Source organism: Micrasema longulum, unplaced genomic scaffold (genome assembly GCF_059751315.1).
Source record: "Micrasema longulum isolate JH-2025_06_02 unplaced genomic scaffold, ASM5975131v1 h1tg000911l, whole genome shotgun sequence".
Classification (NCBI taxonomy): domain Eukaryota; kingdom Metazoa; phylum Arthropoda; class Insecta; order Trichoptera; family Brachycentridae; genus Micrasema; species Micrasema longulum.
This window is the reverse complement of record NW_028278102.1, coordinates 5,966-78,054: the sequence shown is the minus strand read 5'-3', so window position 1 is coordinate 78,054 and position 72,089 is coordinate 5,966. Positions and strand designations below refer to the sequence as shown.

General features: G+C 32.8%; 2 protein-coding genes across 4 annotated transcripts; both read left to right on the top strand.

Annotated features, from left to right (window-relative positions):
* The first annotated feature begins 11,435 nt into the window (after window positions 1-11,435).
* LOC148278213 (FERRY endosomal RAB5 effector complex subunit 3) lies at window positions 11,436-25,145 on the top strand. Its single transcript, XM_088231751.1, has 9 exons — window positions 11,436-11,628; window positions 11,801-12,037; window positions 12,536-12,863; window positions 16,744-16,968; window positions 18,558-18,752; window positions 19,715-19,922; window positions 20,730-20,922; window positions 21,974-22,092; window positions 24,360-25,145. The coding sequence occupies exons 2-9, from the start codon at window positions 11,866-11,868 to the stop codon at window positions 24,582-24,584; spliced, it is 1,665 nt and encodes a 554-aa protein (XP_088087877.1). The 5' UTR covers window positions 11,436-11,628; window positions 11,801-11,865; the 3' UTR covers window positions 24,585-25,145.
* Window positions 25,146-51,166: 26,021 nt separating this feature from the next.
* Window positions 51,167-69,637, top strand: disp (RND transporter family member dispatched). 3 transcript variants are annotated; one of them, XM_088231753.1, is made up of 13 exons: window positions 51,167-51,271; window positions 55,026-55,236; window positions 55,318-55,801; window positions 56,469-56,701; window positions 59,005-59,184; window positions 60,399-60,537; window positions 61,921-62,154; window positions 63,476-63,701; window positions 64,585-64,684; window positions 64,799-64,922; window positions 67,171-67,325; window positions 67,647-67,903; window positions 68,043-69,637. In XM_088231753.1, exons 2-13 carry the CDS (start codon window positions 55,105-55,107, stop codon window positions 69,127-69,129), a joined length of 3,351 nt encoding a protein of 1,116 aa, XP_088087879.1. In that variant the 5' UTR covers window positions 51,167-51,271; window positions 55,026-55,104; the 3' UTR covers window positions 69,130-69,637. The 3 variants fall into 3 exon arrangements, with proteins under 3 accessions (XP_088087879.1, XP_088087880.1, XP_088087878.1); XM_088231754.1 differs by lacking the exon at window positions 51,167-51,271 and adding an exon at window positions 54,310-54,904 and having other exon boundaries at window positions 68,640-69,637; XM_088231752.1 differs by lacking the exon at window positions 51,167-51,271 and adding an exon at window positions 54,310-54,904.
* The last annotated feature ends 2,452 nt before the right edge of the window (window positions 69,638-72,089 follow it).

Here is a 72,089-nt window from a genome sequence, read left to right as displayed (position 1 = left end):
GTCTTTCACTCAGCTTTTTTAAATGCAATAGGTTCATTATCTTAAAATAAAATATATTTTATTACGTAAACCAACTCAAAATATGTGTCCTAAAAGGGGTTCATATGCCTACTTTCGTCGCGGTAACACGAAGTATTAATTTATATGTTTCGGATGAAACAAACAGCGATACAGCTGCGCTACATGCGCGGCGCGGCAATCCATACAAAATTTTGCAATAGTGCAGCGACGCTGTAATGCGGTTTGACCTTTAAGTGAAAGCGCTCAAAGTTAAATTGAGGTAAAGCAAGGAGTTGGACTGATACTTCAAATCAAAATATAAATACTCGGTTAGTAGTTTTTAAATAAATGATTCGTATTACCACGGTTTGACGGTAGGGTACAAAATATAAGCCTTTGAAAATGCACAAAGCTGGCAGTAATTCCGTCCGGATTCCTCTCTAGCCGAGGACCTGCATACAGCTGTGAGAGGAATTCCGCGCGTGTTTCGAGGATCATCGAACTCGAAGATTTACATTACCTGCCACCTAGCGCAGCCGGTGCCCGGTGCCCGGCGCCCACTTCACTGCACACAACACTCGACACACGAGCGCAATACTTAACCATTGCAATAATATGACAAAAATATTCATTATAAATAGCCATTATAGTTGTGGAACCACCTCCCATTCAATATGTAAGATGTCTCTACATTATCTTTATTTAAATCAGGTCTAAAGAAGTATCTGCGTTCACTTCCTAAATTTATCCTCCTTTTATTTCCTTTTCCCATTGAGTACTAGAATTGATTTAAGGTAAATGATATATATTTTTTTACAAGGTAATTTAAGAAATATACATATTAGAAAACATACAACTTGAAAGTTTTCGTCGATACAATTGCACATGCATATATAATATGCATGTGCAATAGGCGGCCTCCGTGGTGTAGTGGTCAAGACGCTTGACTCACACACGGAAGTTTCCAGGTTCGATTCCCGATGAGAACACAAAAAAATAAATGTGATTTTTCTCGAGCCTAGGGGGTGTTCTGTGATGTAATTCACCACTGTAATTGGGTTTCCTGGCCTGTTGTGGCGCAAAAAAAAATACTTGAATATCTTCAATTATATGTGTAATCACAAAATAGATTCCATTAGTTGTTTATTTTTGTTTTTTCTTATACAGAATACAATAAAATGAAAAATTAGTTGTACGTATGCACTTATTAACCTTAGATTTATTCCTAAGAGATTATTTGCAAAAGTTGGTCATAAAAATATTAATTTAGTTATTTCAGCAGTATATATTATATTCCTGAAACATGCGGGCCATAGGTTTGTGGTGTGTAGCATTACTTGAAAAGAAAGTCAGTTTAAATATATCCCGATGTCTGATAAATATTGTTATTTCTATTTTCGTATTTCTTAAGTTTTTTTTTTAAACTATGTTCTACTGGAAACGCCTTTAAACGATATAAATAACAATGTTTAAGTATGTCCAAATGCTTGCAGACTGGCTGGATTTCCTCCTTAGGGAGTATATCCATCTGTTGACTTTTGTGAGGTTTCAGCTCTTTTACTTCACAAAAGTCAACAGATGGAAGAGTTGAGGAAATGTGGATGTTCAAACATGGGCAGAATGGTGAATGTTACACATTTACAGGTCATAAGCCCTGTAAATGCCTAGACTTCCATATTCGCTTCTCAAAAATGTTTTCCATCTCTGTTGAAATAAATTTAGATATAAATAACACTTATTTTTTATTGGTTGGTTGGAAGATATTGCCATTTGGCAATAATTCCGCTAATTTACAATTAAAATTATGAACAAAGAGCTAAAAAGATAAGACCAATTTCAACCGTTTTTCAAATCCCATCTAAGACCAGTTTTTAAATCCATATTTTTTAGGGAATTGAAAAAATTCGAAATTAAAATATGGCTTTATTAGGACAATATTATAAATTAGAGCGAAGCAATTCTTAAAAATCAACATAAGAATCAACAATATTTTGAGTATATCCGAATGTTGTAGACACTGCTTATTAAGATTGAACATTATTGTAAACAGAAAGGGTAATCAATTTTGAGAAGAAAATATGGAAGTCTAGGCATTCAAAGGGCTAATGAACTGTCATTGGCTGGTTTAAGTGGCCACTTAACGCAATGTGTAACATCCCTAAGCAGTGTGTAAGAAAGCAAGAATCAATGAACCGAGTTAGTTCTAAGTAATTGCACTGATATGATAATGCCAGAAGTTCGAAGCATAGTATAGGGACTACAGTCCTACACTAACAGACCTTTGAAGTGATTACTCACGAAAACAGCGCTATAGAAATTGTCGAAATTTATTATTATTATTACAGTGGCCGAAGTACCGGTTTCAATTCCCGGTTTGGATAAAAATAAACATCGTTTTTAAAACACGATTTTTTCACATTATAATATTATTTCATAGTTTTCCTGAACGAAGCGTAAAGCGGTCAATTTTAACTAACGTAGTAAAATAAAAAGACGTACATTTGAGTCTCTCTAATATTCCATTTATTTTTCTTCATACTTTCAATGCGTCTTATAGTGCATAGGTCACTTTATCGATTACCAGTTGACCGGGCCAGTTGCATAAAAAATAGTTAATTCGTATTCGTCAAGATGGGCAAAAAGGGTTGCTTTAGATAACATTTGTCACGCAACCCCGTTTTGATGAAAACGTAACGTGTTGGAAAACTCTAGAACAGGGGTGCTCAAACTTGAACTGCTGGCGATCTACCTCAATATTTTTAGACTACTTACGATCGACTTGAGAGGCTGCAAGTATGTGTGATGCAGGGTTGTCGTACATACACGATACACCCTACCTACCTAGGTAGGGTGTACCGTAGCATATATAGATATTAGCTTTCCGCACGGTCGATCGCGATCGACTGGTCGATCGCGATCGACCGTTTGAGCACCCCTGCTCTAGAACTTGCGACCGTCGGAGGCGAAGGCTTTGACAATGTGAGCATTCGAGACGTCCACGACTAATTGATGAAATATAAAATTAGCGAAGCAGATTTGATCGAAAGGGCTTCAGGCGTTCAAATCGATTTTGAAGAAAAGTACACCGATCCACAGACGGAGAAATTACAAGAAGGCACTGAGTCTAGCAAAAAATCTAGAATCACAGAAGGAAGTCGAGAATTCAGGGGGTAGCTGCAAAATTGCCTGTTTCCGTACCAGAAAATGTACAATAACCTTTAAAGAAACAGCAAGCAAACCAAAACAACAGACGAATTGAAAAAGTTATATTTTAGTGCTTAACAAATAAATATGATATTTTTTTACTAATTTTTTTTAAAAAGAAAAATTTGTTTAAAATATTTTTGGAATCTAACCCTGAGACTCGTAACACATTTTCACATAACACGGCATTTTATAGGAACCTATCTACCTGTGGTCGTATAAATAACTCACATAATAATTCGTTGTACCTATTACAGTTTTAATGAGGGTAAATAGCGTATGTGAAAATTTTGTGGGAATTCGATCAAATATTATCTCTTGCGCGTCTTGATTAAAGAAATTGTGTCAGATGCATAAATTGGTCCACTTAAACCTAGCAAACTTATCAACACTATTGTTATAAAATTTCGCGAATATAAATAATAACGCATTATTTTTAATTGTTGTACCCCCGATATTTCAATGTACAGAAGATGCATATAAAAAACTATCTTAGTTCTTTTAAATTGTTTCAATAGATGAGATTACGAAAACTAATATATTGTTAATGGAATTAATGATTTTTACCAGAAAAAACTTTTTTAAAAAGTACTTTTAGTGGGTTTATTTTCATGCTGACTTTAAAACTAAACCTCGGAGGATTTAGAGGAGTTTATCCATTGATAAAGCTCGAAAAATGACATTTAACTATATTTTGAAGGTATTTTCTCAAACTTTGTCATTTAGAGGGTTTTCATCAGTATACCGACGATCTATCTAAAAAGTGTATATCAGGATACTGCAATGACAGTAATTATAATTATGAAAGAACTGCCCTTTCTTAAATAGGTACTCGTCTTTGCCGAATGAAGACATCTTTACTAATGCAGTGCCCTATGGAAAGAATAATAATTTACACTTCAACGACCATGCGCGCTTCGGTTATTTGTATTTGTTTCACTGGAGAAAAGTCCATCAAGCACTTAGCTACACTCGTGAAGTTTGGGAATAGTTGGAACACGGTCTGATGAGCACAGTTCCGAAACTGGGTCGATTGGAAGACATGTCGTGAACCATTTGTTTCCAAAACAAACATGGCGACTGATGACTGATGACCAGATATGATTTCAAGGTCGGCAAAAATGTCCAATAGCCTTGGCAACCTTTTGTTTTAGATACAAAAAGATTTTCGTAGTTAAGCTGATACAAAAAGGTTTTCGTAGTTAAGCTGATACAAAAAGGTTTTCGTAGTTAAGCTGATACAAAAACACGTAAAAATATTTTTTACCGCGATTTTTACTTTATGATGAAATTAATTCCTTCACGGATTGGCGGCGGACTTCTTTGAAGCTGGATTCCAAAAGTGGATTAGTCGTCAACAAAAATGCGTTGAAAAATATGGAGATTATGTTGAAAAATAGTTAAGAAATTAAGCTTTCCAATGATGTATTTTTCAGTTCAAATAAAAAATGCCTTAAACCTGAAAAAAATTGAGAACCTCATTTTTTACACAACCCTCGTAAAATTTTAGAGAAATTAACAAATTGTTTTTTTTTTAACCTAACATTTATGATTATATTTTTTCCCATCTGGCAACATTACGCGGCGACTTCGCGAATGCGCGCGGCGCAAGTGGGGCAAAGTGGGGGGATTTTTGGACACAGTTCGATGTATTCAAATATGATTATGACGCTCCTTCTGGACTATTCTTTAATCTATGTTTGAAACGTTATTTTGGTAATATAAATTAGTTTGAATTTGAATATGTGAAATATTTACGAGTACATATTATGTTTGTTGGTAGTCGCTATTATAGAGAACTCGAAATTTCTAGAATGTTAAGACTAAATTTTATGCAACTAATATTGAAATTTTTGGATAGAAAATTCCAGTTGCCTGTACCGACAATAATGTATTATAAGTATCTAAATCTCTTACCTTCCCCTTTAAATGATACTTTAAAAAAAAATATTTATAATTTTAAAAACTCGCTTGGGGTAGGCCTATGTATATAAACATATTAGGTGAAGTCATATGTCTCGTGTGGCTGCCCGAAGCTAAGAAAAGGAGGGAAGCTAAGAAGTGACGAAGAGGTAAGTATGAAGAGAGTTTGTCAATAAAAAGATCCCCTTTTCAAATAAAATATCCGTGAAAGCATAACAGTCTGCTACAACGAGGAGTTTGTGCCTTGAAATCAACGACAGGTGATAGACATGACGTCACAGTAAACAACTAAGTAGAAGAGCGAGGTCTGTATAAGACAAAGTGTTGCGTTCTACACTCTGCCTACTCTAGGGCGTCAAGGGAAAGGACGGGACGGTATTTGTTTGTTAAAATTAAACTTATTGAAAAAAAATCATCGTGAGTCCAGTCAACCGCGTAAAATTTAATCGACTCGTTAGTAGCGCACAGAAAATTGCATTTTAATTTATTTTATTTATTTATTCATACAAAGACGCATATTACAAAAAAAAATAACGTAGCCTTAACTCTATGAGACCAAGAGTCTTGCGTTGAGTTGAGATACAACAAATGAAACGTGGAAGGATGCATACTATTAAAGAATACCAAAAACAAAAATTATTACATAAACTTTAATAAACACCTGGACAACACGCTTAATAGTATATAAATCTATGCAATGCCTCGCAGCAGTCTCCTGCAATGGTCTCTTCCCTTAGACAAAATCCAAACTTGTACACTTCTCCTGAAAATGGCTTTCGTTTTGGAGAACTTAATATGTTCACCCAGGACATTGAACACTCTTGGGGCCACAAGACAAATTTCTCTGAACGAAAGTCGTGCGTGTTTTTAGTATTATATTCAAATTACAGGAAAACCTCGTACGAGCATTATGTTGGGATGTCCTCATGTAACCGCATGACCAGAAATGTGTCAATGACTCTTTTAAAAAATCGGCCAATGTCCAGTACCTTCATAAATTAAAACAATGACTCTGATGGGAAAGTCGAGGGACATCGAAGCACCACTCCAAGTATTAATTTTGGTACATTTATGAGGGGGTTCATGATAGACGCCATGCAACCTGCCCAGCCCGCTATAGGTACACAAAAAGCAAAATACACTGTTCTGAGAGTGCCAATGTTCCTAATTCGTGGGTAATTACCTTCCTTGCCTTTATTTTCTATCCGACTTTTGTCATAATCAGACGTGTGATCAGAACTATGATGTCGTATTTGATGAAAAAAATGCTTTACTTGCACTGCAAAAGACATATTGTTTTTTTGTAAATACGATCCAATTTATAAAATAATAAGATAATTAGTTACATTTTTAAAACATGTTTCGAAATTTTGACAGATGCCAGCTATTGCCTTATCTATTGTTACAAGTTACACATATATAAATATGGACTAAGAAAATACGTTCATCTCTTTCTTACGTGAATGATCGCAAACCGTCGTTGCACCCTGGAAACAATAAACATCGCAGACTTGAATATAAATGTCTGGAATATTCAACAATATTTGATTATGTCCAAATGCTTGCAGACTGGCTGGATTTCCTCCCTAGGGAGTTTTTCATATTTAAAATTATTTCAACAGAGAGGGAAAAATTTTTTGAGAAGGGAATATGGAAGTCTAGGCATTTACAGGGCTTATGACCTGTCATTGGCTGGTTTGAGTGGCCACTTTACACACTGTGTAACATTTACCATTCTGCCCATGTTTGAACATCCACATTTCTTCAACTCTTCCATCTGTTGACTTTTGTGAAGTAAAAGAGCTGAACCTTTATCACGTAGGTGAGATTCATCCGGCTGAACCAAATCACCTACTAGGCAACGCCTGAAAACAATTTTCCAATTTTTATACTTCTTATACCAGGTAGTAATTCAACAATGTTTTATTATGTCCAAATGCTTGCAGACGGGCTGGATTTCCTCCCTAGGGAGTTGTTCATATTTAAATTTATTTCAACAGAGAGAAAAAACATTTTTGAGAAGGGAATATGGAAGTCTAGGCACAGGTCATAAGCCATGTAAATGCCTAGACTTCCATTTTCCCTTCTCAAAAATGTTTTCCCTCTCTGTTGAAATAAATTTAAAGTCTGGAATATTGTTCATTTTGTGAATAGTTAAATTGTAGCATGGTTATGAACATTTATACGTTATCAGTTTATTTGTGGTGAAAATGATTTTTTCGACTTTTTTTGGCGTAAAAAACGTATTTAGTCAAATGAATGCACGTAACCTGTTTCCAAGGCGCAACGACGATGTGTATCACGATTTGCTATCTCTTTATTTCATGCTATTTTTTAGGGCAAGGCAATATTTGCTATATCTTAGATGTAGCTAGTATAGGAGTAACGTGTCAATTATCTTATACGTCATTGGAGTCAGTCGTCGGAGTACCTACCCCTTCTCCCCGCGTCAGCGTCACGGTGAGCGATTGCGTATGCAACGGCAATAAAATATTCCCAATGGGTTGCTTTTGGTGGTTCGTCGTACGGTCTACGATTCATGAAATTCTAATTCATTTCCTTCAAACCGAATCAATGTGCAGTTACAAGTATAATTGAGAAGACAATTTCTAAAATCCATCACGTCCAGTTTTTACCAAAAATGAACTGAGTGAGCCATTTACTGAATTATAAAAGAAGAAACATAAATCTTTAACAAAATCCAAAACTAGTATTTTACTGTCAGTATAATGGCTAGTCCAATTCCAAAACGCACCTTTTCCGTGTGGTCCCCATTTCCAAGCACAGGCGGCCCTCGACTTTCGCACATTCTCCTTTTGCACATTCAACTTTCGCACAATTCGCTCATTTATAAAAATTATAATTTTTACAGCTTTTTATCGACATTGCGAAAATTGTTCGCTTTCATGCAGTCGCTACCGCGGTCAACTAGTGATGCTACATTTAAACGATATTATATGAGGAAAGTAATGAATCAGGCAATCAAGGAAACTGACAGGGAAGGTCTGCAACATTTTAAAATTATTATAATATATGGAACGCAATAAGCAATATCGGAGACTCGTGGGCTGAATTAAAAGAGTCAACAATGAAAGGTAGGAAACAATTATGCCAACAAATAATAGATTATATATATAGAATAAACTCTGGAAACTATCGCAGACGAAATAGTTATCCTAATGAATGAACTAAACTTGGACGTCAACAACGAAGATTCTAATGAGTTAATTGAATCTCACCCAGTACCGCTGTCAAATAAATACTTAATTGAGCGATAACTGGTAAATTAAACATACAATGCAAGTGAGGAAGAAGAAGCTGATAAAATCGTCAAGACTTTGAGAATTAAAAATGTGAATGAAGCCTTCATCCACCTTGATAAATTTTTGACTGTCATGGAAGAATGTGATCCCAATGGAGAATATATATCCCGAGTATGTAGGGCGATTGAGACAGCATGTTATGGAATTCTTAAAGAAAAAAAAACGGTAGTTTTCAACTAACTCTTGACAAATTTATAAAGAAACCACCTGAAAGCACTTAAACACGTCTCAATAACTTAATTATGTATATTGATAAATAAATATTTAAAAACACCTTTTTTTTTTAATGTCCTTCGACTTTCGAACATTCAACATTCGCACACATTTTCAAGAACCAATTACGTGCAAAAGTCGAGGGCCTTCTTTAATATCAGCATGTCCAATTAAAAGTTACGTATTTTGTTTACTTTTGTACTTATTCACCGTTATAATAAATAATATATTCTTCCCATAAAACTACTTTCTAAAATATTACCATAAATCATATTTCCCCTTTAAAGCATTTCCAAAATGCCACAGAACAGTTACAAACGTCATAAAAAATATATAGCTCACATTTTAAAAATGTAGAGTTTTTGTTTACATATTTCGTTCAATTTAATTAGAGACTTTTACAAAACCAAAACAGAGGTCTACGTATTTTTTTTGAGAACATCTCAAAACAAAGCAAGATGAACTTTGGAAATGGGCGACTCAATTGAATTCATACAAATCTACCATTTTCACCGGTCTGGTCTGTTATAATTTATAAGTAAGCGAAATAAAGATTATGTATCATACTTCAAGAGGAATGTACAGAGTACATAGTACATAGGGTATTGTGCGTACATAAACATGATCAAGTAATATAAGTAAAGGCATGTGCCGACCTAATAATTTATATCGATTTAAAATTAATATCGATCAATCAACTATATACTGCACGTTTTGCAGGTTCTAAATTTTGAAGTTTCGCCTTACAATCTCTTGTATATTTCAATGATTTTATAAGCAATATTTACGTATATACTAATAAATAAAAAAAATATATAATAAATGACAGGCCGCTTTAATCCATTTTTTTATGGACATTGGTCTGATTCTTGTTCTATTAAACTAAGCCGGGTTATTTGATCGTTAGTTAAAAATCGAAAGTCAAAGCAACAGTTTTTAAAATCGGATGTTTTTCAAAAAAGGAATACTTTCTCAAAACTGTTTATTACTTTTAATTTTAACTATTACTAATGATCAAACAACCCGGTCTTAGCGATTTAAAGTGGCAACCTGACATTTATTTTATTTATCACAATATTTCACATTAGGAAAGCATTAAAAAATAATGTTCCTTTAATCAATAATCAAACAACCTTTTTATATAGCCCGTTATACGATGTTCCATTGTAATGGTCACCCTAAACCTATTAAACTTAAGCTCCTCCTTCCACCCCCTCTCCTTTTTTCAACTATTTCTCAAACAACATAAAATATTTTCATAATCTAATCAGTGCATGTTTGTCCTAATCAGTGCATGTGCTTATTACAATGCATGTCGTGTTGGTTTTATATTTTTGTGCAACAACTATGGTGAAGGTGTATAGTGGGTTTTGCATGTTGGTTTAATTGTTGTCCCGACGAAGAGACGGGTACGTTTCGAAACCGGTAGACGGTTATATACAAATATTTAATAACATTTAGTAAACAATATGTTGTTATTGTTTAATTTATATTGTTAATTGATACATTTTTATGATGAAATTTGCTCTACGCAATTTGGTCATTGTTACTGGAATAAAATATTATATTATTAGGGTTAAAATATTATATTGTGTGAATGTTTTCGTTTACACCACTGTTATATATATATATGTATATATGTATTTGTAAATTTGTCTTATTTTAATTAGTAAAAAAAGGTATGAAGATAAGTTTTTATTTATTTATCTAAAACCGATTAAAAAACGCGTTCTATAAATAACATAATAATAATAAGTAGGTACCTATTAAATGTTATCAAAAGTGCCGATACAATTGATATAGGAACGGTTGACACTTAACTCTTTTTGGGGACTGTCAAAATATTCAAGTTATTTGATTGATTATCAAAATATGGTCAAGTTCACTATAAAATTACATACGAAACATTTAGGCCGTTGTAGACATTAAATTTCAGTGAGTCGATGACTTTATTTCTTGTTAGAAATTATCACCTATCGAGAAATCAGTTACGGAGAAACGCCTGAAATGGAAGAATTCTCTGCTAGAAAAAAACAACCGTCTTCTCAAAGCATAAACGGTTATTATATTATAGGCTAGGTATGCGAAATATTTTGCGAATAATTTAAAAATATAGCCGATCAGCTGACGTAGTACGAAAAACTCACAATGTTGAACACAATACGTACAATAAATGAGGTTACCTTTCAAATACATTGACGTAACTGCAGACAATTTCAGATTGCGGCTAAATGTGCATGGAAGGTAAATATGTTTGATATTCGCGACATATGTCAGTTGATTAGTACTCGTTAAAAAACTGATCATAACGCAAAAACGACCGCCCATCCCATGAGCAAGGCCAATCACCGACCCCAGACTTGAGGTTTAAGGATCCAAAAGTAAATAAATTAGGATAATCATTTTACCAGCCGGTTCGCGGAACATCCACGTCATAGTAAGGAAATACTTGACAAAGTCTCTTGGGCGATTCGATCTTCGGATAATAATAAAGCCAATAAAATGATCGTCCGATGACTATTGCTGTGAGCACGATGGTTCAGAATTGACACATGGGATATGAGTGCAACTTCAAACATTTAAATGTACATTGAACTAGCGGAAAATAAATTGCTGATATACAAATAAACATATGTATTGAAATGTTAAAGACTTGCCTTTATTTTCAGCGGAATCACTAATGCCACCGTCGTTGTCAGCCATCTTGCTCACTCAGACATTTGTACTGAACTGCAAACCATGCTAGACAACTTTGACGGTCGAATTTTGATAATGGTGCACACTGTTTTATCAACTTTACTGTTGACATTTCTAAATTCTCGGAGCCAGCGAGTTCCATTATTTAGTGAAATACGACCAAAAGTCAAAACAATTATTATCAAAACAGTATTGAGCGTTACTTATATAGACAATTAAACCTAGGCGAACTAAGCGTTATCTCAAATAGCTATCTATTGTAAGCAATGTAAGTAAATCTTTCGGTTGTATGCTGCATGTAGTTGGCTTTACTCGATTTCTTCTGTATTTTTAATAGCTGCTGTATTTATTGCATGTAAATGTTTGTGTTGAATTACCTCGACTTGATTCATACATATCTTAAATTTGCTCTGTTCTCATGAAATAATTTAATACTTTAGATTGATGTGGGCTTCCTGATGCCGCCCACACTTTCATTGTGGAATAGGTGACAGCATCTGTCAACATGACAGCCCTGCCGATCGAAAAGGTGTTTTTATTTTCATTTCCCACCTGTACAGTGAAAGAAGTGAAATTTGAACTAGAAATCCCTATAACAATACCATTTACTGGTTGTACAAGAGAATTATCTCAAAGAATACTTTCAACTTTTCACATTCCTGTTTTTATTGAGGAAGGCAAGTAAATGTTTATTTATTATCATCGTTTATACCAAGTATAATATATGGAATTTGTGGCCCTGTATAGTACTTAAATAATTTATGAACCTCGATAAATTAAATTTAAATCAACTTTCATTGGCCACACTAAGTATTACATCGGTAGTGTAATGGCAAAGGGGTGTATCTGTATTTTTTTTCCAAAAAAGACGTTTTGAAATAAAGCATGCTAAAATCTGATGCTCTTTAATATGATAAAAGGAAATATCTCTCTTCAGTTTCTTTCAAAATGTCCTTATTAAAATATGGCATTCATCAGTTCTTACAAGTTTTTTAAAATCATTATTGTTAATCTTATTTTGTTTGTCCTGTACAGCTTAGAAATTGACAGATATACCCTTTTGTCATCCTACTACTAACGTATAATAATTGACATTAACTTTCAAATGCATTATTTATCATCGCCAGCTTTAAAAGCACTAATATAATCTATATTGTTTTTTGGTATTCTCTCAGACTTGGAAAAAGCATTGGAAGAATTTGTAAAAAAAGAAACCCGACAGTTTTACAATACTCATGATGAAAATTTAATAAGATTCGCCAAGGGAGGTGACATTAGTGTCGAGAATATAATTAAAAATTTGGAGAAATCTTACAAGGAACAAACTGTGGAGTATGCTGACCAGAAGGGAGCATCAGATGAGGAAGTGTTTTCTGCAGCCTATCACAAATTGGTTCATTCTCCGGCTTTGGAGGCCATCTTGCAAGTGGAAAGTTCTTACGCCTACTATGTGCAAAATATCATCAGACAGAGGGATAGTGATGTTAGGAAAATGACAGCGAGGTATTTAAAGTGTGATTTTTAAACACAATGTCTTATAATTATATGGACACGTAACAAACCGGTAGTCGATGGCATTTGAATTGGTGGGTCATTGCTTTCCTTGCTTTCAATATCTAACAAATTTAGGTTGTAACCAGACATGACGCTCACTAAAAAATGCCAGTGAGTGTTATGAGAAAATGCTTGCAACCGAGAGAACTGAACATGTTTCTGTGGCTTAGATGTATAAGGGCCAATGTTGTAAATCGTATTATTACGGGAGAGTAACTATTTAGCTATTTTCTGGCGTTGTAATTAAAATGTTTGACTTTTTTGATACCGTGGCTCAATTGGTTAAACGGCCAACTGTGAAACTAGCGCCGCGGGTTCGATTCCTGTCAGTTGCAAGAAAAAAAATCCAATAAAGATTTTTTCTCAATTGGTCTGGATATTGTGGTGTAAAGTTCATAAATTCCTTCCGTATTATTTCTTTCCTACCTGCTGATAAGCCTCTAAAATAGTGGCTTAGCGAGTTATTCCTTTAAAAAAACAAATATTTATAAAGAACATTACAACACATGCATAAAATAGTTATATATACAAGTTTTTAATTGACATCGATCCTCTACAAAACAGTGGCAAGAAAAATATGAAATCTGACATTGGCCCCTTAGCCACAGATTTATTCTTTCATTTCAGTCAGTGGTCCTACACATCTATGGTATATCATTCAGGCTAGTTCAGTTTTCTGTACCGACAAAATGGGTTTTTATATTGGTTACAATAATTATGATCAACATATTTTTCTTTTATGTTTCGTTAGGTTTTGCAAATGCAGATCATATGCAGATCTCAAATATTAACCTATAGGCGTTCTTTAGCTACTTTACTTTTGAAAGAGAGTTGTAAATATAAAATAAATTTTAATGTCTCATTATTCGATATTCAGCAAAGCTATTTTTTTTTATGTAAGCCCTTAAGTGTGGGTCCAAAATATAGACAGTTTTCGTTCACATGCCGCCGTCAGTATGCATATCGACTATAGCCTTTTTCAATGTTAACTCGCTTACTCTTGCTTCATTAGAAAGGTAGAAATGTTAAGTATAAAATGTAAAAAAATTGTATACGAGGTGTGTTCAGAAAATAACGGGATTTTTTCATTTCGCGGGTTTGGAGAGTGCGATTGTCATTTTTTAAATTCTTATGTTGGTATACATGCCCCTGAAGTATGCTAAAACTTTCATCTGTATTCATTGTTTACTTTGTCTGTGACAGCCGCTAAGGTTTGACGTGTTTTTATGAGCTTGGCAATTTTCATTTGTTAAAAAAATGGATTAAAGAATCGGTATCAAATTTTGTGTAAAAAATGAAATAAAGTGTAACAAAGTGTGTGAAAGGTTTACAAAGGCCTATGGTGAGTCTGATATGAGCAAAACAAGAGTTAACGAAGCGTTTCCAAGATGGCTGTGAAGATGTTGAAGATGACGAACGGCCCGGACGCCCCAGCACATCAACAACTGATGAAAACGTGGAAAAAAGGAATGAAATGGTTATGAACGATCGCCGAATCACAATCAGAGAAGTCGCTGATGATGTTGTGATATCGATTGGCTCATGCCATAAATTTTTTTCATATATTTTGGGTATGAAACGCGTAGCTGCAAAATTTGTTACAAAATTTTTGAATTTAAACAAAAACAGCGGCGAATGGAAGTTGCTTAGGTGTCACTAAATGAAGTAAACGACGATGCCGAATTACTGAAACAGGGGACGAAACATAGGTTTACTGATATGGCATCGAAACTAAGGCTCAATCGTCCCAGTGGAGGTATTCTGGATCGCCAAGAAAAAAATCTCCGAGCATGCATAACACGTCAGGCGCGTTCCGTCCATAGATACTGTGGATGCGGCGCATCCCTTGAAAATTAAAAAAAAAACTGTATGCATTTTACAAATATAACATTATTAATACGAAATAACATCAACAAATACGTATTCCTAAAATTCTCACTGAGAACGTTCGGGTGCACGCGATTCAACGAATATTTTCAGTATACATACCTAGCTACTATTTAATAAGTATTTGTATTTCCTATATCAACGTATGTACTGAATATCTAGGTATATTGTCCTTGATAGTATTCGTTGTATGCGCGGGATGCAGCTTGCCGAGTTGCGTCCAGTCCCCATAGCAACCGTTTGAATTTTTGCGCACCCTCTTTAGGTTTATTACATTTTAGATTTCTCCTACGAGACTCAAGAGAGATAAGAGCATCCAATTTATATAATGCAAAGAAAAAACTACTCTAATAACGTTAAGCATAAAGTTTGAAGTAGCGTATTATTGACATTTGCCCCATATTTAAGAACGTCTGTCTCAGGTCGTGTTTTAGGTGTTTTAATGTTTATCTCCTTTTCACACTTACGGGCACCTTCCTGGAAGACCGTCGATGGTGATCTTTCAGCTTTATTCGGCGGAATTAAGAGATACGGAATTGACGTTTGAGGAAGCGAAGGTGCTGGCTAACGATACGGCCTCCTGAAGGCGTCTGGTGATGTTCACATGAAGAAGAAAATAAGAACACCTACAGCTCCACCTCTAGACGCGCCTGTCCTCCATCAATTTATTGATCGTTAACTGTTGTAATGAATAACTTATATAGCGTATTACATAATTCCTATAGCGCGCTTTACAAAAGTGATTAAATGCAATACTGAATTTAATTTGATTTAAAATTTAAGGAATAATTTTTTAAAAAACAAATTATTTTGTATTATGTATCTTTTTTGGGTGATACCGTGTATGTTGGATTTGATCCGACGTTTCGGCTACCATTGCAGGAGCCATCTTCAGGGAAAACTGTGTTTTCAAACACTTGGAGATGGCTCCTGCAATGGTAGCCGAAACGTCGGATCAAATCCAACATACACGGTATCACCCAAAAAAGATACATAATATTGATAACAGTGACCGTGAAAACCTTCGCACCTATTTAAATTATTTTGTCATCACACGCTGAGAATTTATTCAAATCAAAATTTTGTACAACCATAAATAAAAATATACAGCATAAATGATTGATGTGTAAAGTTTATGATATAAGTTTGTATGTATTTCTACGATCATACCTATAATAATAAGAACACGATTATTTTTTGTCAGCATCCCTACTGATAAAAGTCACCGCACGCGCCTGGAACACGTGTAACCTTAGCGGCTGCCACAGGCAAAGTAAACAATGAATACATCTGAAAATTTTAGCATACTTCAGGGGCATGTATGCATGTAAAAATTTGACAATCGGACTCTCCAAACCCGCGAAATTTAAAAATTCCTGTTGTTTTCTGAACACACCTCGTAAATGAAAAATATGTTGGGTGGGTGCTATAGTAATTGGACATGTTACAGTAATTGGACATTCTAAATCTTATGGCCAAAAATAAATAAATGTAATGTGTTTAATAAAAACACACAAAAAAGTACCTATTTTATGGTGGAGATAATTTCTTACGTTTACTTATTTTTGACCATTAGATATTTTCATTTTTTCATTAGATTTAGTATCCAATTACCATAGCATCTATCTGTGTAGTTGTAAAACTTTTTTATTTGAATGAATAAATTGAACATAAATATAAAAATATGTAAATATTGTTCATATTAAAAAAATAAAATTACAATTTACTAACAATATAGAAATAACTGACATTAAAAAAAGAAATAAATGTTCTTAAAAATAAATACTAAATTAATTAAGTCTGTGTGCTATAATAATAAGTCACTAGTAACAAACAATAATGTCCATACGGCGGTCTCAACAGCTGTATCCCACGTGTGAGCAGTCAATAGTTTGTCAAGTTAACCACCCATTTGATAAATTATTTTATTTTTCTATTCCAGTCAAACCGAAGAAATGGAAAGGAAAATGCGCCACCTTCACACTTTTATAACTGAAGAAGAAATCAACGAATTAGCCGGAAAGCATTTTGAAGACCAAAGTATGGTCGCTGGAAGGTGGGGATCTGAACTGGATGCCCTCAAACAAGCACAGAGGGCCGAATATAGGATGTGGCTTATGAAAACTCTAGAAGCCCAGCAAACAGATACAGCATTACAAACACCCAAGTATGATGAATTTTTTTGCATATTTAGAGCTAATGGACAGCTTTCTTCTTCTTTGAAATGGGGGCCAGTCTCAGAGTAATAACAGGCTGCCCGCTTATAGAGGTGCCATTTCTTGTTTTTCGACTAGCTGGTTTAATCAACAATATTTACAATATATCTAAATGTTTGTAGACAAAGAACGTTTTCCACCCACTATGGTCATAGATGTCATGATTTTAACATACATTCATTAGTCTGTGTTTTATATAGAATACATTATTAACTAATATTTTGTAAAATAATGTAGGAGAATACTTTATTGACTAATTTACTGTAAAAAAAATTGTGTCTCTACATTTGAAAAAAAAACAGACACAACTTATGTAAACACCTACAAATTAGTCAATAATGCATCCTTCGTTATTTTACAAAATGTTATTCAATAAAGCATTCTATATAACACACAGACTAATGAATAATTAGTAATTCATAGCATCTTCACTGTACACTGCTCAAATATTGTGAGCAGCTTTGGTAGTTTTATTCCCTCAATTGAACACGAACAGAAGGGTTGTTGATAATGCTCCCTTTCGTCTACTTGGCATTCCATTTTGAAGGCTTGTAATCAAATAAAATAATATATGTAACGTCTGCAGTAATCTTGTAGAGCAGAAGATTTTATTTCAACTGACATATAACCTTTATTATTTTGTTTTACTTTTGATGCTCATTTTTTAATTTGGCAAAAAACCGACACAACTTATGTTAACATCTAATATTTTAATTTTGATTAGGTAATGATAGTATTTTAATAATTGGCTAATGAGCTGTTTCACCCTCTAGCGGACTTCTTCAGACAATTGAATATTATAGTGTGAAAATGATTTATTTGTTTATTACAACATTACACACATACGAGGGATGTCTTTTAAGTTTTGCATGTAGAGCTGGAATAAAACAGATTAATACATTTTTGCATCGCTCGAACCAACTCTGGAAGCAGTTATTCCACTAATTTGTTGGTACAGTTGAAATTGCGTTTTTGAATGCATCCACTGCTTCTTCTAGGCTGGTATTCCAAACGCTCTCGTGGCCGTAGTAGCTTGTGTATTTACATACAAAATACATGAGAAAAACTGTTTTCTCTTGCCACGAGAGTGGTTCAGAATAGCACCCCTGGTGACTTGAAACTTTGACCACTCAAGTCAGTTCTTGTTTTTTGGAAAGGTAAAAAAAATGTTGGGGGATGGTCTAGCTATTCGACGTTTAGTTGTTCTAAAAATTAAGTTGTCTTGCAAGCTGTATGCGAACTTGTATTATCTTGATGGAGGATGATTCATTGTTTGTTAAGTAACTTTTTTTTTAATTGAGGAGATAATTTAAACAATGTACCTTATGATGACTGATTTTTTTATGTGTTTTTTTATTGATAACAAAAAAAATATATAAGATAAAATATTTTATATAAAACAAAATTGTGTAATCTTAATGAGAAATTCAAAATACCTTTAAAAAATAAAAATCTAAGATATTACTGGTGCAACGACAATATGTTGGTTGTGCAGAAGGATTTTTTTGTTCAGCAAAAATATTTGTAATTTTATTTGCAGTAACTCTCCCCTCAGCCATTATCCCGGGGTAGACGCCTCCGAAACCATGAAGAACTTCATAGCCTCGCACCACGAGCACTTGCTAGAAGAGAGCTTCACAATCCACCTTGGTTCTCAACTAAAGCAGATGCATAATATAAGGATTATGTCAGCGGATGTCATGCGATTCTGTAAAGTCAAACCAACAAAAGACAGGTGCATTTTTCTAAACTTACTTTTTTTTTTACAGTATTTTGAGTATGTCCAAATGTTTGTAGTCATGCTGGATTTCACTTCTTAGGGTGTTGCTATCATATAAATTTATTGCACTTCACAAAAGTCAACAGACGGAAGATTTTAGGAAATATAGATGTTTAAACATAGGCTAAAGGGTGAGCCATGAAATATTCTAGTGTAAAAACACCTTTATAAATAAATGTTTCATGTCAAACATGTCGGAAATCGAACCCGAGACCTCTTGCATCATAGACAAACACGCTGACCACTACACCATGAGGCTTAAAAATCATAAAAATACAAATGGAAATTTGCCCCTAACAACTTTTTAAGTATCAGTAAGCAAAATGAAAAACAATGTTTTCAAACTCTAGTCCATAAATGGATTACTAAAAGGACTAGACAGGAAGCTGAGGAATATGTTTCATATATCGGAATATCATTTTAATTTCTTGAAAGTCCTCATTTTATTCATGTAAGTATCTTTTTTTTAAATTTTTATTACAAATGGGGAATCGATAGTTTTTAAATTTTTTAATATTAAGAATTTACCGTGAACTTTTTTTAGTTTATGCTGATGATACTTATAAAATGGTGACTAAATTGCCGAATTATATTCTAGACTACTTCGAACTAATAAAACATAAATTAAGTGAATTGAAATCTTTTACTGTTCGTAATATACATAAAACCTAAATACATAGCTTTATTAATCATTTCATTAATATGAGGAATAAAAATAAGAGTTTCATCAAAGAGGATTCCTAGATCTTGCCAGATATAAACATATTGCCAGTTCTATTTTTGTTTTATCTATTTGATTTTATTATTTTTCTCGCATATGTTTTGTTTTAATGTACAAATATGTTTGCACAAAAAGTTGAATAAATAATTTTATCTAATATTTTCATTTACTTATAATATTTTTCACCTTATTTCAGCGCAATGGATGCACCCCGTAGGCTCCAAACAGCTCTAGGGCTATACTCCAATGACCTGTGTGGGTTGGTGGTGCTAGTAGATTCTCCCCCTCCTCACTACTCTGGGTTAGCCAAGAGGATCGGCCGAGCTTGTCAGCAGAGCACAGAGTTTCACTTCCCTCACATGGAACAGCAGTTGGAAAAGATTGTCGAAGATGTCAAAAATCCTGTAAGAATATTACCATACATATTTTTTTTAATTCTCAATTAGTTTAATCTAAACAATGCTACATTGAATGGGTTTTTAACTAATTATTTAAAAATCACTTTAATACCTCTCTGGGCCCCGATTACAATGAGAAGTTAACACTTATCTTCAATTTAATCTACAAAGTAAAATTAAGTTTTCTGTTTGAAAAGCAGGATATGGATACAATTTTTTCTTCTAAACATATTCGATTGTAGGTTATTGATGAAGGTACTTTAAATGTTCATGCAAATATACTCATTTTCATACACAAATATCGTTTTTTTTATAGACAGTCGAAGATAACTCTGTTAACTTCCCATTGTAATCGGGGCCCTAGAAACGGGATATTTTGAAATACAGGTATTAACAAAATATTTTAAATATTGAGATATCCTATTTCATAATCTGTTTTATTTTTTAAAATACATGGGAGATACATCAAGTCTTGTATTCTGTGTAGGCTTATGTGACCTCATAGCTCTATAAAAAATAATAATAACGTATTCCTAACTCTATGAGGCCAAGAGCCCTGTGTTGAGTTGGGATACAACTAATGGAAAGTGGAAGCAGAAGCATTGTAGTTAGATATTGCAATCAAAGAAAGTAATACATTTACTTCAACCTTGCTGCTTGGTCATAACTATGAAACTGGTTCTACAATAAATAAAGCACTTCGGTTTTAATAAAAATTTAAACTTTAACTGAAAAATCAGACCTTTTAGTCCTGTATTAATCGTTTTAGTGACAACCTATGTATGTATTTAAAATGTGTTTTCCATGTCGTAGGTATCAAAAAGAAATTCTCAACGCTGTAGAAACTTGACAGAGTACGGCCACCCTGATGGTTTGTCATATAGAAGAACTAAGGACATCAGTAAATATATTCAGACAGGGGATATTTATGTCACAAAACATTCCAATTTGGCTGAAGTTCATATATTATTCCACCTCATGGCAGATGAATCCTCGCTGCGATCAGGTTAGTTTTATTCGACCTTATAAAATTAACAATGATCAAACAAAAAAATTACTAGGTTTACTTCATACTTTCCAGTTTAATTTTTTGACAAAATGCTAAGTATTGTTTTATATTTTTGTAATGTTAGTTTAGTTTTATTTTTTGTATATTTAGTTGTGATTATTTTACAATTTATTGCATATTTCTTTTTGCATAAATACTAAAATAAAAATAAAATATTTTTAATAAATGTAACACAAATAAATTATTTTAAATAGTATTACCATTACAGAAAGCCGTAACAGATTCAGATGATTGAGCTTTCGGGATTAATTTTTTTCAAATCAGTGGAATTATTTTATTTATGTTTTATTTTTATATTTCTTTATTAACGATATAAATAATAGGAAAATTATATACATATTTTTAAAAATACTTTTCTAATATATATAGGGTACTTTACATTTTTTGCTAAAGGCGGCATTATTTTTAATTTATTTTACTATTTGTGGCAACATATTATAAATTTTGAAATCTTTATATAATACATAATTTTACGTACATACGGAATTTCAAACTGTAATACAAAAATGCCTTATGGCTTCTTAAATAACTCCACAACTTCTAGATATCATTTTTTAAAATTCTAATAAGCACCTAAAATAATATGTTTTTAACAGCCCAACCAGTATTAAGATGATTTTCATATTTTTCAGTTTTTTATGAAATAGTTCGGCAGACTACACATAATTCAGAGAAATCTGTAACCCAAAAATGCAGTAGATTATGGGAATTGTCATATAAATAAACCATTATTATAATATAATTTTTTTAAATAAGTTTTATATTTGAAGCACTAACTTTGTGAATAAAATAAATAAATAACTTTGTTTTTAACCACAGTTTTTTTTTCTACTGACCGGTTTCAAAGCAAATAAGATTCTTCTTCTCTAGTCACGTAAATCTTAATGACGAGCTTGTTTGCTTTGAAACCGGTTGGCGGAAAAAAAAAATTGTGGTTAAAAACAAAGTTCTTTTATTTATTTTAAGAAACCATTATTATTTGTTTCAGGAGATATAAACTCCAGACATCCAGCTATTCTTGGACTACGAAATATTCTCAAATCAGCCTGTTCCAATGATGTTACAACACTTACACTGCCAGTCCTTTTAAGACATGATATGTCAGAGGTATGTTTGTGTGTGTGGAGCAATTTTTGTACATAATAATAATAATATTTGTCTGATTTAAATAGCGCCGTGAAAAATAACCTCATGGGCGCTTTACAATTATGTACTTAAACTAACATTCCTACTCAGCTAACACTGCATACCATACTTTATGATTTTAAAATTCAGGGTATGATAAACAAGAGAAGTGATACATTTATTTACTTATTTATTCAGTCCATTTAACAGCAGAAATTACATCTCTTCTTTTTACAATATGTACAGGTACAATTGAAATAAAATACAACTAAAGAAAATTAAAGCTATTAAATTTAAATTAAAGAGACATGTTACATAATTACTTTTCTACGCTTAAAGTATATTGATACTCAATACAAGGTACATATCATGTGTGTGTGTGTGAAAGTGTTTCCAACCCTGTTCTAAGATAGAATTTTTTTTAAATATATTAATTTCATGAATGTATAGAGTAGAATTACCAGTCACAGAGAGCTTTATTTAGGAAAACCCCGATACATTTAAAGACACCACAAGAGTAAAGAGATGTCACAATTTGTGATTATTTCATTATGACTGTCGTCACCCTTTATTGTAATCAACTGAACTACAGTAAAACCTCGTTTTTACCTTCCTCAATTTTACGCTTTCTCGCTTTTTACTCTGAAATTTTTAGGTCCCATTTTTTTCCATACATTTTCATTCAAATATCCTCCCAATCAAACTTTTTTACGTTTTTCATAACCCCAGTTTTACATTGAAAATTTTACGAAACTCATTCATTGTCAAAAGACGCCGAGCCGCCCGCCGCCGCGTTTGCCCAAAATTGTGAATAAAATCAAGGTAAATAAAAAAATGTTTAAATTGTCATCTCAAACTAAATTCAAAGTAGGTTCAGGGTAATTGGCCATTTTGTTTATGTGTCTAATTTTGACATTACGGTTGACGCACGAAGAACGTCTTTATATCAATAAATTACTATGCAGAAAGTTAAAAAATTTGAAAAGAAGATCTTTTATACAGTTATCATAAAAGTGTGAAACAGTTTTGCCACAATGTAATTCTGTTGTGCCATACTAAAAAAAGTGATACCATGTAAATAAAATTTTCCAATATTTAGGGAAAAAATCATATAATGCAAATTCATTTTTTTTTTTTTAAGGTTAAGATCCTAAATACATTGTGGTATTGATTGAAAAAATACAAAATATTTTAAATTAAATCATAGATAAATATGAATAATCCCCAAAATTATTACAGTTTTTACAATTTTTCTGCAGTTTTTCATTTCCTCACTTAAGCATTTTCCTCAGTTTAACCCTTTTTTGGTTGCTCCCTTGAAAAATGTAAAACAGAAGTTTTTCTGCATATATTGCAAAAGTGTTATCTTGGCTGTCATTTGTGCACATAAGCGTTTCTAAGCTGTCAAAAATAAACTTTAAAATCGGTTTGCTTTTTTTTTAAATGAAGAAATCTACAGCTTTATAGTATGCATATTCAACTTCTTATATTTAAAATGGCCAATTACAGATTTTTCTTGTTTTTTTTATTTTGACAAAGATTATAATCATATATACATAATCTTTTAGTAAAACATCATTTTACAACATATTACTCAATACTGTATTCTCCTTATTTGTTTTTACCTTAAATTCCTTCGGTCGAACGGTACTGAAAGAGGTGTTGAAAATGCTCTCTTTCATTTGAACTTCATCATTGACATCCCATTTTGAAAGCTTCTAATCAAATAAAATAATATATGTATTGTAAAAGCCAACACAATATCCTCTGGAACCATAGGAGCTAAAGCGACTTTTTACATAAATTTAATTGGAGTATGTAGTCAGATGAAAAAAAATCTAAGTTTGACTACTCAAGCGCCAATATTAAAGCTGAAAACTGAAAAACTAAAAAATTCTTTATGTCTAAATAACATTAGATCTTCACAGGTTGCAGTGACGTCTGCAGCTTGCATAGCACTGACCCCCACCACTAAGAATGCCTAAATAAAAGTTTCCTAATAAAATATGCCATATGAACATAACTGCCAAATTTGTAAGAGCTGTCAGTTTACAAAATTTATTTCCTCTTTATTTAGTCATTTTTATATAAAAATCAAAAGTAAAAAATCTTTGGAAGCCATTTTACCGAGAACTAATTAAATGTCGCTTAAGTTCCTCTGCTCTTAGCGCCTTATTTCCAACTATTACAAATGAGTATTGAAACCGTGCAATATGGGAGAAGTAAATCAAAATGTTCTCTTTCCTCAGGAAATGACTGTGGCGTGGTGCGCAAAGCGCGCTGAGTTGGTGCTAAAGTGTGTCAAAGGATTTATGATTGAAATGGCATCCTGGGGAGGCTCCGAGCTGAAGAATATCCAATTCCTCGTTCCGGAAGGAATTTCTGAAGAAGTTTTCTCAACTCTTGCCGCAATGTTACCAAGTATCTTCAGAGTCTCTAATCCTCTTAAATTTAAAGCAGACTCGGAGAATTAATCCAGAGAAATTTGATCTGCTCCACAATTTTATAAAAATGTGATTTAAGAAGCAATTTTTCTAGCTGTTATTGGTTATTAGATAAGGTGCAGCATTTATCAAATACTTTAAACATGAATTAAGTACCTAATAAAATAAATATGTAAGTAAATTTGATGATGAAATTAAAATGCTAATGTATTCAATCATATTTCGAAAAGTTCATTGCTAAAATTTTTTTTTTCCTTTTAAATTTTTGTATGTTTTACCATAGTGTTTATTTGTTGCAATAACAACATGCACATAGTTTAGTATGTTGTTTTATATTTAGCATGTTTTTAATTTTATTTGAAATTTTTTTAAAAATCAAATGAAATTTAATGAATAATACACCGCTTATGATAATCTAATAAGAGATAAGAGTAGAACTTGAGTATATTAATAACACGACAATAAAATATATAGGTATTTCCATATTCACATTTGCAAAACGACGAATAAACAACAACCCGTATTATAAAAAATGCAATCCGAAAATGTTGCCATTGTGCTCACCAATCATATAATAAAAATGTTTGAAAAGAAGACGGGATATAATTTATCAACTCATTGACTAAACAAATCATCCTACGCACAAGCTCTTAAGTTTGTCATAAGACCTGTGCAAGAGTATGTGTGTACGTACGTAAATGTAACAACAGCTTATCTTACTTGTATAGGAATTTGGAGCATCTTGAAGCATTGACATAAAATATCCAGACAAAATAAGCGAGTAGAACTACCTTTCTCGCTTTTGAAGTGGAGCCGGCATAGTGGGCTTCCCCTCCCGCCAATCACCAGTCAAGCGTGCGGGTTGAACTATCTTTCCCGCATAACGTGTGTTAAGATGGTTAATTGCTTATTATTTTATCTTGTAATTTGCCTATTTGAAAATTGTATCATAAATTTAATTATGCCGCATGTTCAATATGATCAAATCATAAACATTTTATTTTTAAAGGGAATCACATGTTACTAATTATTCAATAGTAAATAAATTACTCACGCATGAGTTTAAGTATTTGATAAAGAAAAAAACCCAAATATAGAACGATCTGTACTCTTGCTTAATACAAACCAACCACCTTGTATTTTTTATTTGTATATATTATATTATTTTGTTTATAAAAAATAAATATTTGCATTTTTATGATTTACTCAGATTTTCATTTGGGGGACATTTTCAGCAAATTGTAAATAACTCACTACATTAGAAAATGAGAATTAAGTCGTGGTAGAGTGAGGTTCGAACCTTAGACCTCTGGTTCATGAGAGGGAAAATATTTTTGAATAGGGAATATGGAAGTCTAGGCATTTATACTTGTCATCGGCTGGTTTAAGTGATCAATTTAGACACTGTAACATTCACCATTGTGTCTATGTTTGAACATTCATATTTTCTCAACTGTTCCATCGGTTGACTTTTGCGAAGTAAAAGAGCTGAAACCTTTTTGATGCGGGTGAGATTACTCTGGCTGAATTATTACGCCTACCTATTAGGCAACGCCTGAAAATCGATGGCTGGATCCACCTTTGTCTACAAACATTCGGACACATTAAAAATATTGTTTATTAAACCCGCTCGCTACAATTGCTTCAGTACTATTTTCTTATCATTGTAATTATCAACGCACAGGATATGTTTGTCCATTATTGAATAATTGTCCTGAATTGAGATAAATTTACTTCTTGTTTTCACATCCGATTTATCACCATTCATCAGCAAATCATTTCCCTTTTATCACCTATTTTTTTAATTTTGTATCTTTATTCTGAGATCCGTACATTATGTAAAGCTGAGACAAGCATTATCGACAAAATCAGGAAAGTAGCTCTGTGCTGGTTTGGACATGTAGAACGAATGGACAGCAAAAGAACGGCTTAGAATATTTACAGTGCGAATGTTGATGGATTCAGAAATAGAGGAAGACCGAGAAAGACATGGCATGACGAAACCCAACAAATGCTTGAAGATGGACATGTCAAAAGTCAGAATAATAGGCGCGCGTGCATGAGAAGATGTATGAATGTAGAGGAAGCGAGATCTGTATGCAAAGATAGAGTGTTGTGGCGTTCTATCCTCTCTGCCTACCCTTACGGAGAAACGGAGTGATGGTTCGTTGTAAAAATATTATCAAGAGAAACTTTATTAAACAACGTAATTTTTTTAATGATATTACTTGTAAGTTTAAATGAAAACCAAAAGATCTGATATGTATAAGAATAATATGCTATCTGTATCTGCATATTACGCTTATTTAAATAATATTTTATAATTATCATTACTTGTTATTGTAGGTTGTTTTATAATAAATTGATATTGAGAAGAAAAAAATCGTTTTTTTTATTTATTTGTTTTTGGCTACCGTACTGTTTTACCTTTGCACTGTAATCTGACTCCCGTGGTGTAATAGCTAAGACCCTTGACTCGGAGGGTTTCGGGTTTGATTTCCAGTGAGATCACCTAAATTTTATGTGTTTTTGTCAAACCCGTGAGCTCTGTGCTGTAATTCACCGCTATAACCTTTTAAATTTATCTCCTGCTTAAATTTTGAATTTGAATTTTGACTTTTAATTTTGTCTTTCAATTTTTAATTTTAATTCTTAATTTTAACTTTTAATTTTAACTTTTAATTTAAACTCTTATTTTATACTTCATTCATATGTACATCTACCCTGCATCTAATTAATTATTGTTGGTTGTGATTTTTTACTAAGAAATATAAATGTTCATGGAAGCAGAGAGAGAGGGAGGAGAGTAGAGTTGGAGCTATTCAATGTCTTCTCCCTTTTATTTACTTTTTATTTAATATTTTTATTTTTACTTTTTTTAAATTTAATTATTTTTTCCCTCTCCTCCTGCATTCATAATAAATTAGTGTGAAATCTGTAATTGGTCTTACTTTTTTTAATTGTTCTTTTTGTACCTTGTATTTATATAAAGACTGTATGATTTCCTTAGTAAATAAATAAATAATGGGACGTCCTTGCCTGTTGTGGTGCAAAAAAATGAAAAGAGAAATCAATAATGGTTTCAGCTCTTTATCTTCACAAAAATCAACAGTTGGAAGAATAAAGAAATGTGGAGTTTCAAACATAGGCAGAATGGTGAATAACTTTACACCGCGTGTAAAGTTGCCACTTAACCCAGCCAATGGCAGGTCATTAGCCCTGAAAATGCCTAGACATCTATGTTCACTTCTCATAAATGTTCTCCATCTTTATTGTAATATGTTTAACTTAATAATTCCTTAGGTGGTTAAATCCAGTCCTTTTGTTTATCTAAATTTGGATAAACTAAAAATATTGTCAATCAAACCAACCGGTCCAAGAAGTGAATAAAAAATATTTTCAAGCATTGCCTAGTAAGTAGTCAACAGCTGGAAGAATGTAAGAAATATGGATGTTAAAATGAATGGTGAATGTTACATAGTGTATAAAGTCGCTACTTAGGCCAACCAATGACAGGTAATAAGCCCTGTTAATGCCTAAACATCCAAGTTCCCTTCTCTAAAATATTAATCATAGTTGTTATATGTTAAACTGGTATTATGAACTTCTGCAATGATAATCAGGGTACGTATTCTGATGGGAAGTTTCAAATTTATCATCAATTTTATCTCCAACGTAAAATTAAATTGTCTGTGTGAAAAAAAGAATATGATTACAATTTTTTTTCTGAATATGTTCAATTATCAGTTACCAACGAAGATACTTTGAATTTTCATACAAATATACACACTTTCATACATAAATATCGATGTTAGTTTATACCTTCTCGATATGTACAGATGAAGGTAGTGTTCATAATCGCGGCCCCGGGGTGGTATTTCGAATCTTCTCTACCCCCCCCCCACCTCCCCTAGAGATTTGTTTATATGGGAATTTAATTTTTTTTAATGAGACGACAGTTTACTTCTTAAAATGGCCACACTGATGATTGAACGTCAAATGATGTATAAAACTGTTTAAAAAAGGAAAAAAGACTCATTCGGTTTGGTCAATTCAACCTAATTAGGTGTTTTGGGTAATGTTTAAGGTCGCAATAATGGTCTAAATGAAAAATTTCAAATTTAGTATCACGTGTTTGTATTTGTTTGACGTTTAATCACCAGTGTAGCCTTAAATGAAGTAATGTTAAGGTGCATGCAGAAAACAAAATCCCCAAATTAACCACTCTCTAGGGGATAGAGAAGATTCAGAATACCACCACTGAACTTAAAAATAAGGCAATGATTGGTAAAGTGTTATGTGTGGTTGGTATTGTTATATGGCTGTGAGACTTGGACTCTGAAAGTGAACACTATGAACAGGCTGGAGGCTTTTGAGATGTGGTTGCTATGCAGAATAAGATATCTTGGACAGACCTGATAACGAACTCAGAAGTCTTAAGTTGAGCTAGAACTAACAGAGAACTCACCACCATAAAAGTTCGTATCTGGGGCATTTAATGCGTGGAGAAAAGTACCACTTGGTTCATTTAATTTTGAAGAGCAAGATCTCAATCACTGAGGGGCTGGAAGAAGACAGATGTCCTGGCTGCGTAATATGCGAGACTGGACTGGCTTTAGGACTGTGGAGCAGATTTTCCGGGTAGCACAGGACAGAGAGACGTTGACCATTGCCAATATTGCCGTTAGGGATACCTGACAGGGCACTAAAAGAAGAAGAAACTGGGATATAAAATTTTATAGTTAATTGCAGCTTCATTAGCCATTTTCATGAATTGAAACTTTTACACTCGGTTTTTGACTAAAATAAAAGTATTTTAAGCATTACAGGCTGTTTACACGTGGACAATACAAAATTGTTTTGTTCCCGGACCCGACCATCGTTCACGTGTAAACAGCAAATTGTAGGACGAAACATTGTTCCGAGACGTTGCAATTGAGATAGACGGACAGGCCTCCGCGGAACAATAATTACCCCTACTACCGAGCGTGACCGCATTGTCCGACAGGACCGTATGACAATAGCGATTTGCTCGACGCATGCGCATCACTCCCGCGTATGTTTTCTGTAAATAATCATTTTTATTATTTAGTTCGTTCTTTAACAATTCCAATTCATTTTGCTATAAAATTAATAGTCTTTTGCGTAAACTCGCTCGTAAAAAACGCCGTCGTGTATTCATTTTCACAGAGCTCACTAATTTTCGTATTGTCAAGGCTGTTGACGGAGCTGGGGCGAGACAATATCGTCATATCTGTTGTATAGTCCACATGTAAACGATACTTAAGCAAAACCAATAGAAAAACCCACAGCCTTTAAAATGATTGTCGGGTATTTGGAGGAAGTGCTTCCACTGGTATATATTAAGTTCTTGGACTGAAGCTTGATCATCTCGCTTGAAGATTGAGATTTTCTTTTTTTTTTTTTAGTAAGTAAAAATAACGATGCTAATGGTGTTTTTTTTTTAGTGTCAGTAAAGCGTTAGTGTCGGCCTCGTGGTGTAATGGTCAGCGCGTTTGTCTACCATGCAAGAGGTCTCGGGTTCGATTCCAGACATGGTCGATATGAAATATTTATTTACAAGGGTGTTTTCACACCGGAATATTTCATAGTTCCTGAACTGGTACCTGAAGCATAAGACTGATCATCTTACATTCAAGTAACAAAAATGATCAAGATACGCTACAATTTTTGTACCGATGCAGTGCCCTATGAACCATTGAGTGCGGAAAGGGAATGATGATGATTATGATGTATAAAAAGAACAAGATAAATGGTTGAAAACAAAGTTGTTTTATTATTATTATTACAAAAAGTTCTCCTTTTTGTTTTTTTTTCATTATAAAGATCTAGATATTTGGCAATCCGGATGACTGGAGTTTGGATAAACGAATTTATAATGAATGTATGTATGTAAGCGAAGTATGGAACAGGTAGAACAAGGATGAAATTAGGCTGAATGCTGTCGAAAAGCGATCTCTCGAGCGAATGTGTAGAAAAACTGTTTACGATAGGTGCACAAATGTCAAGATCCGTACCGGTTTGTAAGGCTGAGAAAGGCATTATCGACAAAATTAAGAAAGGAGTTCTGCGTTGGTTTACTCTTGTAGAGCGAATGGACGGCGAAATAACGGCTAAAAAGATTTACGATGCAAATGTTAAGAGGATACGCGGTCTGACTTTTCTTCATAGAAACGTATTCCCGTATTTTCTCCCAGAATTTTTGTCACAATTGTCTGGTGTTCTTAAGCAGTGTTTTTTGCGTATTATGGATATTTACAATCGACGTGTCTATCGATTTGCTTTTTTGATTTATTGTTTCTTATGGGAGCTAGAACCATCCAAAAACCCTTGAAAGCGCCTAGTTTTATCTGCCGTCTTCGAACGTACGGAAGATATACGATAAATAATTTTGGAAAACGGAAAAGGTCGACACAGAAAATTTCATTCTGATCGGTTCAGTTTTGGGTTGCGGAAAACGGGACAATGAAATCTCGATTTTGTCAATTTAGTCGGGCATAATCCGTACGACGTGCAGTTGTTTTTTTCGCACAATGTCGAGGAGATATCTGCGAGAGAGTGACAGCAAAATCTTGTTCAAATACATTCATCATATTTTTCTGCCACCGCATTTCCTCTTATTAAATGTAGAAAACGAGGAAGACATGGCATGACCAATTCCAACAAATACTTGAAGGTGGACATACGTGTCAAAACTCGAAATAATCGGCGCGTGTGCATGAAAAGATGAAGCGAGGTCTATAAGCTATAAGCAAAGACAAAGTGGTATACCGTTCTATCCTCGTTGCCTACCCCTACGGGAAAACGGCATGGTGGTTTGTTTGTTTGTATTACGTAAAAAAAATATTTTTAAAATAATTGATAATAAATTAATTAGGTCTCATTATTTTGTTAGTGTGAAATAAAGAAGTCATTGAAATATCGGTAATTTAGTAACTTTTTTTTAATCGGTAAAAAAACTAATCTTTTGAATAATTACGTTTGTTCGCGTCACATCCGTTTAATGCCACTGATTTATAATGTAGTCAAGATAAATGTCTTCCAAGAAATGTTTTACGTAGGATGATACGGGAACACGGGATAAGATTCTTAGAATAGGGGAAATTTTGGTAAGTACCTAATTCCCAGAAACAGCCGTATTTCAGAGTTACCCCCCCGATTTTTTTATAAAATTCCCAGAAATTTGTCCTCTTTAAGCGAAGCGTTAATAATGAAATCCACATTGAATACATCTAGCAGATAATAAATTATTCTTAAGTTTAAAAAAACGAAAAATATATTTATAGTTAAATTGAGCAAGGCGATGTTTTAAAACATCAACTTCAAAAATCATCATTATTTGCAATATCTTAACCCTTATCTTGGCAGAACAAAAATATATTTTTTTACTCATTTGATGGTTGAACAAGCTTCAGAATTTATTTAATTATTAAGTTATAAGTAAAAATAAAAAAATATGTGATTTAACTGTAAATTGTAAATTCTTGGTAACAAAAGTGTACGATGTATGAAAGGGAAGCAATTTGCTGATGAATGTCGATAAATCAAACGTGGTGGTTGAAAGAAATTTATGTATTTCACAGCTTTAAAATGTACAGAGTTTCTTTGTTTCAGGTCCCGACTAGCTAGGAAATTCCTGTGTTTAGCAAGGACCTTATTTTTTACACATTTTTATTTTAATTTCATTAAATGATGCTTAATAAATTCAAAGAATAATAATAACATTAGAAAAAATCAATATTAATATAAATTAGAAAACACGCAGGTAATAATAATAAAAATTGAATCATAGAAATAAATTAGAAAATATGCCATTAATAGTAAAGAAATGAGACATATTATTATTATTATTATGGATAACTTATATAGCGCCATTTTCGTAATATAATACCTCAAGGGCGCTTTTATTAATTAAAATAATTTATTTTGTTTTCACATGCTACGGATTTATTCAAATGATTTAGAGAACAATTGGGTTTTATGTTTTTTCCGAAACATCACTTCACTTTCGCAGCCTCGCACCTGTGCTGGGAGAGCATTCCATGCCATAGGGCCTGCGACCGCAAATGCGCGTTCACTAAATTTAGTGCGCTGTTTGCGTAGAGGTATAATAACTTTTCCTCTCGCCGTAGACGTAGCTGATCTAAGCGTTAGACGCCTGTCAGCTAGTTCATCTGGAATGCATAGTTCCCTTAGATATTCCGTAGCAGAATTGTGCAGTGACTTATACATAAGCCAACAGAGTTTGTATTCGACCCTCTGTGGAAAACGTAGCCAGTGTTAGTTCCCGAAGTATTGGAGTGATATGACTGAACTTAGAGATTCCGAAAATAAGTCTCGCTGCGGCATTCAATACAGATTGTAGGCGAGTCATTTTGTTCATTGGTAGACCTGCATAGATACCATTACAATAATCGACTCTAGACACTACAAACGCATTTATTAATTGACGGGCGGCATCAACCGGCAAATTTTTGCGTATGCATTTAATTTGTCTCAGCTGGTAGAAGCATGAACTTATCGTTCTACTAATTTGAGCGTCAAGAGAAAGGTCAGAATTAAGTAAAACTCCCAGTAGTTTAACGGTGGGTAAAGCGGTACTCCCTACATTGGGTAGGGCCGTATCCTGGATCAAATTCTGTCGTCTGGCTGAAGCGACCCATAGTTGTTCAGTTTTTGATGTGTTTAATGTTAGTCTGTTTTCAGCCATCCAGTTTCCTATTTTCTCGATGCATCCATCAATTACATTGACAAGCACACGTCTCTCGCCTGGTTTGCAATAAAAATAAATCTAAATATCATCTGCGTAGCAGTGAGACCACAATCCACATTCTTTGATAATGTTCTCTATATCTTTAGTGTAAAGGAGATAGAGGAGTGGGCCGAGTACTGACCCTTGAGGCACTCTTGTAAACACCCGAAAGTTGGTTAAGCTTTTACCCTGGAACACAACTGCATATTCTCTCTCATTAAGATATGAACTGAACCACATATGTGCCTGATCACGGATACCATAAGTTTTCTCCAGACGTTCAAGCAAAATATTATGGTCTACAGTATCGAATGCAGCACTCATGTCCAGAAGAGCCATCAACACCAGATTACCAGAGCCTACCGCCGTTATAATGTCAGATAGTACTCTTATCACTCCCGTCTCCGTGGAATGAAAACGTCGGTATGCCGATTGCTTTACCGAAAATAAAGAATTCTGCTCGATATAGTTAACGAGCCTATGAGAAACTATTTTTTCTAGTATTTTTGATACGATGGGAAGATTTGAAATAGGGCAAAAACTGGAAAGATCTTCTACATCAAGTTGTGAGTTTTTTAAAAGTGGAGTTACATTTGCTTTCTTTATGGCTCTCGGAACAATGCTGCGCTCCATGGATGTATTGAATAAATCTGTTAAAAATTGATCTAATACGTTAATGCATTTTTTCAAAAGCTATGTTGGCATCGGATCTAATATACATTGTTTGTTGGGTAATGCCGCAACAATCCTTTTAACCTCATTTATAGATGTTGGTTCAAATTTACTGATTTTTTGAAGGGCATTAGCTAAAATTACAGGTTTTTTCGCTGAACTACACGCCAGTCTGATTTTTTCGACTTTACTCAGTAGCGCCTGTGTTAGATGTCTCTGCTATACAGTCACCACAAACAGATTGAAGGCTTCGCCAGAGTTGTTTTGGCGACTTTTTCTGTTCAAAGATTTTTGTACACCAGAAACTAGATTTTATTTCTTTTATAAATGTCCTATAAGAGGCTTGCATATCTAACCATATTTATCGGTCCGAAGTTGACAGTGTGTTTTTGTATTTCCGTTCTAGACGTCTTAGCTCTTTCTTTTTGAGTCGACAATTTTCGTCAAACCATGCATCCGATTTCCTTTTTCGAATAGTTTTCGTAGTAAATGGTGCATGTTTGTCTATCAGGTTAGATAGTACCTCATTGTACAACCCAACCGATTGATTTTAAATTTTTCTCCAGTAAAAGTTTTCAAGTAGTAAGGTAGGTCGTTGTAGTGTTTAAGTCCATTATGTAGTATTTTTGACTGTCCTGTGTTTGTCTTTGCTTTTTCAATATGATAGTGTTGTTGTTGTCTGGTGTTATATTTGTATATGTCAGCATTTTTGACTAATATTATGTCGTCGTCTTGTATGTTTCCCAGTGTTATTTTGTGCACACTTTTTAAGGTCTCAATTTTAGTCAAGTAGTTTATGTCAAACTGGTGTGTTTTTTTGTACAGTTCAGTCGTAGAGGTCAGGTAGGGTAGGTTGTATGTTAGTTTAAGAGTTTTATTTTGTTGTCTTTGTATTCTTGTTATGTCTGTCTTGTTGCCAGTTCCCCAGAAGGCGATCATGTAACTCAATTTACTTTTGACATAGGCTTCGTACATCATAATTTTTTCCTTTCTTGGTATAAAATCTTTAATTTTGTAGAAGAGGCTATGTAGTGATGCCATTACTTTAGTGAGTCCGTCTATGTGTTTTGTCCATTTTAATTGTCTGTCCATTGTGAGTCCTAGGTAAGTCACATGTTCTAGTTCTTTAAGAGTTTCGTTGTTTATTTTTATGTTCATGTTATGGTTCTTCTTTTGTGTTTCGAAATGTATTATATTGCATGTATTATCTTGTCATTTAGTGTTAAGAAGTTTTTGTTTGTCCATTCTAATAGTTTTTGCACGTCATTGTTGATGGTTTTAGTCGTTACAATGTCATTTTTGTTTTCATATAAAATTCCTAAGTCGTCCGCAAAGATTGTTTTTTTTCCCATTATGTCACTGTCTATTATGTCGTTAATGTATATTATATAAAACAATGGTCCTAATATTGATCCCTGAGGTACTCCGAATTGCATTGTTGTTATTTCACTTTTGTGTTCTTCAATTTTCGTAAACTGTTTTCTTCTTAGTTTTTAAATATTTTGAGAGCTTTGATTTGTAAAATGGAATAAACATTTAGTTAATTTAAGTATGTTTACTGTTGATGACAGTTGATTATGGGCAATATGTTAGGGCCGCACTCCATCCATATAAAGTTTGAGTTTTTATCGAGAGGAGGTCGATTCAAATTTTATTCGAAAAATCGCATCTAACATGACGTGTCCAAATTTCAAGCCGCTACGACTCGCCGTTTCGGAGATGTGACGGACAAAAAAACAAACTCAACACAGGACTTTGGTTCCACGGAGTTGGGATTTATGTCTCAATAAATGTAACATAAGTATATTGCGAATAAAATGAATAACTAAATAAAAAAATAAACACACACGTGTATTTTTAGTTTTATAAAATAAATAAAGGCGAATTATAGAAAAATAAAATGGAATAGCCATGCAATAGTAAATACGTAGGTACATAGTTAAAAGTATTTACAATGCAAATTAATATCCATTTGGCAATTCTCTACCTGAGTACGGCCCATTGTTTTGCTGTGAACTGTAGCTAACTTAATACCCAATAGTCATAGAATGGTTTTCCTACATTTGGGCTCCTCTATAGCTTGGCGCATTATTGGTCTGAGATTGTGATAGTGCATTTAAGAGTGAAAAAAATGGTAAAGCAGTTTTAACTAAATACTGTTTTACTTCTGTTTTAGTTTAGTGTTTAGAAAAAATGAAATCATATTGTTATTTTCTGTTTTTCTCTTTATTTCGAATAACTTTCTAATTTTTTTCTCGTGATTCGAAATTATATAACTTCAAATGACTAAATAACTATTTGAATTGAAACTAATTGAAACTAATCGATAAGAATTAACTGCCGGGAATTTTTACTCTCAGAGAATCACTTAATTACCCCCCGGACCCGGAGACATAGCTGTCGATGGAACTACCAACCAGCGGCCCCTGTTATAGTTTTAATTAAATTTAAGTATATGTAATTCAAATACATTTTCATTATAAAACTTCATAAAATTATATATTTTACACCAGTTTTTTTATACACATTCAAACAAAACTTATATTCTTATAATTGTTATTACCTTATACTTAAATGATTTTAATTTAAATTCTTTTATTTACATAATTATATAAAATCATGATTTACAACCCCTGCTTGCACTTGTATATAACATAGAAATTTGTTTAGTCTCCCACCAGTCTGACAATGTCGGTCACGACGAAACCCGGTCACTGGTAAAAAAATTATAAAATAATTATAAATAAAAGTGGAATAAAACTATAAAGTATTTTTATTATTATAGTTAAAATGCAGTTCCACCAAGAAATGTCAGTAGAAAAACTCCATATATTAAATAACTATTGTGGTGTAAGTCTCTCTCCAAGCACAAGAGCTTGTCTCAGGAAAGTTACAGTTATAAGATTAAGTAAATATATAAAAGTAGATTGTAATAGAGAAAAAAAAACATGTTTATTTTTATGTAACTATGTTAATGAATAATAATAAAATGTATCGCATAGGTTACATTGACAGTAAAATGGTTAAATACCACTCAATAGAGAGATGACTACAGATACCTGTATCAGTAGGTAGATACTCCTCTCAGATAATTATTTATCTTGTTCTCTCGCATCTATAGAAAACAACATTCGAAAGTTGGACTATCGAACTTTGTCTTTAGTTAACTTAGAGAGAAGGACCTTTCTTTATTGGAATCTATTTTTACAAACCGTCTTTAATATGCTATTTATAGAGCTCGCTTAAAAGTTTTATCAATGGCGACGCACTAGTCTAGCATGGGAATTAGCCATCGGTTCACCGCCCCCTGAGGACAAATGGAAAAGCCTGGAAAAGCCTTTGTTTGGTAAAAACTCTCCGGTCCTGGGGATATTTACAGGCCACGCGCAAAATCGTTATACAGGGTAGAAACGACTTGATATATTTATTTTTTGTTGGTTCTGAAAAATGCCAGATGTATTACAAAACAAAAACATCGCTGTCTCCTAACGTGATGTATTATAATATTTATTGATGATGGAGAAAACCTTTTTAATACCCTTTCACCGCTCTAATTTTCTTGCCTCCCTTTCACAGTTGTAGCTGCTCAATTGTGGAATAATCTACCCACTAATGTAAGAGACGCCCCTTTATTTATTTACATTCAAATCAATAAATATAAAGGTACAAAACTTGCTTTGTTTCTTTGTTGTTATCAATATGTGTAATTTTTCAAATGTTTATATTATTTATGACCCGAATTGAGTTGTTGTATCTCCTGGGAATGAAATTCAACGAATTGTACTTGTAAAATACTTTGTGTTTTATGATTTATGAATAAAATACAGAAGAAAAAAAAAATTAAAATGGAACTGTAAAAATATTTAGATTGTTCTCTTCTCCTTCATCTTTTCTTCCCATCTCCTCTCCTCTCTTTATGGTGAAGTGTTATTTTTTTTATAGTTAATTATTGTTTTTAATTTTGTTTAATTTTTTTAGAATTTTGTATAATATTTTATATAAGATTCTGTATAATAGGAAAATATCACCTTTTTAAAAATATTTTAAAAGTGATATAGGTCTATGAAATACTGTACTGTAAAAAAAATCGGTTTGCTAATTATTAGTAGCATAAAAAAATACTTTTAAATTTGTAATTTTGAATTCCTGCAAAAACTGTGATTCCATTGACTACGCCCCTAATACGTCACGATTCATGTTTACTTGTTCTTTGCCATTGAAATTTGTGTAGAACAATATCACGAATCTTGACGTCACAACAACCAAGGCCAAATACGTCGCGTTTTTCTACGAACGTGTTTTTATTAAATTTCTTTTTTACATTTATGTGTGAAAACATTTCTCCACAATATCCATATTGATTTTGAAAATACAAATTATTATTCTTAATCCATTTCACATATTTTTATCGGTATTTGTAGTATGTGATATTTCCCCATTCCTTAGAATATGTCCATGTACTTGTAATTTTCTCAAACTGAACGGTTTGGGTAGATGGGAAGAAATTGCCTTAAGGCAATATGCCCGCCCTTATATTTTTATGTATTGTATATATAAAGTGTTAAATAAATAAATAAATAAGTGTTGTTGGGTATTCGCCCACGCGCATTTTGAAATAAAGCAGCGACGTAGGCGGTTGCTTCAGCTTCAGCTGTTTACTACCAACAATAATTATCTCATTATAATCTCCATTTTCTTCAATCCATTACAATGCCATCCCCAGGGATCCAGAATTCTGTTCATCAATAAATATTTTTGGCTACGATATTTTTTAAAAAAGCTTATGCTTTAAATAAATACTTAAGATTACGTTTATGCACCCTCCACTTCAAACCAAGCTATATGGTGCCTAAGTGCCTACCTATCTTCAAATAAAAGTTGTGATATTTATTAATTTATTCATTTTTTTTCACATTTTTTTTTTCACATAAGCATTCTTCTAAACATTTTTTTTAATTCCCGCCTAACTGCAAAAGCAGTTTTTTTTTGCAGGGATTTCTCTCTTTAAACATTTTGGTAACACAATATAATAATGTTTACATAAAATATTTTTAAAAAATCTTTAAAATATCAATAAAATAAAAGTTTAAAAAAATTAAATACAAGTAAATTAAGTCTTTTTTGATAACGAAATATTTTAAAAAAAAAAAACAAACACTTTTTTCGACACTGTTTTAAATTGTTTGGTTTCTGAAAAATCAGAATTATTTAATAAACTTTTTATCTTTATTATTAAGCAATAAATTACCAATATTGTTATTTGTATAAAAAGCAGGTTTGATATTATTTGGTAAAAAATTGAATACATTTGTGGAAATAGTATTTACGTAAAGAATTCTTCTCCTCATATTATATACAAATATACAGGGTGTTCATTAAACCCTGTCACATCCGAAGCCACGATGATCAGTATGAGCATATTGGCACATTAAATTTTTTTTTATATCAAATATTTGAAAAAAAAAAGGAAATGATTGCTTACTTCTGCAGGGGAGAAAAGAGGAAGGGAAGGGGGGAGTCTGATACACCACGGACCGCGCGGCCACGTCCTCCTCGCTTCTCCCCTGTAGAAGTAAGCAATCATTTGTTTTTTTTAATATTTTATTTTTTTTAAAATATTTGTTCTAAATATTTTTTAAAACATGCTAATATGTCTTCTTGCCCATAGTGATGATAGCAATGAAATACATATTAATAGAAAAATAGTAAACAAAAAAATCCCACAAAGGCATGGCCTGTTCGTGGGTATACAAGAAAATGTTAATGAATTTTTGCTCTTATAATAAATAATGGACAGTTATAATATTTTTGAGTAACATAAGAAAAAAAAATATTCTGTAAAAGATAATATGGTATTTTTTTATAGTAATTAAAAACGGAAATAAAAAAATATTTAAATAACACAAAAATATTCCTTATTATTAAAGGGCAACAAAATAAATCATAGAAAAAAACAGTTCATATCTTTAGTTTGAATCCAGGATAGTGCATGTTTTTTGAAAGAAGGAAAATTTTAAAAGTTTGGAATCAATGAAATATTATCTTTATATTTCATTGATATTAATAATATTAATTTTTTTTTTGGTTTGTATCGCTCTTCAGTTTGTATTTATTGTTATTTTATTTATTTGAAAAGTGGATTATTTATTAAACTTAACAACGCTTTAACATTAGTAAATTAATTACCTAGATATGTACGTACGTATAATATGTTGGAAATTGATTTATTTTATAAAAATTGTAAAAGTTTTTACCACCTTTCATTCTTCACATATTTAAAACACTTTTTGTATCGAGTATATTTAGAAAAATAAATACATTTTTATTGTTATAAAATGTGCATGTTCAAAATAACAATAGTAAGAAACAATTTGTATTTAAATGGGAAAAGTCAATAAAGAACGAGCATAGAAATTGAATTTTGGAGGTAAAGGTATGTAAATTATTATGATAAACCAATGGCATTCCAAGTTTGAAATAACTTGTTTATCTGTGTGACGTGGATCCTCGGTGCGACGAAAACTCTGCGTTCAAAAATTGCGAAACGTTAGTAGTCTGGAACTATTTTCACGAAATTTATTTTCCCACGACCGGTAGATTTTGAATCGGGTTGTGGTCCCGTGGCTAGTGTCTCGGACTCACGGATCAAAGATCCGTGGTTTGAATCCCGCTCTACCCCAACTTGGTTCCCATTTTCTAATAGTGAGTTATTTACAACTCGTTGAAAATGGCCCTCAAAATTAAATATTTGCGTAAATTATAAGAACGCAAATATTTCTTTTTAAAAATAAAAAAAAAGATGCCTTTTCAATAAGTGTACCTACTGCATGAGACAAGTAATTTTTTTACCATCATCATTTCCTTTCCACACCTAATGGTGCATAGGGCACTGCATTGGTACACCAACCGCAGCGTATCTTGATCAGTTTTGTTATATAAAGGTAAGGTAAGATGATCAGTCTTACGCTTCAGGTACCAGTCCAGGGACTATGAAATATTCTAGTGTGAAAACACCATTTTTAAATAAATATTTCGTATCAACCATGTCGGGAATCGAACCCGAGACCTCTTTCAATTTTATTATAACAATACTAAAACAGGACATCTTTAAAAATATATTGGAAAATCGTTTAAGCAAAAATTCGGCCAAACATGCTCGCCAATTTTCAATCGAAATAAGTATTGGCGTAATATTATACCGGTGGCAGTTTAATATATAGGATTATTTCACATGATTGTATCGTCTCAACCTCTGAATGGATAATAAGACGTCCCAATCCACCCGGCCCGGTAAAATTAGGTTGGGTGGATACTTATTTATTATTTTCTTTTTGGTTTAATTTTTTTAGTTTTTCTCGTGGGGGAAAATTTTACAAAAATAAATTTAGTGAAGATTAGTCGGCCTCACGGTGTACTGGTTCGTGCGTTGCCAATAAAAAAATAAAATAATTTCGACAAATTAAATTTTACGATAAAAGTCAATCCACCCGCGCATTTTATCGCGCCGGGTGGATTTTTGCTGTGGTGCGAAAACGGCCTTGTTCTTATTCTTAGAGGTTGGAGTCAGTACTACGCAAGCTCCTGACGTCACTGCGACCTGTAAAGATCTATTGTGACGGATCCCCGTGAATAGTTTTCACCCTCCAAGCCCAGGTGTATAAAGAGCCTGGCTTCTGTGTGGAAGGCGAGAGTTCTCATTTTCAAGAAAATGGCTATAGACTATATGCAAAATAGGTCAACAATATTAATTTATGATTCCAGTATTTGTCTACACACATTTGGATTTACTCAAAATATCGTTGAAATGAGTACCTATGTTTACGCATTTATATTTGTGACAAAAACGCAATGTTTTGTTATTCGAAATACCTACGTTATTTCTAAATAGTTTCCACCCATTCTTTTCACACGCCTTGAACGTAGACCCCGTCTATACTACCGTCAAAAGCAAAAAGGCAGCTTTTTGACAAAAATCACAAAATGAGTTAAATATGAGGTAATTCGAAAAACGATTCAGTGTTTTTAAAGTTTAATAACACAATGACTAGATATTCATAAGCAAAAACTCAGCGTAGATATGACACAGAAAGGTTTAATTAATTTATTTATGTGTTTTTTTTCAATTTATGTATTCCTTTTTCTACATTTAAGATAATGTTCCCTCACTGGGGTGTCCCGTGCCGAGGGAGACATTTTACATAATTTTGAAACATGCCATATTAAACATAATTGAATCATAATATCAAATACATATAAAACATAATAAAAATACATTGACAATGTTTGATTATGTCCAAATGCTTGCAGACTGGCTGGATTTCCTCCCTAGGGAGTTGTTCATATTTAAATTTATTTCAACAGAGAGGGAAAAAACTTTTGAGAAGGGAATATGGAAGTCTAGGCACTTACAGGGCTTATGAACTGTCATTGGCTGGTTTAAGTGGCCACTTTACACACTGTGTAACATTCACCATTCTGCAATTGGAAAATTGTTTTCAGGCGTTGCCTAGTAGGTGATTTGGTTCAGCCGGATGAATCTCACCCACGTGAGAAAGGTTTCAGCTCTTTTACTTTACAAAAGTCAACAGATGGAAGAGTTGAGGAAATGTGGATGTTCAAACATGGGCAGAATGGTGAATGTTACACAGTGTGTAAAGTGGCCACTTAAACCAGCCAATGACAGGTCGTAAGCCCTGTAAATGCCTAGACTTCCATATTCCCTTCTCAAAAGTTTTTTCCCTCTCTGTTGAAATAAATTTAAAATACATTAAACTCACAAATGAAAACACTATAATATGCTTTAGAAACAATTGACTTACTGTGTTTTTACTTATAACTAGCTGACCCGACAGACGTCGTCCTGCCCGAACGTTGGCTTGTCTTAGAAAAATACTTTTCATTGATAAGTAGGTACTTGTTTGTGATGAATTTCCAAAACGAAAAATTGACAATATTAAAAAAATATTGAATTTAAGTAGGTATTTGTTTATGGTTGAATTCTAAAACATAAAATAAATATTATTTTTAAATATGGCATTCTTTTTGCCAACGTCAAACTCCGGTCGTCTCCCCAACAGAGGGGTGTACTTATGTAAGAATACGATTGTATAAATGTATTGAATTTAATAATATTTTAGTGTTACCAAAAATCCAATAAAAATAAATAAAAGGGTAGAAATTATAAGTAACTTAAGGAAAGAATCTGATTAAGATCCACAAAAAATAAATGCTGTTTGCAAACATTCAAAAACAAACTATTTTTGTACACAAAAAAACATCTTTCCATTTGTTTGCAAATGCATTCTCCTTGAATGCTACCCTGGTAGATCGATGAATAAAACATTTATGCTCCTAACTTACTTTTTCCATATTCGATTGAAGATTTTTATATCTATAAACACGCACAGCGCAAAGATCTATATTTTTCTGAAAACCGCATGTAAATTGGTTAAGCCGTTTAGGAGGAGTACGGTGACATTACACGTACAGAGGAATTATATATATCAAGATTAATTACAGAATTTTTTAAATTTGCACAAAGTTGATACATATTAAAAAGCATCATATCTCAAAATACAACAGTAGAACTCCAATTATCCGAACTCCGACTATTCTAATCGCTGTCAGAATTTCAGAAAAAAAATTAAGACAGAAACGTACCGCGATTCGCAAAATAGCAACTTGGCTACCCGAAAACGGATGATGACAGTCAAAAAGCTTACTTTGACCGAGATGTTTAGCAAGCAATGACTTTCATTTACAGTATGGTACGTACATACTGAACTCATGTACAGCACTTGTAATTACGCTTAACATGTAAAAGTGTTGCATTTTTATTTAATTGATTAAAAGCTCATACTTCATTTTCATTTTTATTTTCAACATACATAAAGTAATAATGAATTAAAATAGACCCTTTTTTCGGAAAAAAATCCAATTATCCGAATGGATCTGGTCCCAACTGATCTGGATAGTTGGAGTTCTACTGTAATTGCATTTTTTATGACGGTAGTTTACTGTCTAAGTAAGACTAATGGAATATTAAAAAAAATATGCCCATGCTAAAGATGAAATAATCGTATTATTTACCTTTACAGAGTTTTAGTCCCAGCTCTTATGTATGGAAATGAAACATGGAACTGTCAGAAGAAAGATAAATTCATAGCAAACGCGGTTGAAATGCGAACTCTTAGACGAGTGTGTGGGAAAACAATGTCTGACCTGGTTATGAATGGTTACGAATGATCAGGCGAGAGTACAAATTTGAGAAATGTATAATTGTTAAGATAGAAAGGTTCACGGAGATGGTTCGGTCATGTAGAACGATTAGATGACTATAGTTGGGTAAAACAGATATATATGGTGAGAATAAATGGTAACATAGGACGAGGATGACCAAGAAAGTTATGATCAGATAAACCAAAGTCTGGTCATGTCAAAACCTGAAACAACCAAATAGCATGTATGATAAGTATGAATGTGAAAGAAGCTAGGAATATATGTCAGAATAGACGTGTATGGCGGTCCATCCTCTCTGCCTACCGTGACGAGATGGTAGTAATGGTAGTGGTAGTAATTTACCTATATTTATTTAAATTCATATGAAATGACACGCTTCTTGGAATGCTCAAGTTTGCTTTCAAGATTGCATTCCGAGGACCGTTATTCACAAGGAAAATCTTTAAATGAAAAAAAAGATCTAAAAAATTACCTTCGCAATAATTCCTTATATTAAGTTTGAAATTCATTGCGACGGAGAGGGAAAACATTTTTGAGAAGGGAATGCGGAAGTCTAGGCATTTACAGGGCTTATGATATGTCATTGGATTGTTTAAGTGACTCTGCCTATGTTTAAACATCCGCATTTCCTCAACTGTTCCATTTGTTGACTTTTGTAAAGTAAACTAGCCAAAACCTTTATTGATGCGAGTGAGATTCATCTGGGTGAATTAATTCGCCTACTAGGCAACGCCTGAAAACCGTTTTAAATTTTCATATTTTTTATACCAGTTACTTGAATCGACTCTATTTTTATACGTCCAAATGTTTGCAGACATGGCTGGATTTTACTCCCTAGGCAGTTATTGAGATTGAAATGAGTTCTGCAGTACTGAAATTATTAGTATTGTTTTATTGATAATTTATATTTCAAGACCATTCCTGTTGTTTTTTTACACGGTTTTCAGGGCCAGACCGCAAAACTTCAGAGGAACATTTATCATGGTAAGCTTTAAAAAAATCTTTATATTTTTTTTACAAAAAGTCGTTAAAAATAAATCGTAATCTCAAAATGTAGTAAATCTTAAATTTCTCGGACAAGCAGTCCCTCCACAAACCCCTACCCCTCTCCTACTCAGCCGCTTCCCTTGTCCGCGTCTGGTGCGTATCGCTTCGTTGGTCAAATCCGTTTTTATCGCAATTTTTTTTGTCGGGGAGGGGTAGGTGTTTGCGGAAGGAATGCTAGTTCGAGAAATTAAATATTTAATCCATTTTGATATTATAAATAAATCAATAATAAAAGTGGCTTTTTGGAAAAAAAATATTAAGATTTTTTTAAAGCTTACCATGAGGAATGTTCCTCTGAAGTTTTGCGATCTGGCCCTGAAAAACCGTGTATATGCCAAACTTGGTATCTTCCAATTCAGCCCTTGTTTACAAACATTTAGAAAAAAATCATAATATTCTCAGTTAAGTTAAGCTTTTATTCAAAATATGCACTAGAAACCTTGAAATATCTATTAAATAAATGTTTGATTCATACATTGCGATGACGAAATCGTAAGTCAATAGTGTAATAATTTAGGAAAAGCATTGTTTTTTTTAATCGCTCATTACAGTAAGAATTCAGAATGTAGGTATGCAGAGGAATTTTTTTTACCCCTTCATAATTAGATGATGGCAAGTAAAAATGATGAAAAATATTTTAATTTAAACTTAACGTTCTCGTGCGATTTACGTGCGGTTTCAGCGAAATGTAGATCTTTGCCACGAAAATCTTTAATAAGTTAGGATCGTAAATGTTTTGTATTCATTACCAGGGCTACATTCGACGAGAATGCACATAATAAAAAGTTTGGAAGAATTTTTTAGTGTGTAAAAAATGTTTGTTTTTGAATGTTACAAACAACATTAGTTTTTTATGGATCGCAATTAGATTATTTCCTTATAATTTCAACCCATTTATTTATTTTTACTGGATTTTTGATAATACTAAATTCATATTAACTGACATTCAAAATATTTTTAAAAAACGCATTCCTGAATGGAGTGCACCCATGTTGGTGAAAAGAGCAGAGTTTGATATTTGCAAAAAAAAATGTATATTCAAAAATTAATTATATAAAGTTTTGGAATTAAATCATAAACAAGTAGCTAGGTACCTACTTAATAGTGAAAAGTAACACCACATTTTTTACATTTATCCGAACGGTTTTTACTGAAGAATTTTTAGTAAAGTTTTGTAAGTGTACTTAAAAATTTTTAGTTTCAAGAGGAATCGCGGTCCGCCTTTTCCTAATACAACCGTATCCCCGTATTTTCTCTCTAGATTATGGCATGGGGCAGTAATTTTTTACACACTATAGATATTTAGCATCGGCGTGTCTCTTTTGTTTCATTTTTACAAAAATAGTTTATTATGGGAACTAGAACCATTCAAACCCGCAAAAGAGCACATTTCTATCTGCTGTCTTCGGGCGTTCGGTGTACAAATATAATTATTTTTGAAAAACGCAAAACGATACGATACGCAAATCGATACAGAAAACTTGATACTGATACTATTAAGATAATCTAGATAAAAAACGGTTCAGTTTTGCGGTGCGGAAAACGGGACAGCGAAACTTTGATTTTGTCTATTCAAACAAAAGGTTTGATATGCAGCTGTCTATTCAAACAAAAGGTTTGATCTGCAGCTGTCTTTTTTGCATAGTGTCGGGGAAGCATCTGAAAGACAGTGACAGGAAAACAATATTGAAATACCTATTTATCAAAATTATCTGTGCTCATAATTTATGTAAACCGAAACACTAAAATTATCATGTATCGGCACATATCTAATTTGGAGTGAATTCAATAATTGATATCAAACTTTCGATTGTGTTCATTTAATATATGTACGATGATGTCCTCAAATCTAGCAATAGCAAAGTATTGCCGGGCTCAGCTCGTCTATTTTAAAAGACAATTTATGTTTTTTTGGTAGTTTTGATCTAAAAACCGATAAAAACAAATAATTTGTTACAAGACCAGAACTACTGTAACAAGTCAATTTACTGTTTTATTTTGTTTAATGATCTTTTTTTTTTAAGTGAATTCATTTTTGTCATTGTATTTAATTTTATAAGTAGTTTTGTTTATGTCGACAAATGGGTGCCGAAGCAAAGAGTACGAACACAAAGAGAACGCATGCATACTCTTAATAAAGTATATTTGAAATAAATTGAAAAAGGAATAACAGAAGAAGGAGGAAAGAGCCGAAAAATTAGAAGATAGCAGGGAAGAAACCAAAAACTGATGGGAAGTCCTCCGATGCTCTCTTTGCAAAGAAGTATACTTTGAGCCACCGGAAGTAGGTTGGGTTAAATTTATCACGTGAAGCGAGCTGGCGCTGGTTTTGGGGCATTTAATAATGATTTGTGCACTAAAAATGAACCTTGTATTATAGGATAGAGTACGCAAAGAAATCGTGTTTTTTTAATCTTAATTTCTTTTGTATTTTTAATATCGTTCACTTATTAACGATACATTATTTTGTTTCCGGAAACGTTGCATGTTCATATAATTATAATGAGGAAGCTCAGTGGTTTTAAAAAAAATATTTGTCAATAGATTATTAAACTAAGTCAAAATTTTTTTTTTTCAATTTTTATGTATCGTAATTTTTAAGTTTTGCATTTCTGAAATAACTCCGCGTGTAACGACAGAGGCTCATTTCCGCTTATTCTCATTCAGTTCTTCCCATTGGTCCAGAAGCGACAAGCAGACCGAAAATCTTCCATAGCTCTCAGATCATAGGTTGAAGTCATTCAAAGTCGTGCGTTTTTATCAAAATATTTTTTATTATTTTTTCCGAACATTTTCAAGAAACTTTGCGTTACAATTTAATGCTCTAATTTTTACCCTGCGTGAGAAAACATTTTTTGTATCCAATTTCCCGTAGGGCTGAAGTTCCTCATTGTTAGTAGGTTTCTTCATTACAAAATTTATTGAAATAAAAAGTTTATTAAGTGCGCACTCTTTGCTTGCTTTACCCTAAATACCTCTCGTGTGTCGTGTCGACGTGCCTCGATAGGTGTATATGAGATTTTCAAATAAATTTAAAAAATAAATCTTTTTTTGGCTCTTCTGTAAAGTTGCTACATGTCGCCTAGTAAATTTTGCCTTTCCACCGTCGGTATATTATATCGCACCCGTCAAGGGTGCCATAAGTTTAAAAAAAACTGTCTTTGACATAAGCCCTGTGGATGCCTAGACTTCTGTATTCCCTTCTGTAAAATGTTCTTCATGTCTGTTGTAATATGTTAATATATTTACAGCTCCCTTGAGTCCCTAGGGGGTTGAATCTAGTCCTTCTCTACAAATATTTTGACAAACTCAAAACATTGTTCTTGAATCCTCCTGGTCCAAGAAGAAGTATAAAACTTTAAAAATATTTTCAGGCGTTGTCTAGTGTGTAGGTGAAATAATTCAAGCAGATGAGTCTCACCCGCAACAATAAATGTTTCAGCTTTTTAATTTCAAAAACGTCAACAGATGACAGAGTAGAAGGAATGTAGATGTTCAGATATGAATGGTGAATGTTACACAGCGTGTAAAGTGGTCATTTAAATCAGCCAATGACATAACATAAGCCCTGTGGATGCCTAGACTTCTGTAAAATGTTCTTAATTTCTGTCGTAATATGTTGAATAAATATAAGGTTCTCGTTTATATGAGATTTGGTAAATTCAACTTTTTTATAAAAGTTTCCATGCGTCACGTATGAATTTTCTGGGTTTCCAAATGGCATTATTCACCCACAGATGAGAGAAGACAGCAGAGTTAAGGATCGAGTTGTTAGCGGGCCATTTAAGTGTACTACGCATTTGTGAGTGTTCCTGCGGTACGCCGGCAACGGTAACGGAGTGGCCGTTAATTAAATCGTTGTTTTTCCTCCTCGAACCAGTCACGCGCGCACCTTTGATTGTAATTGTTATCTGTAGTCTGTGTGTTTCTCGGGAATTTGGTATCGCGGGGAGGAGGAGGAGGGCTTCTCCGGTCGCCATGACGACCGGCCCGGACGCTGCGCATGCGCCCTGGCGACAGACCCTCGCTAAAGCCTTAGCCACTTCAATTTTCAGAAAATAAACTTACCGATAAACACTCGATAATTATTTTATACATAAACGGCATAAATTGCCTTTAACATATTTTGAACATAAATATGAAAAAAATACGTATATAAATACATAACAAAATATTATAAAATTGCATAACTATAACAATAGTATCAAGTAGGTAAATACACATAAGCAACCACAAATATTAACAAAATAAATACATATATATGAAAAAACAAAAAAGGATAATCATTTTTAAATATAAAGAAAAGTTTAAGAATAATATTGCGAGAGAAAAAAAGAAATCAGACTCGTTTTATAACTATCAAGTCAAGAACCAAATATATCAGCCTTGTCCTCATACTGATTGCCATATCTGTGGAGCCTAGGGATAGGCGAGTGCATGTGATAGTTGGTCCTAGAACTTGCAGAACAAAAAGGAGATCTGTGGCGGGTATGTCGACCAGGTACACCGAAACACACCAACTCCAGCTATTGTAGATATTTCAGCTTAGCTTTTTATTATTCATACCCGACATCGCAAGGCGGTCATTGTTTGCCATAGTCGATAGTACCTAACATGCGTGAGAAATCTAAATTTGGGGGAATTAGCTTAAAAATATTCTCGTACCTACTTCCAATGCGGGATGCGGGATCCGGGAAGTACGGCCGCGTCGTAATTTGTAACTTAAACTGTATTCCTCCACTGTCATTCAGGAAATTCAAATAATGTGATTGTACTGAACAGTAAAAAACTCTCCTCAGACAGGTCATTGCATATGGTGCCGAAAGCTGGGTTATGAGTTATGACCGAATAGATGAAATCATGGTATAAGTTTTTGAAAGAAAAATATTTAGGAAGATATTTGGTGCTGTCAACCAAAATGGGGTGTGAAAGAGACGGTTTAACCATGAATTAGAAGCACTGTATTTTGGGCCCAATATGGGAATAAAAATTGATATACTCGTATTATGGTGCGTAGGTGGGTCAAGAAATTAAAAAAAAAAAAAAATGTGCATTTTTATTCATTACTAGCGTAACCGACAGACGTCCTGCCCGAACGTTGGCTTACCTGCTATTAGCTGGTTGAACAAACGTTTTTTCGTAAATAAGGACGCACGTTATTTTTTTTTTTTTATTTAGTTTATTTATTTTAGAGATATTTATATATTCGTATAGTTTTTAGATTTATCTCCTCTTGTGATTAGCTAAGAGTCCTCGTGCTCAAATAAAAATTGTGCAAAAAGCAATGCTCTAGCGCTATGGCGCTATAATCAATGGAGAAAATACGCAAATACGTGTTAATGAAGAAAAGTCAGACCGCGTTTTACCCAGAGCATTCTAAAATTATGTCACTCAACTCATGACCAACGCGAATTTGGTGTGGGAGTTTTCCCACAAAATAGCCGCCCGAAAATACTCCGAGAGTAGTCCTTAAGCTTCCGTATTTTGTTATTTTCGCAGTTCAATTTTTTTCAAATATTAAATTTTCACTAAATTGTTTAAACATTGATCGTTAATAATATGCGAAACTGTAAAAAGACGCTAGTCTTTTTCTTTTAACAGCTCAAATCCTTAGAAAACTCTACTACAGAATTCAATGAATCTATTTTTTATAAGATAAATATATTTTATGATACTGAAAATCCGTAATTTTTCTCTAGTGTATACGAGCCTTAGCTAGATTCCCCACCCCCTGAGCGGACCACGCGTCCTCCAAACAGCCACCCCGCTCGACTCAGTCCGCCCTAAGAACATCTGTTAAGTGTTTGGTGAAGTGTCGTGTGAGACGAACAGTGAACAGGGGACAGTGATGCTGTAGCTTCGAGGATCTGAGGACCGCCGTAGACCGCGACACACTGGCCGCGGCCGAGAGTGCTATTGCTCTGGACAACTCTGATAATTCATCCATAGGAATCCAGAGCATAGCCGAATCAGCGGCGAGCATCAGGTACCGAAAACATTTACAAAACTAATAACAACAAAAATACAATTGTGTCTCTTCAAATACTCTCAATCTAGTGTCTACTTAGTCTAAAGACGATTCACGCAGTTGGATACCCAAGTTTTAAAATCTTCTCCAATACATTTTCCAAAGTTGCCAGCGAAACATATGCGTAACCACAAATTTATCATCCTTTCAAATGTCTACATTATTGTGACATACCATTATCTCTAAAATAAAGTATTACTGGTGCAAATAAAAAGGATGAATAGAGGCTGCAAAATTAAGATTGGCCAAGGTTATTGATGTCGCATCGCGTACTCTTTGTGGCCTTGGTCGACACAGGTCAGGGACGAATATCTTTTACGTTCGTAGTAAAATGTTCCATGTCCCGGTAAATTTTGTGAGCTTCAAATGTTTATGATTTAAATCAAAATTACTTACACACCGCGCACCATAAATAGGCGAAGTTATATAAAATACCATTTTCATTTTAAAAACGTTTTTCCGTTTGATTCCGTTGGATTTCAATATGTATGTTTATACTTCCCGACAGTAAGGGAAAATTTTCTTTTTAATTTTTATTCATTTCATTCGTTGATTTATTAAATAATAAATAAAGTTTTGCAGTGTGATACGTTTTTTTAAAAACTAACTGTAATACCATTTTATTTATGTTTTTCATTTTTTCAAATTGGAATATTTTTAAGTGTACCATTTAAATTAATAAAACACATGGAAGTATCTTGGGATATCTTATATTTATTATTTTAAAAATACAATACGTGGATGGTTTTCTGAAAAAATGTGTTTTCCACCTCAACCTCAAACTGAGATTTTTTAAATATGATTAATTATTATAAAATAGTACTTAATAGAACAAAAAAGGTTATAAAAAATTTATATTTATATTTTTTCTTTGTAAAAATTTAACAAAAAAGTGGGATAACACTTTCAAAACTATTACCTTTGTTATAACAATTAATAGCGCAAAATGTTTTAAACAATGTTACTTCCCAAGAAAATAAAATTATAACGTATATCTATAATTGTTATCTTTTTTTTCAATGTAAAATTATCCTATTATGTATATATTTTATTGTAATGGAATTTTTTTGCAAAAAATAAATAAAATTTAACTAAAAGCTTCGTGTTCTAAGCCAGACGTTAAAAATACCTTGGGATTTAATCCCAATATGAATAACCAAATAATGAAAAGTAAGCTGCCGTTTGTAGTAAACAAAACTTGTCGGCAATTTTGGCAAAGAAAGCCGTTTTGCGGGGTTAGTGCATTTTTGAAATATTGTTGTTTTTAGTTCAGTTGCATGGATTTTTGTTAACGCATCGAGGTATCACAGAAAAATTGTAAGTTTAAACTAATCAAACTATTTTTTTAAAGTAAGAATATTACTTTTGGATTATGATTCTGAGACCATTTTTTTCGATTTTGTGGCTTGGGACTTTTTTACATAACATAATCCACACATTCATATTTTGTTTTACTACTTTTCTCTTTGATCACGCTATTTATTCGTCTTGGCATTGATTTATTAAGTTTATTCAGAAATTCTTTTGAAATTTCTTCTAACATCGTTCGTGGAGATTTTTAAAAAATCTTTCTTTTCTATTATGGCCCATAAATATTCGATTATGTTTAAATCTGGATTATTTTTTGGCCGTGAGAGTAAAGTTCCAACGATTCTTTGAACTACAATACCCGAAGAAAAACGATGAAATTGATTTTTAAATACAATAAAGTAAAGTGTCAAAACGCATTGAAAAATACAGCAAACTCATTTAAGGAGCATAATGGCAAGATTCAAAATTATTCTTGTATGCTGGATGGCCAGTATCGCCAGCAGGTCTTTAATTGTCGAAAATGTACGAAAAAAAGGAATAAAAACGAACTACTTTGGATGATGTCACTGGTTATTCCGAAACAAACAATTAAAGAGTGTTAGGAAGCCAATCCACCAATCAGCAGAGCTCACCGAAGAGAACATGTGACGTCACGCGAGGAGCAAGTTCAAAATTATTTGACTTTAAAAAATCATAGCGCTGATAATACGATTCATTTTTTTTTGTTAATTCGCTTAGTTAGATAGTTAGCTAAGATATTTTTTATTTTTTTTAATGCCGTTTTGGCCAATGTTTTTCAATGTTCCCATCTTCGTTAAACTGTTCCCTATGCTAATTATACTGCACCCCAGATCTGGGGTACAGTGTATTAGAAAATCACTTATATTAATATTTATAATCATGTTTTCTAGTGCTTCTTTATTTAATTTTTTTGAAAAATCTCATTATATAATATTTATTGCACTTTCTCGCTTTATCACTACTAGAAAAGTTTTGTATGGATAACGCAATAATCACAGATTTCTTTTCTTTCGAAAATGAAGTTTCGTGAATATTTTTACTAAAAATAAAATAGCACCCCGAGAAAACGACTATTCACTATTAAAACAAGCAAGCAGCCGTAGATATTTAGGGCTTCCCAGGTACCTAAACAGCTATTTATCCTTCTTAGGAGTGCACCCTTGAAATAATTTTCCACGAAAATGGCGCTTTATCATAAAATTAAGAATAGTCCAGAAGGAGCGTAGAATCATATTTGAATACATCGGACTGTGTCCAATAACCCCCCCACCATGCCCTATTTTCGCCGCGCGCATTCGTGATGTCACCGCGTATGTTGCTTGATAGGAAAAAAATTAATCATAACACAAATGTAAGGTAAAAAAGCAATCTGTTAATTTCTCTAAAATTTTATTGTGCACGCGGAAACATTGATTGACACAACATGGTAGATAAGTACAGGGTCATTTAATAAGAGTAATTAAATTAATGAACTTTGAACTTACAATAGAAAAAAAAATATATATGCTTTAAAGATAATGTCGTACAAATGTCCCCCACGGCGTTGTTTAATCTGAGGTCTAATTTTCATTAGTTCTTTCATTAGATGAGCAAAGTAGGGTAAAAAATATTACTATCCTGGCAACATTAACGAAATTTCCATTTTGTTTCTTCGACAATCTGACAGATGGAAAAATAATTAATTTTTTTATGTAATGCATTTGCTATTTAAACATTCGTTTGCTTATTACACATGAAATGTGATAACATCTTGTTTCTTTAAGATCCTAGCAGTATTTCTACACTTTAAAAGGACGCAGCACGGCATAGTTGAATTAAAATCAGGAGTTTCGTACTGAGCGTAAATTACCTACCTTAGAGTATTATACTCTAAGGATACTACTATAGCGATGAAAAGCAACACCGATCTACATACGGTATGTAGATTGGTGTTGAGAAAACAGCATCATACATATAAATTGAAGAGCAATATCACAATAAAACTTTTTTCATGAAAATAAATTTTTTTGTCATTTTTGATAAATTGTTCATAGGTAGGCACTTATGAAGCCATTTCCATATTACTGGTTTCCACTCGTCATCTGCACGCGCACGTTTCTGCGAAAAAGTTAATGTTTTTTTTTTAATCTATGACTTTGGCTAATAAAATTCTATGGGAATTTAAGTTTTGTTTACAAAAGTGACAGATACCAACAGATACTGCCAACTAAGATAATAGACTTCTGAATAAATATTAATTTCTACATAATGTGGTTTTATGTAAGTTGTCGTCGAAGTGTATATTTTATTTTATTCGATATTTTTCCATTTTGATTTTACAATACCAGTGATCACTTATGTTATTATTTTCGAAGTAAGGTTATAATCTTCTTTTTTGTAGAGGTGATGTCCCCACTAAAACTTTGGATTTGGACGTTCAACCGAATGGAATAATTGAATCGGGTACATTCGACACCACTATGACTTTTTACGCCAAGATCATAGTCCATCATCCCTGTGTCATATTGTTCTGTGTTACCACTCTCGCTGCGGTATGCACTGTCATTCCCCTTGTAACCAGAAAACTTCCAGATTTTACTGATCCCACGTTGGTAAGTATTTTTGCAATGCATTGTGCGGCGGCACATAATACAATGTAAATATCATTGTTAAAATTTCATTCATAATTTCAGGGATTTGAAACCAGAGGAACAGTTTTGGCAAACCGTTTAATATCATGGCGGAATTTAATCGAGGAAACCAGACCATCGGGCTCCCTCGCCGTCAACCCGAAAGATATTTTGGATGAAGTTCATTACACAAAATCTAAAAACCGCTCAAACTTCAAACCGAAAGCTAGAAATGGGAAAAGAAAGCCACCCAAAGATGTTCAAGCCAAAATTAAAAAAATTAAACACATAAAGAATCCTTCTAAGGCAAATAAAATATTATATACGGAATCCCCACTAAATTATTCGAGATTAGATGGAAATTATACTGATGAGCATGAACATTGGGGCTATGGGAAGAATTTGACTTACCTGTCTCAAGAAAATGTTGGGGAAAGAATTGAGTACACTCGCAACCAATGGGCATCCTTGAAAAACCTCGAATTGCCTCCATCATATACAGAACATCATCATCTCTCTAGTGATGGATTTTTTTGTGGTGTCCCAAGTAAGTCAGTTTAATATCTATTGTGTTTTTATACAAGCCAATGAAAACGATGCTTTAGATTTTTGAGAACACATAAATTTTAGCACATTATCTTATTATTTTATGAATAATAGCAGCATTAACTGTCTTTGAATAATAGACACCTGAGACTAACACACAGCCATTATGTATTTAAACTCTAGTCTGACCTCTTTACTTGAGTATGACTTTAAAACATAGGCGTAAGTTTGTGGTGTACGCATTTGCATAACTATGTATAAAAATTACTCATGTGTGTCCTGCATTAAAAACTTTATAACGTTAATACTCTGTCAAAAAAGAATAGGAAATAGTAAAAATAAGAACTGCAACAGGTTTTATGCTGGCAACACGTAATTGTATATGACATGTTTTGTGATCGATTATAATTATGTCAAGATGTTCTTTTTCATCACTGATGCTTTATAAATGTTACCGCAAGTAGAATGACACTAGAACAGCAGCCGTTCTTAAATTAATTTCCAATCAACCTATATTCTGAACCAAAGGCTTCTTTCTGTTTTATCGGCTAACACAATTTAATTTCAAAAAATTTAAAACTTGTTTCAAGAATAGTGATTAGTTTGCATTTCATTATTTGATATTGTATATAATTGTATCTAATCTTAATTTTTCTGTACAATTTCAGTGGCTGATTACGCTCACCTTGTATTTAAGAGCACAGACGGTTCATCTCTCATGACCGTGGAGAATCTGCTCAGCATGTGTGTCCTGCAGAAGAAGTTGGTGGAAGCGGGAGACAGTGTGTATCCCAACTTGTGTCAACAATCACGCCCCCCTGATCTAGAGTGTTGCCCCCCATGGAGTCTACCAAATTACATAGCCCTATTATCCAACAGCTCTTCTTGTATGGATATTACGGTAAGGTTTTATTTATTTTTAATAATTTGATTACATATAAATGTTAATTGAAGTTATTTAATCAAATCATTTTAATCCCATGTATGAAAAACGCTAAGCAATTTTATTTACATTTACTAAACCTTAAAATTCTCTTAATTACAAAAATATATTTTGTATGAAAACTTTGAGCCTTATGTCTGCCCTGTGGGATTAAACGGGTTTAATACAATATTATTTATTGAATCGGCATTAACTTTGTGGAATTTTCTGCAAATGTTATGTTAAGTTTATAATAACTCCTGTAGATGGAAGGTACTGAGTCTTCCGAAACCAGTAGTGCTTAAAAATAAACTCAAGTGGTCTAAAAACAAAGTTTTTTACTTATTATATGGTTTAACCCAAAATAAGAAGTTAATATGTTTTCTTTGATTTATTTTATTTTATACAACAACAACAACAACAAACCATCACGCCGTTTCCCCGTAGGGGTAGGCAGAGAGGATAGAACGCCATAACACTCTATCTTGGCATACAGACCTCGCTTCCTCTACATTCATACATCTTCTTATGCACGCACGCCGATTATTCCTACTTTTGACATGTCCATCTTCAAGTATTTGATGGACTTGATCGTGCCATGTCTTTCTCGGTCTTCCTCGTTTTCTGCATCCATCAACATTTGCATCGTAGATCCTTTTAGTCGTTCTTTCGCTGTCCATTCGCTCTACATGTCCAAACCAATGCAGCACCCCTTTCTTGATTCTGTCGATAATGCATGTCTCAGCCTTACACACTTCACGGATCTCGACATTTGTGCACCTATCATACATCGTTTTACCACACATTCGCCTGAGGGATCGCATTTCGACAGCATTCAACCTACTTTCATCATTATTTTTCCAATTCCATACTTCGCTCCCATACATTAGAGTTGGAACTAGAACTCCGTTGTGAACTGCTAGTTTAGCCTCCTGCGATAAACATTTGTTTGCCAAAGTAGATTTTAGTGCACCGTTCACCCTGTTCCCGGCACTCACCCTCCTTTCAATATCTTTATCGGCCTTTCCGTCCCTAGTAAACATACTTCCCAGGTACACAAATTCTTCTACCTGATTCAGAATATCTCCGTTCACGCTGATCTCACATTTAGTTATATTTTCATCATTTATTTTATTTATAAATCAAATAACACTAAGTATTTTACAAGTATAATACGTTGAATTACATTCCCAGGAGTTAAAACTACTCCATTCGGGACATAAATCATATTAAAATTAAGAAAATAACACATATTGAGAACAACAAAGAAACAGAGCAAGTTTAGCACCTTTATAACTAAATATAGCACAACAATATATACGCCTAAAACCTTTTCTTACACAAGCAGAATAAATATATTTAAAAAAAACGCTTTTAAGAATAAAAAAAAAGTAGTGAATCTACTAAGGGAGATAAGGTCATTAACATCACATGCCATGCAGATGATGCTGCCATAGTGATGATAAGAACATATCCATCTCAGTTAGTAAAAATCTAGATGCCTAAGAAATGTCGTATAGTACAATGAACACATGATTATTGGAAACATAATTCGGATATACAAAACGTGTGTCAGACCAAATCATGGTGTATACAACAGAGGCGAGGATAGATATAGAGAAAATAAAAAATACGAAAAACCAAGTAGAAAAACTAAATAGAAAAACTAAATAGAAATACCAAATAACTGCTCAGAACGTCAGAGATGAAAGTACTAAAGGCAATCGCAGGGAAACCCAAAAGAGGCATAATCTAGAGTCATTTAAGTTATTTATTGACAATTCTTGATGGAATTCCATTGTAATGATATAATAATTTCTATGTAAATATAAGTTATTACATCATTAATATGTTATTACATCATTAATATGCATTAAATCATTACTGTGGGATTAAAGTAGGTAAAAAGTAATAAAAAGTTGTTATGATTTCCACAAATGTTTTTATTTTAATATTACAGTTTGATCATCATGTTGATACCGGAGTGGATAGTGATAGTATCAAAACAAATGTATAAAAATGTTATTGTATGTATATTAATAAAATATACTTAGTTTTAAATGTATATTATGAGAAACTATAAGTACAATATAAGATTAAGTATAATGAAGCTGGTTTAGTGCCTTTTAAATTGATGATATAATATTAATTATTGAATTTTTATGTATTTGTGATTTTATCATGTTTTTTATTACCCCATGATATAACTTAGATATCTGAGCAGTAAAAATATATTTATTTTAGAGCGAGAGTTATTTCTGAAAGCTTTGTTATATTTCCAGGAGGAGGACATATCAAGTGTGATAAGTTTACTTTCGCACTGCGCTGTTTACTTTCATTCCCTTAAGTTGGCAACAGACTGTGAAACCGAGTATTGCACCGCCCCAGCGCATTGTTACAAGTATAATGCAGTATTTAACATTCTTTCTTATATGGTAGATGCTGATTTTCTGCCTCCAAATGTAAGTTAACTAATAACCACTTTATGAAAGTATTTTTTTTGCGAATAAAATTTGATACATGTATAATCCAGTTTGGTATCCGGCAAGGTTGATGCGAAATGTTTTTCTTTCAAAATATCAGCACTTGAAATGGAAGACAGATTATCTTGACTTTACATAACAAATGATTGAGATATGCTCAGTGTAATTAAAGAGACACATAATAGATGGTATTTCAATGAGAAAGTTCAGTGTTTTTTTATTATTTGTTAATAGAATATCAGACTAAGCCAAAATTTAAAAAAATAAAAAAATATTCATATTATCAGCAGTATAATTTTTTGAAGTTTTCTAATTTTTAAATTATTACGCCCGTGACGTCACAAGTTCTCCTCGGTGGGTTCTGCTAATTGGTAAATTGACTTCCCGGAAACTAGAAATCTATCACAACACTCTATCATTGCGTGATTCGGAAGAACTTGTGACATAGTTCAAAGAGTAGTGCATGTTTATAAATTTTTCATACATTTTCAAAATACTTCGTCGAACAATTAAACGCTCCAATTTTTACCACGTGTAAGAAAGCATTTTTCATATCCAATTACCGTAGCACTGAACTTCCTCATTTATTGTAGCTATTGTAAACTTTAAAGTATTTTTTACATGGTGAGTTTTAAATATGTCATAACTTGATAAGATAGGAAAGTATGCATGTTTTAACCCTTAGGCCCATTTCATACATATTGCTACAATCCTTTATTTAGTACCTACACTGACACTGTGAGCTCATGAGTTACATATAAATAAATATGAACCAAGGGAATATGTCTTTCTCTCATGAATGTTTGAATGTGTATCATGATTTGCTATCTCTTTTTTAAAAATGTTAATGCAATGAAATTTTTGCTATATCTAAGATGTAGCTAGTGAAGGAATAATGCGTCTAATTACTTTATGTCATTGGATATGCTACATTTAGATGAGCAATATACGGCTTTGGGCGCTGATAAGAGAATGATAGTGATGTATTTCAATAAAAAAAACTTCCTGCATTTCAACTAAGTAATAAAAAAATCAATGTAATACAGATCTGAAACTGCATTGTTTTATTTGTTTTGAGATCAATTCTTTTATTGTTGTTCATAGAAGAATATGTTTTTTAAATGCTGTAAATTAATATTTACAAATAAAATGTACAAAAAAGTCTAATTTAAAAATCAATTATAATTTTTCAGAATAACTCCAAAGTCCATGTTCACTCGTCGATGATTTTCCTACCAATAGCTTGCAGTGCTTCTGTAATGCCATATTATCATAAAATTGAAGATGTCCAATTCAAACACAATAATGTTTCACTTGTTGCTATGGATCTTGGTAAGCGCCATTTTTATTATTTTTCATTACACAATTTTAAACCCTCCTACGATGGGTTTTGAGGGTTTGGTTTTCTTCTCATTGGTAACATTACCTCTGGTTTCATATCTTTGGCATTGTTTGTTATATTTTGTACTTATTCGGTTTAAAACCTTATTTATTATTATTTAAAAACATATAATACTAATATTCTCAAGGTGTTAAAGGAACAACTCATTTAGGGACAAGCATATAACAATATTTATTTAGAGACGTATCTACATTTTTACTTTTAATAAATATGTACAAAAACTAAATTAAAACATATCTATTTACAGGGGTTTTCAGGGCCATACTGCAAAACTTCAGAGAAATATTTTTAATGGTTTACTTTAAAAAATTTTTTTTTTGGTAAATTGCGTATTTAATGATAGAAAAAAATTAGATTAAAAATGTATTTGAAACGATATGCACCGGACCCGGACTAGGGAAGCGGCAGGGCAGGGAAGAGGTAGGGGTTTGTGGAAGGGATGCTGTCCGAGACATTGAAGATTTTCTCCATTTTCTCTAAAGAAATGAAAAAGATTTTGAAAAATAATTATTAGGATTTTTTAAAGAGTTTACTGTGAGAAATTTTCCTCTGAAGCTTTGCGGTGCCCTTAAACACCGTGTATAAAAATAACTTAATCATATTTTTTAAAATTCAAAGCTTAAAAACTGTTCAAAAGTATAATATACTACATAAACTTTCTTTGGATCGACTGAAGTAATATTAAGAGCTTTCTAAGCTCAGAAGTGAAATTATTTTAATTCTCAAAAGAAGGCAGAGTTACCACTATTTTATTTTTTGAATAGTTTTGTAGCAATTATCGTAGGTAATGCACTTTTTTCAAAACTGGTTATCTTTCATAATGACCAAGCAGTAAAATGTTTTATTATTTGTTATCAAACCGAGAGTTTGTACACTTGTTCTTTTAAAGCTAATAATTGGCACCTCACTTGATTAATTTGTAAACAACCCCCGATACTCTTTCACACTTTTATCTAATTTTTAGAAAGTAAATTGACAGAACTATTATTTTGCTTTACGTCGTGACTACAATAAATTTTTATGAATAAAAATTATAACATTACAGTTATGTGTGTGAAATAGAACTATGACCCCGGACAAGTGTTTTCTACTTAATGGCTACTCTCAGGTAAATGCCTTTAAAAAGGAAACATAGTGTAGTGGTTAGCGCATTTACTTACTATGATTAATGTCCTGGGTTAGATTCTTGAGAATGTTGACTTGAAATATTTTTTTTGAAAGATGGTTTTACTCTGAAATATCCCTGGATTGGCATCTGAAGATCCCATTGTCTAGAATTTGAATATTTTTTATTTCCCAATGTTTGGTTGCAGGTGTAAAGAATGCTGTGTTCGATAAATGGCTAGTACACGACACTTGGCTTGTTGGCGTGGGAGGTGTGTTTGTGATCAGCTGCATGTGGCTCTACTCTGGCTCCCTCTTTCTGACTCTGTCCACATGCCTTGCGGTCATCTATTCCATCGGCATCTCTTACTTTTTCTACACCATTGTATTCAACCTAAAATTCTTTCCGTTTATGAATTTGCTGACTGCTGTGGTTGCTGTTGGTTTGTGATTCTTATTTAAAAAAATTTAAATATTCATATTTTAAATCGAGTATTGGTTTTGTTTTGTTTCTTTTTTATTTTTATTTCTTAAACCGGTAAGTATGTGTATCTATTATGTGTAATTCTTAGTTAATGTTGACCAATGAAAGAAGGACTAAGGCTTAGTTATTTTCATTAATTTAACTTATTGATATGATTTTTTGAAAATTCTCTAAAGACAGTCATAATCTGCACCATCTGTAAAGTGTGAATTCATTTAAATATAAATTGTATCTACATTATTGTGTGAATATTGTAGGTACGAAATAAACAAGACAGCACATCACCTGATACCTATTTTGTAGAAGTAATATTGATAAATTAGCAATAATAATATTTTGAATACAGTTCAATAAATATTTAATACCATAGTTAGCATTTCTTTTTTAAATTGCACCACAACTGGCCAGGAGCTCCAATAATAGTCGTGAATTACAGCAACAGAACACCCAGGCTTGAGAAAAATTATATTTATTTTATGTGTTATTACCGGGAATCGAACTCGGAACCCTCCGAGCATGAGCCAAGCATTTTAACCACTTCATCAGGAAGGCCGTCAAATAAATTTGATATATTTCATCGGTATAGTAAATGCATTATCCTTTTTTGTCAGAAAAAAATCCCATATTGGTCAAACTAGACTGATGTCTAAATGTCTAATACTAAGTTGACCTTTTTATTTGTCAAAATTTTCTAAATTTTTCTGCATTGCGAAAATAATTTTCGTATGTAAATGTAATTTTTACATTTGATTTTTTCTTTTAAATATTATGTTATGCTAATTATATTTTTGATAATTTGATTGCCTTTCTTCAATATCTTCGCATGAAAGTAAAAAACAGAATATCATTGATTATTTTATTTATTTATGCTTTATCAGTTAGTTAATAACATCTTAGGAACTAATATAAACTTTTAATAACATAACAATTTTTTATCTAAATTTCTCAAGAATATATTTTAAAAATAATTTTAACAACAACACGAAAACACATTTTTAAAGCATATTTACGTACTAAAGACATGCTAACAGAGTAATCTCTTCGCGCGCAATTCTGTTCAGAATACAAGCCTTGGATAACTATGGAATAAACAGCATTTTAAACCAGGCAAGAATAACAATAGACTTTATTTTGAAGTTTTGACAAACATTTTTTTGATACAATAACCTCTATTGATTCTCCTTTGGATTCGCAAACCTCTCTGACTATCCTCGTACAGTTAATATAATAATTACACAAATTAAATATCTTTTTATCTAATCTACATTTCTTTATTTTAGGTATTGGCGCTGATGATATGTTTATATTTGTCAAAGTTTGGCAAAGTCACAAGGATGCTTCTGTGGATGGTTTGACTAGCTTGGGAGTAGATCCTGGGAGACTTGTAGAACTCATGAGTGATACTCTCCAACACGCCACACTTACAATGTTTGTTACAAGTCTCACAACGGCCGCCGCATTCTACGCTTCTATCATCAGTAACATTACTGCTGTCAATTGCTTCGGGTAATCTAAACTAAAAACTATGAGTTTTTCTACTAACATTTCTTGGTGGAACTGAATTTTTAATTATAATAATAAAAATATGTGTATATGTAGTTTTATTCCACTTTTATTTATAAATTTTTACCAGTGACCGGGTTTCGTCGTGACCGACATCGTCAGACTGGTCACTGGTAAAAATTTATTAATAAAAGTGGAATAAAACTATATGCGTATTTTTATTATTATAATTAAAAACTATGAAGTGTGGATATTTTAATTATTCTATACAAAAAGAGTAGCATATTTATTGATTTAAAACTTTAAGTACAAAAATATATGTACTTTGGCTGGCTAATTGCTAAAAGAAATATCTTCCAGCCAACCAAAAAACAGACTGGCCCAAAATAATTTATTTAGGTAACTTAAATTTAGCATAAGAAAAATTTCATCATTACATAATTTTTTACAATTAATAATGATAACTCTTTCCTTTATTTACAATAGTTTGTATACTTCATACTTTGGTTCATATACTTTATACTTAAGTTTTAAAAAATATGCTTTTTTCAAAACAATTTAAATACAGTTTGCATGTCTATCATTTTTTGTTTAAAGAAATATTAATGCTCTTACTATTTAATAAATCAGTAAAATGATTATTTTCTAATGATTTGTGTCCTCTGTAAGGACTATAAGTGCTTGGCTATAGTGGCGAAGTGTTTGCGGCGCGACGCGGGCGCATTGAACCCAAACATATGGTAAACAAGCCTAGTTAGTTAGCACGCAAGCGTGGTAAAACGCCGCGTATCGCGCCTGTGCCATGCCGCAAACGTTTTGCCACTAAGGCCAAGGACTATTTCTTATAATGTTTCTAAACTAATTTGATATTGGTTTGTTTTTTCAGTATTTTTACTGGAACTGTTGTGATTGTAAATTTTTTACTGATGATTACGTGGTTACCCGCAAGTGTTGCTGTTATGGAAACATTCTGCAACACATTTAAGGTATGATATTTTTAAAAGCGGTGATTGGTTTTAAATAGAATTTTTAACGTTTCATTATTTATTTCTAAATTTGTACATACCCCCAAATAATCCGTTTTGTATGAATTTTTTCAGAATAAAAGTTGGGAATTAAAAGTACGGCCAATCCGCCAAGCAATAGAAGAAGCTTGGAGTATGATGAATAGATTTTTAGTTGTAACTGTTATCAAGTTACGGTGGCTTTGGCTATTTCTTTTTGGTAAGAATACCAATATTTTAATGAAATAATCCATTTTTTTTAAATGCTGTAAGCATATAGGCACTATTGACTTAATTTTTTTATGCACAAAATAATTAAGGGGATAAATTTTATAAAAAATGTGAGATTACCAATAAGGACTCTCAAAATTCATTGTATAAGGGATTAAAAGTTATAATGAGTTACCTGTAGTAAAAAAAGAAATGGAAATCCTTGAAATATTTCAAATTAATTTTTAAAAATATGTTCATGAGAAATATTGATATAAAATTGTAATGTTATAAAAAGTTTACATTAGTTCTTAAGATGTTATGAACTATTATTCTTAGAGGTTGGGGTCAGTGTTATATAAGCTCCTGACGTCACTGGGTCCTGTAAAGATCCATTGTGAGAGATCTCCGTGAATATTTCTCGCCCTCCAAGCCCAGGTCTATAGAGCCTGGCTATTGTGTGAAAGGCGAGAGTTCTCATTTCGCTAAATCTCCCCTTCCAAACCCAAATCCGTAAAGTATCAGACTATTAGGAAGGGGGCGAGCTCCTTAACATCCTCAGCTTTAACCAGTGGTCTCCCAAGGATGAGGCTACTTTTATGATGTAAAACATCACATTCAATGTATATAGGTGTTTCCTCATCTGCACTGTAGAACCTACATCTAGAAGTTTCAGAAAGGTTCATTAACTGAATAAAGCATAAATAAAAAAATATTAAGAAAGAAGTGTTGAGATTGTTTAGGCACATACATAGAGTGGAAGGATAACAAAAAGACAGCTATAATATGATTTTATGAGCTGAAAAAATTATCAGTATGAATGTAGATGGATGCAGAAGTTGAGAATGACATCAAGTCTAAAAAATTAATAAGAAAAGACATTTCAAAAGTTGGAGTAATGGGCGCATATTAGATGTATGAATGTAGAAGAAACATAGTATTTATTCATTTAATTATTTCAATTTACATTTATTACACATTCACTAACTTAGTATGGCTTTTTAGGCTGTGCCCGTGAGAAGCCATAATAATTTGTATGCATGTATTAGTTGTTAACATAAGTAACTTATGTTACAATACATTTGACATGTTACAACTGTTGTGTTCCAAATTAAAAAAATAGCACCAAAAGTAAAACGGTAAAGGTTGTCTTTCAAAAGAAAATTTTCTGCTCTACAAGATATTGTGTTTGCTTTTATATTACATATATTATTTTTGCTAAGTAGATTGAGTTTTTCTACTGCCATTTCTTGGTGGAACTTCATTTTATATAATAATAAAAATACGTAAATAGTTTTATTCCACTTTTATTTATACTGAAATGAATTTAATTTACACTCTTTTATTCCCATAATTATATATAATCATGATTTACAACCCCTGCTTGCACTTGCATATAACATAGAAATTTGTTTAGTCTCCCACCAGCCTGACAATGTTGATCACGACGAAACCCGGTTGCCGGTAAAAATTATAAATGAAAGTGGAATAAAGCTATGTACGTATTTTTATTATTATAATTATAATTAATGCTAAGTAGATCAAAGTGAGCATTTTGGACATCTCCTTTTGTTTGTGTTCAATCGAGGGAATAAAGCTGCTCGCGATATTTGTACAGTGTACGGTGAAGATACTATGAATGCTTGAATAGCTCATCGATGGTTTCTGCGTTTCGTAATTTCAGACGACCAGTGGACTTCGATGAGGACCACTTAAACCATATTATTCATAAAGATCCCCTTTATTCATCAATTGGCTGAGCAGATGAATTGCAGTCTCATGACTGTAAACCGCCATTTTCAATTGTCCTACTGTCTTTGAAATGCTAAAACTATCAACGAGCTTATTTTTCATTTAAAGCATCGTCTCAGTACATTGCGGAAATATCGCGAGCAGCTTAATTCCCTAGATTGAACGCGAACAAAAGGGGTGTCCAAAATGCTCATTTTTGTCTACTTGACATTACATTTTGAAGGCTTGTAATCAAATAAAATAATATATGTAACGTAAAAGCAAACACAGTATATTGCAGAGCAGAAAGTTTTCTTTCAAATGACGCATAGCACCTTTACCGTTTTACTTTTCGCGTTCATCTTTGAAATTAGAAAAAAATAGACTTAACTTATGTTAACAGCCAATATATAGTGTGGAATGATATGCTATCCTCTCTTTGTGTTTACTCCTACAGAGATATAGCATCTTGGTTGTACAAATACATTTTATGTACTTCTATTTAAAAACAATTATATTTCTTTTAGGTTCCCTGTCTATTTTAAGTGCAGTTGTAGTAATTTATTATCCAGGGCTTAAACTGCCGGATACAAGAAGTTTTCAGTTATTCCAGTCTTCACAAATACTGGAACAATATGATTTGGTTTACAGGGATAATTATTGGTTTGAAAGATCAAACAGGGTAAGTTAATCACTTTTTAAAAATTGATAGTGGACAATTTATATTAGTTCTGCTCTAAAAATTAACTAAACATTAGTTATTCTACAGAAGTAAGACATCTGCTAGTAAATACGTATTTATGTTATTTTTAATTGATATGTAAAAGTCCTTTTGAAAAACAAAAATGAAGCATATTAATATGCAGATAACTTCAGTAGATTAGACAAATACTGCTACTGACATAGATGGAGCCACTAGTTTAGTTTGTATACCTATTTTTTGGCTTATTGCACCATAATTCTTGAGGGAATAAATCACACGGTATTTAATATTTTGTTTTAGGATTGGGAAGGTGGGAGTAAAATGCCCTTACGGTGGGTATGGGGAGTAGTCCCCGTAGATACAGGAAACATGATGGATCCAGCTTCACACGGATCATTAGTTTTAGATTCTTCTTTTAATATATCCGATCCGGAATCTCAAAAGTGGTTGGTGGATTTTTGTATGCATTTAAAGGCCCAACCATTCTACCAACCCATTCTCGGTCCACTGTTGCCAAACTGTTTCATAGAAAATTTTATGAATTGGATGAGCAGAAGGTAAATCTTTCTTTTATTTAACCACTTTCAAACCAAAGAAAACTAAATAAACTAAATTTGTAAATAATATATATGTATTCGGTTTGATATTTTAATACATTAAAAAAAACACTCATTATTCTTTCTCTTCTCACATCAGATGTTTGGACAAAATTGACAAGATTGATCGAAGTCCCTGTTGTGAAGACTCTCCATTTCCATACTCCAGTGCGGTGTTCGATAAGTGTATCGTTAGAGCAATATCCGCCCTCTACCGGACACCTCGCGAATACTTCATGCCAGGTGTTGCCGGGCCTAAGTTCTCCAAAGTGCTTGGAGAAGACGAGTTGCCACGGGTCGCAGCACTTGTTGTGGAGTTTGAAAGTGATTATTCCTTTTCAATGTCATACGAAGCGATGGAAGAATTTTACATTCACATAGAAAATTGGACTCGACATGAACTATCCGAAGCTCCTCCTGGAATGCGTAATGCTTGGTTTGTATCGGAACTAGAGTTTTACGACCTTCAGCGTACTCTGTCGAGGGGCACTCTGATGGCTATTGGCGTTTCCATGGCTATTGCACTCGGAGTGTTACTGTTAGTTACCTTGAATGTATTGATCAGCTTTTATGCAATTGTTACTATCACATTTTCTATCTGCGTAACCGTGGGCAGTCTGGTGTGTCTAGGCTGGCGACTTAACATCCTCGAGAGTCTGGCTGTGTCTACCGCTATAGGGCTGGCTGTGGATTTCAGCTTGCACGTGGGGCTGGCGTACAGGCGAGCTGAGGGGGCGCGTGAAGCTCGTGCGGCGCGAGCCCTGGCGGCCGCGGCGCCCCCGACGGCTATGGCTGCCCTCACAACAGGAGTGGCGGGCGCTCTCATGCTGCCTGCGCGCGTGTTGCCATACACGCAGATTGGCCTTTTCCTGATTGTGGTAATGACGGTCAGCTGGAGTTACGCAACATTCTTCCTTGGTTCCCTGCTCCGCGTGGCAGGGCCTGAGCGGCGATTTGGCCAATTTTCATACCCGCGATGGACACCGCGCGCCGGCGCTGGGGCCGGTGCCCCGGCGGGTAGCGCGGGAGGGGCCGCGGCTCCCCTGTGTCCCCCGCGTCCTCCCGAGGGCCATGAGCTGCAGCAGCTGGCCCGAGCAGCGCGAAGGCCAGCCACCCATGACCAGAGCCCCTCCGCTACGAGCGCTATTACCATAATTCTGGCTGACGAAACAGACTGTCACAAATAACTTCCTAACTTTATTTGTACATTTCGTAATTTATGTGTGACACATTCGTTCTTCCGAATATTTGTATAATATTGTTATATCGTTGGGCCAATACCGAAGTTGCAAATCTGTATTTTGCTCTGTTTTGAGATGTCAATTTACAACTTAAACCCACAATATTTCAAAATGTGTTTTTTGTGCAGAATCGTGATTTTGAATTGACCCGACAATATAATTTGATAATGAATTGATTTATCGTTCATACTGTGGCCTTACGTCACTGTAGCTAATTGTGTAATTTGTTTTATCAAATGCGCACGAATATCCAATCACAATATATTTTTCTGAATATTAAATATTGCGAAAACTGTTCTATATCTTCTTTTAATAAATTTATGTAGAGGTTCTTTTAGTTTATTTTTATTTTTTTCTACGTTATTTCTTCTATGTTTAAATGAATATTATAACTTTTTATTATTTAGATTTCAGTTCATAATAAAGCCACTGAATTTGTACAATTAATATAATATTCAATATTTGAAAAAAGTGGTGTAAAAAATACTTAAAATGAAAATCAATTATATTATGGTGCAAAAGATATTTTACTTTGTCAAGTTGTTAAGATTAGCTTTTCTATGCTATAAAAAAATTGTTAGGAGTTATTTTTTAAATTTAAAAATAAATAGTAAATATGAGTACCACATATTAACCTTTTATCATCACGCTACCAAAATAATAATTTGTTTACGCTACCCTAGTTCTTGTATGTTCAATAGACTATTTTGCAAATTTTACAAGAGACATTTTTTTGTTTTTAAAGGAAAATAAAGAAAATCAGTAAGTGGAGATTTTCACTAAAAAAAATGCTGAAAATACTATTTAATAACGGAAAAAATAATAATTCTTTAGCTTTATGGACGCGTAATAAGATAATGAACATATTGGCATTCATAACTCAATTTTGTTAAAAATGGTCTATTGAACATACAAGAACTAGGGCAGCGTTTAGTAATTAAATGGGAGAACAAAAATTCAATTTCATTATTGATTTTTTCTTTTTTGTAGGTACATAATATGAATTCTCAAAGTTTGTATGATTATATCGTCGCCGTTCTGGCAAAAGTCACTAACCCAAAAAAGATTATTTTGATAAAACACAATTTGAAAATTTGGAGACCAAGAAAAAATCAGATTTTTGTGTTTTGGAGGTTTTATGTAAACAACAGAATTCATTCCTGTCTTTTCGATTTCATTGGTAACTTTTTCCTTCCGATACATCAAAACATATCTGGATGGTTTTTGATGGGGCAAGGTGGCTAAATTTTGGCTAATGACTTATGCTTGTTTATAATCTGGACAATGCAACCTATAGGAATGAGTAAATGGAAGGGAATATTAGAAATAATTATTATGATGTTGAGGTTAAAAATGATTTAATATTTAAAGAAATATTTTTTAATAAGTTTTTTTAATGTTTTAATTTATAATAATATAAAGTCACATAGTAAAAAACCTTAGAGTAGTAACCTAATAGAGTCCCCTATACGGAGAAAAATCCTACTATGATTATTGACCACGAACTTACACGAAGCTACAGATTACAGAAATACAACGGGCCGTTTGCCTCTTAAAGAACATAATTTTACGCTTGGAATGGCATATGTAACTCAAAACTGTCATTTTTAGGGTTAGTGACGACTTTTGCCCGAATGGCAACAATACGTAATATTTCATTTAAATCTGCTGGGTTTTAAATTTTTTATAGTTTTAAACATACTTAATTTATTTGTTTGTTTAAAAGCAATGAGGAAGTTCAGTGGTTTTAAAAAAAAAAAAATTGTTAGTAGACTATCAAAGCCAAACATTTGTTATTTTTATGTATCGGATTATTGCGTCACAAGCTCAAGTCGGTGAGTTTTCCTGAAATTTAAAAGTAGAACCCTGGAAACCAGAAATCTCTCACAACACATTACAATGTTATAATTTATTAGTTATTGTAAACATGTGAACCTGTGACATTTCAAATTAGTTACATTTTTTTCATTAATTTTTGGGAAACTTCGCCGTACAATGAAATGCTCTTATTTTGACTGCATGTAAGAAAAAAAAAATTAAATCCAATTTCCCGTACTTCTGCACTTCCCCATTCGTTTAGTAACTTTAGCTATTTCATCACATATGCTTTTCATTTTGAGGTTTTTTTTAAATAACTTAAGTAATTGTGTATGTTTTAGTTTTTTTAAGAGATGATCTCATATTTATTGATCGTAATAATTAAGAAAAATCTCACTAATGATGTAGTATGAAAGAGAAGAGAGTTTATTAAAATAAAGAGAAAAATATTTGTACATCTCACTCCATCCTCATTAGTAGCCCATAATTTTTATACAGTTGTTTACTTGTAGTATTGCTCAATAAAAGAGCTTAAAAACTCCTTATGGATAACATATTTTTAGAATTTTTAATTTTATTTTTACGAATCAATGTGTGACAAAAAGCAATAAAGCTGTTTTTGAACTTTATTTTTATAATTCATTAACTTTGTTTTCATATTTTTTTGTAAAATAAAACTTGTGTTTTTATAATTATATAGCTAATCAAACTTTCATTATTTTCCTAAAATACAAATGTTTTTTTTACATTAAAATGTAGGCAAGAAGAAATACATGTACTTGAATATTTTGAAAGTATTGAAATGTTATGTTGTTGTATCATTTTTAATGTTATTTAAAATTAAATTTTCTAGTAAAAATATGCACAAGAAAACTGTTGCAGTTTCATGTTTTGGCTTTAATCATTATTTGGACATTCTCAAGAGTAGGTGTAATGTTTTATGAAAATGTTTTTTCTAAAGAACATTATATTGTCTGTCAACATGGCTATAGTTGAATAATAATAATAATTAGTAAAAAAAACTAAGATGGTTCATATGGCATCATCGTAATATAATGAATGTTATGTATTAAGAAGTATAGGAAAAC

Excerpts from the sequence above, each read along its gene's own strand:
- disp (XM_088231753.1), top strand. The coding sequence starts at position 55,105 with ATGACTTTTTACGCCAAGATCATAGTCCATCATCCCTGTGTCATATTG. Across the intron at positions 59,185-60,398 it reads CTGATTTTCTGCCTCCAAAT|AATAACTCCAAAGTCCATGT; the intron begins GTAAGTTAACTA and ends ATAATTTTTCAG. Across the intron at positions 60,538-61,920 it reads ACTTGTTGCTATGGATCTTG|GTGTAAAGAATGCTGTGTTC; the intron begins GTAAGCGCCATT and ends GTTTGGTTGCAG.
- LOC148278213 (XM_088231751.1), top strand. The coding sequence starts at position 11,866 with ATGACAGCCCTGCCGATCGAAAAGGTGTTTTTATTTTCATTTCCCACC. Across the intron at positions 12,864-16,743 it reads GTTAGGAAAATGACAGCGAG|TCAAACCGAAGAAATGGAAA; the intron begins GTATTTAAAGTG and ends TTTCTATTCCAG. Across the intron at positions 22,093-24,359 it reads TAAGACATGATATGTCAGAG|GAAATGACTGTGGCGTGGTG; the intron begins GTATGTTTGTGT and ends CTCTTTCCTCAG.